We start from the raw sequence: 72089 nt of genomic DNA on the forward strand, positions 1-72089 counted from the left end.
TCCATATTCATTCTGTTAGTCTGTGTCTTTTTATTGAGGAACTGAGTCCATGGATACTGAGAGATATCAGTGACCAATGATTGTTAATTACTATTATTTTGTTATTGGTGGTGTGGTGGTGGTGATGGTGTCTGTGTGTGTGCTTCCATCCTTTTAGTTTTGCTGGTGTGAGATAATTGATTTCCTGTGTTTTCCTGGGTGTATTTAGCCTCCTTCTGTGGGGCTGAGTTTGTGGATAGATATTGTTTAAGCTTGATTTTATCATGGAATATCTTGTTTCCTCCATCTATGGTAATTTAAAGTTTGCTGGGTATAGTAATTTGGGCTGCCATTTGTCATCTCTTTGAGACATCTATCTGGACTCTTCAAACTTTTAGAGTCTCCATTGAAAAGTCTAATATAATACCTTTACTTGTTTTAACATATAAAACAAGCTTTTAATATTCTTTCTTCATTCTATATGTTTAGTGCTTTGATTATTATGTGCTGAAGGAACTTTTGTTTCTGATCCAATCTATTTGGTGTAATGTGTGCTCCTTGTACCTTTCTAGGTATGTCCTTCTTTAGCTTAGAAAATTTTTCATCTATAATTTTGTGGAAAATATTTCCTGGGTCTTTGAGCTGGGACTCTTCTCCTTCTTCTATTTCTATTATTTAAGTTTGATCTTTCTATAGTGCCCTAGATTTCCTGGATGTTTTATGTCAGAATTTATATTTAACATTTCTATTTCTTCTATCGTATCTTCAATGTCTGGGATCCTCTCCTCTGTCTTCTGTATTATGTTCATAATGCTTGTGTCTATAGTTCCCATTTGTTTATCTAGATTTTCCATTTCCAGAATTCCTTCAGTTTAATGTGTTCTTTATTGCTTCTATTTACATTTTCAGGCCTTGAGCAGTTTTATTCATTTCCTTCCACTGTTGTTTTTGCTTGGCTTTCTTTGGAGTCTAAGAGATTTACTCATTTTTACCAATGTTTTGTTCATCCTTTCCTTGATTTCTTTAAGGGGTTTATTCACTTCTTCTTTAAGAACCTCAATTAGCTTTGTGAAGTTAGTTTCAAGGTCTTTTCTTGTACTTTAGCTGTGTTGGAATATTTAAGTTTGCCATAGTAGGATAGCAGGGCTCGGGGGGGGGGGGGGAGTACCATATTACCAAGGATGGTGTTCTTACACTGGCATTTAAGTATCTGGATTTGGGATGATTATAGGCTGAGGTGCTGATTTCTGGGTTTGTCTTTGTTGGATATATATTGTTCCTTATTTTCTGTTTCCTCTCTGGCACTACTCAAGTTGGGGGCTGGAGTTCTTGTGACCTGAGTAGCCTCTGACCCAGCAGTGGGTCTCTACCCAATTAGGATACTAGTACATAGCAATGAGGAGGGGAATTGGGGTATTGGGAATAGCATTTGGGGAACACCAAGAGAATGGAGGAGGTCTGTATTTAGACAACCCACCTGGAGTTCTGGAGACCAGTGTATCCTCTGGTCCAGCAGAAAGTCTGGATATGGTAAAGAGGTGGGAGGGAGGTTGAAATTAGTGTCAAAGAGGAGCACAGAGAGAGTGGAAGAGGTCTTCAGATGGGCAGCCTACCTGGTCTTCTGGCAGTCATTGTCGATATTTAAACAGCAAGTGTCTACCCAAAAGACATGAAAGAGTGGCTGTTCTACCTGGCCTTCTGGCAGGTATAGTCTGTGGTTAGACAGGGATTGTCTGCCTGAGAGAACTGAGAGACATAAAATTGTTTCCATTGCCTCTCCATAACTGTAATTTTGCTACTGTTATGATCACAATGTAAATATATTTTGGAGATAGAAGTTTGCATAACTCCCAGGCTGAGAACCACTGGATTAGGCCATTGTGAGGTCAGGTAGCCTCTACATTCAGATTTAATGAATGAAACCTGCATTTCTGATGCTGAAGAAGCCTCTAGTCTAGAGTAAAAATGGAACTTTAGGGAGAACCAGAAGTAAGATGAGGAACATAGAAGGAAGCAACAGGATAATGGTTCTTCAGTACCATGCATCAAGTCATACCTATCATAGCAGGTTATTTTTATATTTATTTTATGCTCACAATAATCATAATCATCAGGTGTGCGGTTTTCCATGCACTTAGAAAATACCTACATTGGCTCATCCACTGGAGAAGATAAAAGTACAATCAATGTATTGCTTTGATTGATTCAAGCCACAAATCCAAATAAGAATGGAATAATAGATTAAATGAAACAATTTTTTCCTATACTGTCTATTGACTAGAGATAGTATTTTTCAATCAAACAACTTCTTCTTCTGAGATTGGCAGGCACAAAGCACTTGCTAAACATCTGCTGGGCTGCAGGGTCTGTGAATCACATGACCTCAACTCATTCTATTCATATAGCGACTGTGTGATAGGAAGGTAGTTTGAAACCTGACAGGAAAAAGGCATGTCTATTGGCCAATCCCATGTTAACTGAATACATCTACTCCTGAACAGTGAGAAAATTACAAGAAAAAATAGTGCAGAGAAGAGAAAAATTCAAACTCCCATCCCAGGCAGCTTGACTTCATCAAGGTCTTGCATGCAGGCAGACCTGGTGAAGAGGTAGCTGAGATTCCTACATCTTGCAGACAATAGGAAGTCACTGACTGTCACACTGAGAGAAACTTGAACAAAATATACCTCAAAGCTCACCCCTACAGTGACACACTTCTTCCAACAGGGCCACACTTCTTAATAGGGCCACTTCTTTTGGGAACCATTTTCTTTCAAACCACCACACATATCTTCCAGGTGGCAGGATATCTCAATACCAAAGACAAAACAGAAGCAAATTTCTGATCCTTTCCCTACAAGAGTCAAGGGGAAATTTGCAGTCAGGGAGTATTTTCCACAGCACCACATTGCCCTTGGTTCACATCCTACCTTACCACAGTTGCCTACTACAGGTATGTACTGATATTTTGTTTATGCATTAACAAATAAAGCTTGCCTGAATATCAGAGTGCTGAGTTAGCCATAGAGGCCAGGCAGTGGTGCCACACACCTTTAATCCCAGGACCTGGGAAACAGAGGCAGACAGATCTCTGTGAGTTCAAGGCCTCCCTGGGTTACACAAGATTAATCCAGTCTAAAAGAGAAAAAAAGGCCAGGCAGTGATGGCTCATCAGTACTTGAGAGTCACATGCCTTTAATCTCAGCTCTAGGGAGGTAGAGACGGAATGTCTGGGTGGAGAGAGGAATATAAGGCAGGAGGAGACAGAAGCTCATTACATTCAGTCTGAGGATTCCTAGAGACAGGATCACACATTCGATCTGAGGATTCGATAGAGGTAATAATCAGTGACTGCCTGCTCTGCTTCTCTAATCTTTCAGAATTTACCCTTATACCTCACTCAGGATTTTTATTATTAAGACCAATTAGAATTTGAGCTACACAGGTAAAATGAAGAGCACAGACCCTTTCTTGAGTTACCTGAGCCTGGGATAAATGTGTAGGGTATGATTAGGCATCAGTCCATAGGATTACTGGAAATCTCTGATCCCTTCTTTCACATAGAAACCAAAATTTATAGAATACAGGAAGCTCAGATGTCATGTCAGGTCTCTAGTGAAGTAGGATCAGAGAAATTTCTATGAAATTAGAAATGTTGAAATAGTCTGGTGTCCCAGACAAGAGCATCTCTTTGTCAAACTGGACATTATTCCTATGAATCCCAGTTTAAGCTCACAGATCCAAAGATTTTGAAAACACAAGGCCTACTTAAAAATATATCAGGGTTTACTCTAAAGTGACCCTTTAACCATTATCAAACCACCATCCAAGCATTTACCAATTTCTATGCAGAGCAACAGAAAGAGACCCAGCTTTGGTGGGTTCCAGTTGCACATCGGTGGACTCTTGTACCAGATTGTGCAAAAGAAGAGAGAGATCTCGAGGTAGATGATGGTTTACACTGATTGCTAAGTAGATGCTCATTTTATTATGCTGTCAGGCTAAGGGATTGGACAGTGTTGAAGAGAGGCCAAAAGCAGGTCCCAGTGTGAATCATGAAAGACTGACAATTTCCCAGACATCTCTTCCATGAACTCTTTTCCTTATTCCTCCTTGAACTGCTTGCTTTAGGGTTGCCAATATTGTGATAACTAAGAAGCAATTTCACTATCAAAAATTTTAAGTACACTATGCAAAATTACATTCAAGGCCAGTCTGTAAATGGCCTCTAGGAGAGAAATGTAAATCAACCTCCTCCCGGTCAGAGAAGAGAGTGACTGATAACACAAAAGAAGTGGAAAGTTACATACATACATACACACACACACACACACACACACACACACACACACACACACACAATGTATTCCTGTCACTTGGGACTCCTGCTCTACAATGCCAGCAGAAGGGTAAACTGGGCTTTGAAGATGGTGTAGTTTAAAGAAAGCAAGACAGTCTTCCACTAGATCCAGATTTGACTGAGAAGCAAGCAGAGGTGAACATCATACAAATGGGGAGAAATGATGGCCCATGAAGTTCACAGATTCTGAGTCCTTCCAATGTGGCCCCTCTACACTTGAAACCATTTTCTCAGATCAGACCTTTTTATCCCTGAGTCAAAGCTATCTAGGAAGCAATATTTTTGTTCCTGCTCTCAGCCATCTTCAGATCAACCTCAAAATTGGAAGGCAAAGGCGTTCGTTTTCTAATTTTGTCAAGAGAATGTGGGATTATGCTGTCCCTCAATATAGACAGGAATGATATAAGAGATTTAAGTCAGTGTCAGTGTTCTCTAGAGAAATAGAACACACAGGGTTAATTATATGGCGAGAGAGTGAAAGGGAGAGAGGGGGATGTATTGGAATGACTTACAGGCTGTGGTCCACCTAATTCAACAATGGCTGGCTAGGAACAGAAAGTTGAAGAATCCAGTAGTTGTTCAGTCCATGAGGCCAGATGTCCCAGCTGTCTTCAATAAATGCTGGAATCCTGAAGAAGTGTGCTCTGGTGCCGGTGAAGAAATGGACTTGCTAGCAAGGCAAGAGTAAGCAGGCAAGCAAAGAGCAAAAGCTTCCATCTTTATGTCTTTATATAGGCTTCCAGCAGAAGGTATGGCCCAGATTCAAGATATGTGTCTTCCTGTCTCAAGATCTGGAACTGGGTCTGCTTACTTCAAATTAAGCAAAAATCCTTCACAGATATGCCCTATATTTTTGGATCTTAGTTCATTCCAGAAGTACTCAAACTGACAACCAATAATAGCCATTACAAGTTCACCCCTTATCAACTTGACAACCATTCATATCTCATGTCATGATTAGTTTCCAAATGAAAATAAACAGGTCATAATAATATCTAAACATAGTATAACTATCACACATACAATTTCAACTGCATTATATATTTAGCCAGGCCATAATTACATCTAACACAAGATAACTATCCCTCATACAGACATAAACAACTTACAAATTCAGAATAGATGTTAATGTCCCTTGAGGGACATTCTTTTAGTATCTCAAACTTAATATATGGTTACAACTGATATTCTCTTAATTGATGTTACATCACATGATAAAGAAGATGAGGAAAGAAAACACAACTATCTGTATAAACACATTCATAACAAAAATATTTATAAGTAGTGTTTTTATTTTGTTTTTGTTGTTGTTGTTGTTTTACTCTTTGCTCTTTGGGGGCCTGCCATCTAGCGCCCAAAGAAATACTTGGTGACTTATTCTTATTTATGAATGCCTGACCTTAGTTGGCTTATTTCTAGCCAGATTTTCTTTTTTGTTGTTGTTGTGTTTCTTTTTTATTTTAAAAACAATATTTTCTTATTTTACATACTAATCCCAGTTTCCACTCCATCCCCTCCTTCTGCTACCCTCTCTTTCCCCGCACCCTACCTCACATCCACTTCTCAGAGAGGGTAAGACTTTCCATGTGGCGTCAATAAACTCTTAGTCAGCTTTTCTTAAATTATGTCTACTTTTGCCTTTGGGCTTTTATCTTTCTCTATTCTATATACCTTTCTTTCCTTCTTACTCTGTAGTTGGCTACGTGGCTGTGTGACTGGTCCCTGGAATTCTCTTTCCTTCTCCTTTTCTTGTTTCTTCTTCTCTTCTCCTATTTATGCTTTCTGCCTGGCAGCCCTACCTGTCCCTCTCCTGCTATTGACTGCTCAACTCTTTATTAATCCAATCAGGTGTTTCAGGCAGCCAAAGTAACACAGCTTCACAGAGTTAAACAAACGCAATGTAAAAGAATGCAGTACATCTTTGCATCTTTAAATAAATATTCCCCAGCACAAACAAATGTAGTATATCTTAAACTAATATGCCACAAAACTCATGTCAACCATAATCCTCATTTCTTAACTAGTTTCATGTGTTAACTAATATTTATAAATCATCTTCCTCTATTACCCATTATGTATTTCTACTTTCCTTGACAAAGACCTCAGCAGGTCTTGGCTCTTTTCCTGGAGGAGTGACCCATACCTTCATTCCTGACTAGTCCATGTCCTTTGTCATCTTTCCTGGATTATGCTGTTGTAGTTTCCCAATGATCCTTTCCTAAAGGATCTCCCACACTCCAGACATAATCTTCCTTGCCTCTGTTGTTGACAAGCAATCCAATTTCCCCCTATGATAATCTGGATCAATCACCCCTCCTGATACTGCTATTTCTTTCTTAGCTTGTGGATTTGAGGGCATCAGAAAGCCCAATGTCACCAGGAAAAAGTCTGAGCTTCAAGGTCAACGGAATATTTGTTGTGGCTCCTGACAGGAGTTCTTCCTCTCTAGAACTAAAATTTCTAGGCCAGCAGAACTTAAGGTCATAGGAACAGGTAACAAAAATGTCCCTAGTGGGCTACTAGGGGTGATAGTGGAATTATTCCCTTTCTATCCCTTGATTCCTGGACCCATAGATGCTGTCTATGGCTGAATCCATACCATATATTAGATGCTGATTCAAAGCACATACAACCTTCAAGAGAGCCTTGCCCCAACCCTCTCAGTTGCTGCCACCTAATTGTTGTTGAAACTGTGTCTTCAAAAAGCCATTCCACCTTTCTAGCAAACCAGCTGCTTCAGGATTGTGAGGAACATGGTAAGACCAAGGATTCTATTATTGTGGGCCCACTGTCAAACTTCTCTGTTTGTAAAGTGATTCCCTTGGTCAGAAGCAATACTGTGGAGTACCATGACCATGGATAAGGCATCCTATAAGTCCATGGATGTTGTGGGTTTTGGCAGAAGCATTACATGCTTATGTAATGTTTCAGCCAAAACCATAACCAGAATAATTATCCACTCCCATAAGGACAAATAATCATTTTTTCCATGAAGGAAATGGTGCAAGGTAGTCAACCTGTCAACAAGGTCTCTGGCTGGTCATCCTGGAGAACGGTGTGGTATCTGGGGCTCATGTTGGTCTCTGCTGTTGACAAATTTGGCACTCAGCAACAGCCATAGCCAGGTCAGCCTTGGTGAAAAGAAGCCATGTTGTCAAGCCCATACATAATCCCCTCATCTATCACCATGGCCACTTTGTTCATGGGCCCATTAGGCAATGACACAAATGTCTGGGAAAGAGACTGGCTGTCCATAAAACAAGTTATCGTATCCACTTGATTATTGAACTCTTGCTCAGATGAAGTCACCTTCTGAAGAGCATTTAATTGGGATGAAAGTATCTTCACATCTTCCAAATACTTGGAGAAAACTCTACATACTTCTTCCCCAGATGTCTTCCTCACCAATATTCCAAACATGTTCTTTCTAAGTCCCAGCCCATCCAGTCAATACATTAGCTACAGCCTGTGAATCAGTAAACTACTGGACATCTGGCCATTTCGCCTTCTAAATACAATGTACGACTATAAGTACTGCCAAAGTTCTACCAGTGGTGAAGGCTTCCCCTCATTGATCCTTTCAGAGTTGGCTCAGAAAGGGGTTGTAATGATGCAGTTTTCCACTTCCAGGTGGTACCTGCATAACACACAGAATCAACAGTAAACCAGGCCCTAGTCTTTTCTTCTTCCACCTGTCAATCATAGGGCACACCCCATGAGGCTATCAGTGTATGCTTGGCAGCAGACATCTTTGTAATGGAAGTAGAAAGCATAGACATTTGGGCAACATCTTCATGAAACTTGCTTGTGCCTTCAGCAATTCAGACATGATCACATATATACCACTACCATTTGATAATAGGTTGCTGCTGTACACATCCTACTTTAATATTTTGTGAGTTAGATAACACTCAACTCACAATGGGCAGCTCAAGTCTCATGGTAGGTAACTTGGCCACTTATTGTCAAGCATTCACTTTTCACTAAGGCCCAATAGAAAAATAAGAGCTGTGTTTCAAAGGGAGAATAGTTGTCTGCAGAAAAGTCTCCTTTAAGTGAACATTGGCTGTAGCAGACCTTGGCTTACTTTTAAGCATAGCAGTCAAATATGGACACCCTCAGCGCTCTCCACATGGCATTTTTTAGGATTATATACTTCTTCACTTGTTCTCACAGATTTCAGAAACCATGGGAGATTTGAGGCATTTCTCTATCCTCACACTCACTGCTCAGTGCAATCAATGCTAGTGTAGGTCACAAGATAGAAAGATTAAAATTGCTGTTCATGGAATGGCTCAGATAACCATTTATTTCTGTTCTCTTTATGTATATTTTCTCCTTGAATAAGCCAGACTTTAGTCCAACTCTAGGAATACTGTGGTATCTGAATTGATCACCAACCTCAGAGGAAGTAGATGTTCTGAAGAGATACCATCTCATCTTGTGTCCTCAGAACATCTCATGTTCAATCTTGATCAGGGGAATTAGATATTCTGAACATAAACCATTTCATTGTGTGCCTAAAATGCTCTTTTTTTCAGGCTTTGAAATCTCTAGTGAAAATTAACCCCTTTCTGAATTTGTAGTTTCTCTGAACTATGTAGGAAAAACATTGGTTGAATGCAGAAGAAACACATTATTTAGGTCAGAGTCAGAGCTGGTCTTTAAAGAAATCAGACCCAAGCCAGAAAAGAGTTATATTAAAATATCCATGGTTAAGTGCCTACTCTTCAGGGATGTTATGAAATAGCAGAGCTCACCAATATCTCAATTCTTTCTTTTTGTGGGGTGTTGGGTTCAAGACAGGGTTTATCTGTGTAGTCTTGGCTTTGTAGACCAGTTTAGCTTTGGACTCACAGAAATATGCCTGCTTCCATTCTGGCCCAACTAAGGCCTCAATTCTTCCTCTTCTTTTTTTTTTTTTTTTTGTTTGTTTGTTTGTTTTTGTTTTTGTTTTTTGTTTTGTTTTTTTTGTTTGTTTCTTTGGGTTTTTTGTTTGTTTGTTTTGTTTTTGTTTGTTTGTTTTGTTTTGTTTTTCTCTTCTCATACATTACATTCTGACAGCAATTCCCCCTCCCTCCACTCATCCCAGCACCCCCCACTTAACCTCTCCCTAGATCCACTCCTCCTCTATTTCCCTTCTGAAAAAAACAGCAAGGCTTCCATGGTTATCAACTGAACATGGTATAACAAGTTACAATAATACTAAGGGTCTCAATTCTTAATCATCAGATAAGAGAAAACTTCAGTTGTTCATACATCTACTGAGTTCACAAAGCCTGTGCTGACACTGATGTTTACAATAATGAAGGAGTCTAGAGCATTTTGTCCATGTAGCACAATAGAAGGCAGTGAATCTGATACTGAGTGATGGCTAACCAGGTCTATCCTCTCCCACTCTTCACCAGTTTGTTCATCCCACATTCATCCTTATTTGAAGAAAAACGTAATTTTATATACCCCTTATTGTAGTTTGAATGTAATTGACAACCCCCATAAACTCATAGGGAGTGGCACTAATAGGAGGTGTGGCTTTGACAGAGTACATGTGGTCTTGTTAGAGGAAGTGTGTCGCTGTGGAGGGGGGCTTCAAAGGTTGGTATATGCTAAAGCCATGCCCAACGAGTCAGTCCATTTCCTGTTCCCTTCTGATCAAGATGTAACTAGCACCATGTCTTCCTGCATACCCCCATGTTCCCTGCCATGATGATAATGGACTGAACCTCTGAAACTGTAAGCTGCCACTTCAATTAAATATTTTCCTTTATTAGAGTTGCTGTGGCCATCATGTCTCTTCACAGCAACAGAAACCCTAACTAAGACAGATGTCAGTACCAGGTACTGGGATATTCCTATGATAGGTCTGACCATGTTTTTGTTCGTAAGAATTTGGATTTTAGTTCAAATTTGGGGTTGGGAAAGCAGTGGAATGCTTCAAGCACTGCTTATTGAACCATATTAGTAGAAGCATGGAAGACAGTGGTGTAGAGTTATTTGAAATGTGGGGAGCTGGCTCAAGAGGAGAAGAATGTTACTGTGTGGCCTAGACTCTGATCTAGTGATATATTCGTGAAAAATGTGACTGCTTTTTGCCCTTGTTGGAAAAGTCTGCCTGAGGCTAAAGTGACAAGTCTTTGATTAATTCCACTGGCAGAGGAAATCTCAAAACAGCCTAGTATAGACTCTGCATGTGGTTACTAGTGGTAACTCTAATGAAGATATATAACGAAAAGGAACAAGCTGAGAAAAATTACAAAATTAAGAAAGGGGGCAGGCTGGAGAGATGGCTCAGCTGTTAAAGGCTAGGCTCACAGCCAAAAATATAAGAAAGGGGGCACCAGGAAGTAGAATAGAGCTAAATCCTGTGTTCAAGTAAATAAACAGATTAAGAAATTGAATAAAGGGGGTGGTAGCTACAGGGCAAGATCCCACCCAGTTTAGTTTCCAAATTTCGAAAAGGAATTTTAAAAAAATTAAAGCCAGGTGTGGTTGTGAATGCCTTTAATCCCAGCACTCGGAAGACAGAGGTTGGTGGACCTGAGTTTGAGCCCAGCCTGGTCTACAGAGCAAGATCAAGAGCAACCAACTTTAGGCAGTGTGGTAGTTTGAATGTAATTGGTTCCTATAATACACTGCTAGGAAATATGACTTTGTTGGAATGGATACGGCCTTATTGGAGGAAGTGTGTCACTGTGGGGGTGGGCTTGGAGGAGTCTTATGCTCAGGATACTACCCAGTGTGTCCATCAACTTTCTGTTGCTTGCAAACCATGATGTAGCCAACTCCACATCTGCCTACCTCCACAGCATGCCACCATGCTCCCTGTCATGATGACCTCTAAAACTGTAGCTGAGCCAACCCAATTGAATGTTTTGTTCATAAGAGTTTCCATGGTCATGGTGTCTTTTCAGGATAATAGAAGCCTTAACTAAGACAGGCAGGGAAATGCAGAAGGCTAGTGAAGGTGTGATTTAAAGAGGAGGGCATGTTCTAGCCCCAACAAGCAGCAGAACTTGGCAGCTTTGACCACATGTTGCTAGCTTTAACGTTAAGGAGAAAAGAAAGGGGCTACGGAATTTTCCACAGAGACTAAGGAAAGCCACTGAGGCCAGGCATATGTCAGGTGTGTTCCTGAATGTAGGCTTAGTAAAGAGGACCAATGAGTGAAGCTGGGAAGCTGGGAAGTTGAAGCCTGGATTGCCTTAGAGACCCCCAGATTTTAGAGATACCAGTCATGAGATATCTGCCAAGGAAAGCTGCTACGGGGAGTGGAATAAGACCAAGAAATGAAGTGTGGTGCAGTCAACAAAGCTGAACAGAGCTGGAGATCTCAAGAGCATTTTGACATCAGACATGGAGATGCAGTTTGGAATTCCGTCAGCTGGTTCTCAGTCTTGCTTTGATCCAGTATTTCCTCATTATATTCCTTTCCCTATGTTTTTTAAATTATAATGTATATCCTGTGCTATTACATATTGGAAGTATGTGATATGTTTTTGGATTGTGGTTTTTACAGAGGATTACAGTTAATAAATTGCATGAATCTCAGAAAAGATCTTGAACTTTAGACTTTCAAGTAAGTTTAAAACAAGTTTGATAGGCTATAGGGACTTTTAAAGTTGGAATAAATGCATTCTACATGATGATATTGTCACAAGCTTAAGGGAACAAGGGAGTGGAATATGGTAGTTTGAAATTAATTGGTCCCCTAACATCATAGGGATTGGCACTATTAGATGTGGCTTTGTTGGAGTAGGCTTGATCTTGTTGGAGGAAGTCTGTCAATGTGGAGGCTAGCTTTGAGAATTCAGATATGCTCAAGTCACACTCAGTGAGACAGCCCACTTGTTGTTGCCTTCAGAACAAGATGCAGCCAACACCATATCTGCCTGTATGCCCCCATGCTCCCTGCCATAATGATGACGGACTGAACCTTTGAAACTGTAAGCTATCACTTCAATTAAATGCTTTCTTTTATAAGAGTTGTCATGGTCTAAATGCCCTTTCCTGATAATGAGATCGCCAACTAACTTATCCACCATCATGGAGCCCTCATCTAGTAGCTGATAGAAACAGAAGCAAACACCCACAACTAAACACTGAGCTAAACTGGAATCCAGATACAGAGAGGGAGGACAAGAACAGGCTGCAGAAATAGCTGACCTGAACAAGGAGGAACTAACAGGCCCCCAGACTGATAGCTGGGAATCCTGCATGGGACTGATTCAGACCCCCTTGAACATGGGTCTCAGCTAGAAGGCCTGAGCCGTCTAAGGAACCTCAGACAGTGGGACCAGAATGTATTCCTGGTGCACAAAAGGACGTTGGGAACACATGCCCCATGGAGGGATACTCCCTTAACCTAGAGACAGGAGAGAAGCCCTGATTCCCTACTCCAAATGACTTGACAGATGTAGATGACCCCTCCTGGAGGGATCACCCTACAATGTGGAGTGATGGGGGGATGGGAGGGGGATATGAGAGGGTGGGAGAGAGGGAAAGAGGGAAGTAGGAAAGGAGGGAGAGGGAACTGGGATCAATATGTAAAATAAAATAAAAAAAGCTTACAGAACACCAAAAAAAAAAAAAAAAAGAAGAGTTGCCATGGTCATAGTGTCTTTTCACAGCAATAGAAATGCTAAGACACCCTTTTACCTTTCTTAGTACTATAACAACACATATATATCAAAATTTAGACTACTTGGTTATAAAAACAGCACTCAAAAATCTATGGGAAAAGGTACAAATATGATGTCTCACCAATAAGACTACATAAATCTGAGCGAACAAGGACAACAAAAATAGACATACAAAAATAAATTGGTAAAAGACCACAAAGAACTATAGACAACTAAAAATGCTGAGAGTGTGAGAAATAGTCTTCCTAGGAAAGAGAATGTCAACTGGTTATCCAATACCTAATAATCAGCCCTGAAAATATACATGCCAGTAACCTTATATGGACTGAATTGGTTACCTGGGTGTTTGCTAATTTACAAGGGGTCATAGTTAACAGGCTGCCTTAAGAGACTTTGGACTTTAGAACAGTGATGAGACTGTTAAGAACTGTGGGGACTTTGGCAGTTGGACCAAATGAATTTCACCTAATTTGATGGCCATTGACTATGGGGGACAGGGCAGAATGTGGTCGTTTCCATGATAAATGTCTCCTGCTGCATGTGTTTTGAACCCTTGGTCTCCAGTTAGGGTGATTTTGAGGTTTTAGGGGCTGGAGATATTGCTCAGTGGTTAGGACCACTGGCTGTTCTTCCAGAGGTCCTGAGTTCAATTCCCATCAAACACATGGTGGTTCACAACCATCTGTAATGAGGTCTGGTGTCCTCTTCCGGCCGGCAGGCATACATGCAGGCAGAACACCATATACATACTAAATGAATATTTTTTTTAAATGAGAGAAGACCCTAATTGATTATCTGATCCCAACTGATTAGCCCTGAAATCATATGCATATAAATAACACTAAACAGACTGAGCAGGCTGTATTTATTAATATGTGTAACAATAACAAAGAAAATGAGCCCATGATTTCAAGAGCTGGTAGGGGTGGAGGTACACGGTAAGGGCTAGATGGAGGAAAGGGAAGGGTCAAATGATATACTACACTTTAATTCTTTTCAATTTATTAAAATATTAGAAATGAAATGAAAAGCAAATTTATAAGGTAAGCAAGAAAAGAAAGTAACAACATAAAGAAAGAAGAGAGCATCTACCGTATAAATCCAAGAATATAACCAAGTGAAAGGGTAGTGGTTTCTAGGGACTGATAATGAAGGCATGATTCCATTACAGCATAGGAACGAAGGAATTTCTGGTGGTGATGAAGACACTCTGAGTCGGTAATGATGGTTAGGAGCAGGCTTGCACTTACTGAGAAGTAGGGTGTGGTGTGGTGAAAATCCATAAATTTTACTGTGTGTAAATGATACTGTGGTTAACCTACTTTCATTTTTTATATATATATTGCATTAAGTGAGTGTGTGTGCATGTGTGGAGGGAGCAAAGAATTGCTACTTCAGGCTTGCGGAAATCAGAGGTGAGCTTGCAGAAGTCAGGTCTCCTTTTCCAGCATGTGGGGCCCGGGGAATGAACTCAGGCTATCAGAGCTGTTCCCCAGAGGAACAATCCCATTGTCCTCCTAATTATCTTATTTTAAAAACTTAGGATTGAAGAGATGATTCGAGGGATACGTTTCCTGCCTTCCAAGCCTGACTACCTAATGTCAAGGTTCCAGAATCAAAATAGGGGAGTCAGAGAACTGGCTCCTGCCATTTCACTTCTGACCTCTGCACATGGGCAGTTGAACGTGCATGGCCACAAACAAACAAAAATAAGTGTAAGACAAATTTAGTTAAACATAACCTAAGAAAGCATATTGAGCAGTAAAAACAATATCATAAGGCATACATTGCACTGCAGAACAACCAACAAAAAACAGAAGTATACATATAGAATAGGAAGGTAAGGTATACGATATCATAAGGTATATTATGTAGGAAGCAAGGTGTGGGGCTGGAGATATGGGTCAGAAGAAGGCTTGATGACATGCTCCAGGACTATGACTCAATAAGCAGCTCTGAAAAAAATAATGTTTCAATATTTGTAACAAATATTTTTATGTTTTAATATTTTAAAAGAAATATGTTTTAATGCATACAAGCACACATTGTGACCTAGTCATCATTCTAAACCTTTGAAACATCCACCTGGACACATAAACAAGCTGTGCCTTAAGGATGGGATCACTAGTAGTGATCTCTTTGGACAGTGCTGTCTACATTTCCTAGGTTAAACATAAAATCTACGGAAAATATGAAAATAAATATTCCAAACCCCCTCATCTTCAAAAGCTTTAGAATATACTAAAAGTAAAGCTAGACAGCAGAACTTTCCAGAAGGACAGTGAAGCCCACACCTGAGTGAACTGACAGTGGAGATGAACGCTGTGGTGCAGAAGCACCTTCACCTGGGATGTCTCATCCTAGTCACTGTAGGGCACTGGGGATGTCTGAAGGATCCCACAGCACACCTCTGGGTGAGCCTGTGAGGACATTTCCTGAGATGATTAGCATATGAGGTGTCTGATCTAATGATGCATTTTGACATTTGACAGGTGTTAAAAGATGGGAGAATTTTCTTGGGGAGTCTGGATGGAGGAAGTGCATAACCTGGCATGTTTCTTTGGGAGCTGTATCCTTCCTTGATTCCATCCTGTTTTACTCGGCTGTGCTTCCCATTGGCCATGAGGTTAAAAGCTCTGTTCTAGTGCATCCTCCACCATGGTGGAGGAAACCTCTGAAATAAGAGATGAATGGATCCCTCCTCCTTTCATTGTCTTACTCTGGTCCCAGCAGGGAGAAGCTACCTAACACATGCCTTGTGTCTGCTGCACAAGCATGCAGTAAGATGCTGGGGCTCTTGTCCGCTGCTCAGCCTGGCAGAAAAGGCATCCCTGATGAAGCTCCATTAAAGGTAGGTGTCAGGTCTGTCATAGTCACAGGGAAACCAGCCCCTAATCACAGCATTTGCCAGCTAGGACACATAGGTTGTAAAAGGTAACAATCAGGAGAGGAGGGGAAGAATATGCAATATGTCAGTTGATGCTGAGAGGATATAGGGAGAAAAGGAAGGGAACCGGTATCCTGGAAACAGAGAGAGGCAAATCCACTGTCAAAATATCAACACCTGATGCTAAGTAAAGGCAGGTGTCAGGGTCTCGGCAGTGATGGACATTGAAGATCCAGTGTTGTGAGGCTACAAGAGTTCAGGGAAGGGATAAGGGCTTACCTAAGAAGAACAAGCCAAGAAAGGACCAGGCCTTAGAGCTTGTTACATAAAGAATGGGAATCACAACATGTAAGTTGCATTTTCAAACTTCCCTTCATAGTGGTAACATTACTGCAATGTTCCCAGCATGCCTGGGCCCCATAACTGAGAGATTCACCTGCAGAGGAAGACAGGCAAGAGAAAAACGTAAATATTTTGGAAGGAATCAGTGACTTTTTCAGGGAGGAAATTCAAGGTCCCAGGCTAATCATTCATCTGGTAAATTTACACAGAGTATCCTATTCATAGAATTTAGTATACAAATCCATTCATCCCTGATTATATTCACCTAGAAAGGCCTGAGAACCTTCAAAAAAGTATTTTTTTATCTTAACTGATTTTTTTCTCACCTACCATTATTGGCAACTAATACCAAAAGTGGAGAGCCCTTTCCTACACATTCTCCCACACTCTGTTTTTGCCCACGAATCTGGGGAAGGCTGCATCCCTCAAGAATAAGCATGATCACTCTGACAACTTCAAGAAATCACATACCTGAAGTGGCTACCCATAAGAGACACTTCTGACCTTTTTTAGTAGCACAGTATCTTGACTGTGTCTCACAAATCTTGGAAGAATTGACAAATTCACACTTGACACACAGCACAGCTGAGAAGGCAAAACCAAGTGTAAGAGGTTTGTTCAGGGTCAGCTTCAAGCATCATGCCTGTGGACCTGAAGAAGAGTTAATGGCTGCGGGGACTGTTATGCTGACCCTCATTATGCTGACTCTTGGAGGACTCTGAAAAGGGATGACTTCAGAACAACCCAAATCCTGCTAATGGACAGGCTGTAAGGATGAAAATTACAACACACATACTTATCATATCTACTGGTGTCAGGAAACAGAGCCTCGGAAGACTCCTGACCTGAATCTCTCCAGGCTGTGGGTCTGGTCAGAAAAGGGCCACCGGAGCCAACCACACACGTTCAGGTAAATCCTCCCATTTTTCTCATTGTGTCGTCTTATCAAGAACTGGACAACCCAACTTTCAACCTACATTTAGGACCATGAACAATTAAGCTGGAGAAATTGAAAATGTTGCAGTAGGAAGGAGGGGAAATGAGGAAGAAAAAGACAAGGAACTTGAGGAAGGACCAGAACCAGGAAAGTAAGAAATAGGAGGAAGATAAAAAGGACAATTGTGGTCACATTAGAGGCAAGGAGGCAAAGGTAATGTGTGGGTATGAGAATGAAAGACTTAGAGATCACATCCAAACACAGTCAGGCCCTATCTCCTGCTGTTCATTTCCCCAAAGCATAAGACACTGTGGAAATCAAATGTCTGCCCACCAGCTCTACCACTTAGCAGGATCTCACCTTGCTGGGAGCCCACCAGCAAAGAAGGCCTGGCAGGAGCAGCAGGAAGTACCCTCCCCTTGCAGTGGGATCCTAAGAGCAGAAACCAGCAGAGATATATGCCATTTTCTGATTGGACATAAGGCCCACTCCTTAAGATAGAATTCATGCCTAGTACTATTATTATTATCCAAGCAAATACCCTGTGACTGACTGGATTATAGGTTTTAGGGAGAACCCAATTTTATCGTTCTGCTAAATGAACATAGTAATAAACTGCCCCTAAATTATATTTCTACCAATAAATTAGTGTATCACCCAACCCTTGTCAGAGAAGTTTGCTTTTTCAATGAATGATCATTAGTACAGAAACACGGAACTGGTCAACACACAGAGAATAAGAGACTGTGGGTGCTCAGCTCAGTGTTACAGCTGTATCAACCTGTTACCCAGCAAGGCTCTGAGGTCATCACAGAAGTGATAGAAAGCTTGCAAGCCATGGATAGTGGATGTCAGCAGCAAAACACAATTTGTCAGACATGCCAGTGTCTTTGCACACATGAACTCACAGAGGTTCTACCTGCATGTACAAGATTAAGATGTTCAAATTCCTGTCATGGAAGACAGGAATGATCATGAAGTTCCAGTCCTAAAAGAGAAGTTATTGACAATTTATGGAAGAGGGGGGCAGTTCTTTTAATTCAGGCATGGGGATCCACAAGAATATATCCATGCTCCAGTAAATGGTATTACACTCTTGCCCAAATAGTCAGTATTGTGTGGATTCTGTGATTTAAATACACAGCACATACAGTTGGGAGGGAAAAAATGATGGGATTAGATGGGAAAGAAAATGAAGGAGAGGGAAGGAGGTGGTTTCATAAAAATTCATACACATGTACAAAATTCTCAACCAATATAAAAAATAAAGCTCACACACTAACATTTATTTTAATGATCTTTGAAAACTTCAATACTAAAAAAGTTCCATTTTGGAATTTGCCTTCAAAATTCTTAAGATCCTACAGCCTTTCTCCACTACTCCATCCCTTTGTCTCAGCCACCAACTCCAAGAGACACACCCCGGAAACACTCCAGTCCTGACAGCCCAGAATCCAGGTAGGTAATGTTACTGTCCCTCTGTCCTACAATTTCAGTCCCCCAGCTGTATCTCTAGCTTGCAGCAGAACACCTGGTATTGACATCTGTCCTCTCTGCCCTCATTCCCAGGGGTGTATGTGTGCAGATCCTGGTGGCAATCCAGTTTCCTCCATCCTGCAGACCTTCCCCCACCTTCTAGCCCATCCTTGTTCTTTAATGTCAGCTCCTGATACCGAGAAATATGTTCATCCCTGGACCACCAGTGGCCACAGCTGACAGGATCTCAGAAGCATTTTTAACAGGCAATACACCAACAGGGTCTCGTTGGAACCTCCCCAACAAATACAAGGCCAGATACCAGCACCTAGAATTACAGCCATCCCAAACACAGACTAGACACCAACATAAAAACACAATCAATAGTGGGTATAACAATATATTTCTACTGGAGACAGGCAATCCTACTACTGTGGGCTCTTAGAAACGTAATATACCTGAAGCACAAGAGAAGGAATTCAAAAAGGAACTCTAAGAGGATATGGGGGGAGGAATCCCTCCATAAAGACTATGGAAAAAAAGTGAAATAAAATAAGCAGTTCAAGACATGAAAGTGGAAATAGAATCAATAAAGAAAACCAAAACTGAGGAAAAACTGGAAGCAAAAATGTAGAAACACTAACAGGAACCACAGAGGCAAGAATCACCAACAGATACCAGTGATGGAAGACAGCATCTCATCACTGAAGGCAAGAGACAGGAAATGAGTACTTCAGTCAAGGAAAATATTAAATCTAAAATAAATAAATCAGGCACAGAAAATCCAGGACACCATGAAATGACCAAATCTACAAATAATAGGAATAGAGGAAGGAGAAGAAACACAGATTAAAGGCACAGAAAGTATTTTCTTTTTAATTAATACCTTGGATCTTTTTCTTTGCATAAAATAAGATATACAAATTTTTATTTTGTTATTTTCTTGTATTGAAAATAGGAGTTTTTTCATATAAATATATCCTGAGAAGATGTCACCTCTTGATGGGTAATGAAAACATATACCTCTAATTCCAGCACTTGGAAGGCAGAGGGAGCAAATCTCTGTGAGTTCAAGGCCAGCCTGGTCTACAGAGCTAGTTCTAGGACAGCCAGGGCTGCACAGAAAAACCCTGTCTCAAAAAAAACCAAAAATATTAAAAAAAAAAAAAAAAAAGATTTCCCCTTTCTCTACTCCTCCCAGTTTTTCCCCACCTCCTCTCCCATCCATATCCATTTTGTCTCTCATTAAATAGGCAGTTTGGGTCAGGTGGATGCTTTGCACAGGGGAATTTCTCAGGAATCTATCAGGAGCACCTCCGTTTAGATTCCCAACAATAGCGGATAAGTAACCAAAACTGACCATCTCCTATGACCAGATTGGTGCCTGACCCAATTGTCATCAGAGAAGAGTCCAGTAACTGATGGAGGCAGATGCAGAGACCCACAACCAAATATTAGGCTGAGTTCTGGAACCTGCAGAGGAGGAGGAGAAATGAGTGGGATTACTATGCATGATGTGAAATTCCCAAAGAATCTGGACAAAACACTAACAAACAGGAAACGAGCCCAAGAGAAGGCACAAGAAGCAGAGGCCCACTTATTCTCACACTCAAGAATCCCATAAGCACACTTAACTGGAAGCAATAATATATACACAAACAGCCTGGTGCAGACTTGTGCGGGCCCCACGCTTGCTCCTCAGTCTCTGTGAGTCCACATGAGCTTTGCTCATGTTGATTTATAGGGCCTCATTTTGTTGATGTCCTTCATCCCTTCTGACTTTTATGTATTTTGTCATACATTTTGCCCTGAGGGGAGAGTTTAGTATTTCAAGGTCTCTCACTTTGTGTGCAATATCTGTCTATATTCGGATCTCTGTATTTGTTCATATCTGGTGCAGGAGTAAGCTTACTTGCTAATAGATGAGCAAGGCACTCATCTGTGAGTTTAGCAGAATGTCATGAGGAGTAATTTTATTACTACAGATTTTGTTTGTTTCTTTGTTTTAGAATGGTACTATTTGGTTTTATTCTGAGTACCCAGGCTATCTAGTCTCAGGTTCTTGGTCATCCAAGCAGTGTCAGGTATGAGTTCCATTTTGGGAAGTGGAATCTGAAGTCAACTCCGATATTGGCTGGTTACTCCCACGCACAAGCTTTGCATAACCATTGACCTAGCATACCTTGCAGAAAGGACACCAGTGTATATCAAAGGAATTATGTAGTAGATCCTAATTGCTGCTCTTCTACATTGCATGGTCTATTGTAGGGTCCCATATACCAGATCCTATGGGTCTCATGTTCTCCTCCCATACCAAAGTGGAAACAACATCCCTGGTAATCCAGACTACATCATCATTTACAAAAGAAAACTCTTTAAACTTTTAACTTTGTTGTAAACTACACCCTCTGAGCTTTGGGAAACCTTTGGAGAATGGCATGACAGCCACTTATTCCTATATATACCTGTCTCAAAAACAATTTGTTGAGACTCTGCCTTGAGAAACCCATATCCACACTTGGATATATATATATGTATGTATGTATGTATGTATGTATGTATGTATGTATATATGATAGATTGTACAATGCAGTATGAGTATAACAGACATTCCATTGGGCTAAGGCAGAACTCCTCAAGGACTTGAGTTAATTATCAAGATATAAGGCTGTAGGTTAATTCTATACTCCCGGTTCCACTAAGACTACTTTCACAAATGTTGCTCATAATCTCTATTGACAAATCTAATTGCCTTTGAATGACCAGAGAGCTTGTCCACTTATAAGTAAGGATGATTGAAAGCAAAGGTTAGGGGCAAACATAGTGCAAAATTTTATAACAGGGACTTGAATATTCATGGATTTGGCATCAGGAGAGGACCTGGAGTGAGTCCCTTTCATAATACAGAGAGATGGCTATACACTATACAATCTGGACTTTGATTTCTTTTGAACAATGTATGATATAAGCAAAATATTTCATTGTAGCTTTGTAGGATGCTATAATCAATTCCTCACATTTATTTGTACTTTTAATATCATTTGCAAAAATAATGTTGAACACTATTCACTGAAATATAATGAAATCATTATAATTTCATTTGTGTTTGATTGTATCTGTAAGATAATTTCATATAACCAGAATCACTGGCTTAAAAGCATATTTGTTAGTTTGAATATAGTTTGCTAAAATGCAATATACAGGAAATGGATGTATATATACTCTGGTTATCATTACATAGACAAGTCTTAACCCACTAAAACTGGGACACTTTATCATGTTTTTAAGTATCTGATTGTTGACAACCTGATGAGTTCTTTTAATTTGTACTTCTCTTACTTTGTTAGGAGGAATATAAAGCACATTTTTGTATACTTAATAGATGCTTGTATTTAGTTTATGATGAAATTTATGTCTTTAACTTATTTCTTTTATGGATTTTAGTGAGTTTTTTATTTTATTTTATTTTTTAACAATTCATTGTATATGAGGGATATTAGCAACATTGCTCCAGGATATAAGTTGACTTTTCTTCTTAAAGGAATGTTTTCATTTTTAGCTGTTTACTTTGTTGTTATTATTATTGTTGTTGATTATTTAAGATTACAATACAACTTCATCATTTTTCCCTAACCTTTCCTCCCTGGCAAACTCTCTTTGTTTTATTTTAAATTCATATGGTCTTTTCTTTTAAGAACTCAGGGTTTTTGAGTTCCTTGTTTGGCAAAGAGTACTATATTTTCTGTAATACTTTTGTGTTTTATCATTTATTAGTATCAAAGGGAGACAAAATACAAATGTCCACTGTGCCTAGGATACATTTAATAAGTAGAAATAGTGGGGATTCGTCATTAATTTTCATTTAGTCATGAGGGAAAGCTATGTGTCAAGGCTGAGTCTGAAGCAGAGTATGCATTCACTAGTGTAAGACCGAGGCTCAGCAGAGATCTGCCTGAGGAGCTATTTTTAGCTATACGTGGTATGTAGAGCCTTGGGAGTGGAAGGGGGTCTATGTGAGCAGTATTGAGCTTTGTGAGCCTGAGGTTCATAAAGAGGTAAATAAAGGTCGCTGATGACTTTTGGGCACCATCACCTGCCCTCTGCCAGTGGTGAGTCTGGGAATAGTTCAGGCCAAATGAACACACACACACACACACACACACACACACACGCACACACACATACACACACACAAAGACACACACACACTCCCTTCCCTGGGAACTCCCTGGGTTAGCCCCCTATCTCGCTCCCCCCTATAACCTTGCCCTGAGTGGTACAGTCCCAGTGCTCTGGCCCATATACCACCCAGAGCCTGCCTTCCCCTCACCCTTGGTCCTGCTGGGCCCACTGCTCGGGGTTAGCATTAGACCAGACTGCGGGTATGAGCCCTGTAGTAAGATATTCACTTTGTCCTCATCTGTGGCACTGACCACACCCATTGGGGGGTGGAGACAGGGGCCAAAGTGGCCTGAAACCAGGATAGAGCATACTGGACCCATCTATCCACAAAGGACCACCTTGAAGTCAAACTCACCTGCTCTTTGGGACCCATCCCCTGCCCTCTGCTGGAGAGACCTCCAAGAGTTACAAACATCAAACTCCAGATCCACCTACACCCACAAGGAGAGAACTGTAGAGAGAGAGGACTCCACCTGCACCCACTGGAAGAAGCAATTGGAAGATGGCAATACAAGAAAACACCCAACAATAGAAATACCAGTATGACACCAACAGAATCTAGGGACTCCATACCTACTAGACCTGAACACACCAAAGCAGATGAAGCAAGAGAACGACTTATAAAATAACTTCATAAAAATGATAGAGGCCATCAAAGATGATATGAGAAAATCCCTTAACGAAATGGAAGAAATAGAGGAAAAGACCAAGCAAAAAAATGCAAGAAATGAACAAATCTCTTAAAGAAAGTAAGGAAAGCAAAGAAAAAAAAACAATCAAACAGATTAAGGAAACAACTCAAACAGTTCAAGACCTGAAAACTGCAAATAGAGACAATAAAGAAAACAAACACAAACTGAAGGAATGCTGGACATAGAAAAATGGAATAAATGATCAGGAACTACAGATGCAAGCATAACCAACAGAAAACAAAAAAGCGAAGAGAGAATCTCAGCTGCTGAAGACAAACTAGAGGAAATAGATTCATCGACCAAAGAAAATCTTAAATTCAACAAATCCTTAACACAAAACATCCAGCAAATGTGGGACACTGTGAAAAAGCCAAACCTAAGAATAATAGGCATAGAAGAAGGCTAAGAAGCCCAGTTCAAAGGTGCAGAAAACATATATAATAAAATCATTGAAGAAAACTTTCCCAATCTGAATACGAACATGCCCATGAAAGTACAAGAAGCATAATGAACACCAAATAGCTGAAAAAAAAAAAAAGTCCCCTCGACACATAACAATCAAAACAAATAACACAGAGAATAAAGAAAGAATATTGAGAACAGTGAAGGGAAAAGGCCAGATAATATATAAAGGCAAACCTATCAAAATTACACCCGACTTCTCCATGGAAACTCTCAAGGCCAGAAAGTTCTGGATGGATGTTCTATAAATACTAAGTGTCCACGAATGCCAGCCCAGGCTACTACACCCAGCAAAACTCTCAATCACTATAGAAGGAGAAAACAAGATATTCAAGGACAAAGCCAGATTTTTCACAATACATATCGACAAATCCAGCCCTACAGAATGTTCTGGAAAGAAAACTCCAACCAAAGGAAGCTAACTACACTCACAAAAACATAGACAATAGATAATCCCACTTCACCAGAAAGAAAAAGTAGGGCAAATATACTCACAATACCACTGCCTACAACAAATCTAAAACAAAAGAGGATTAACAACCAATGGTCCTTACTTTCCCTCAACATTAACAATCTTAACTCACCTATAAAAAGACACAGGGTAACAGAATGGATACAAAGACAGAATCCATCCTTCTGCTAAATACAAGAAACACATCTAAGCTTCAAAGACAGACGTTCCTTAGGGTAATGGGTTGGGAAAAGATTCAATCAAATGGAACCAAGAAGCAAGCAGGTGAAGCTAACAAGTTAGACTTCAAACCAAAATCAATCAAAAAAGATGAAGAGGGTCATTTCATATTCATCACAGGAGGAGTCCATCAGTACAAAGTCTCAATTCTGAACATCTATGCCTCAAATACAAAGGCACCCACATTCATAAAAGAAACACTACTAAAACTCAAAGCCCATATAAAACCTCAAACACTCATAGTTGGAGACTTCAACACCCCACTCTCACCACTAGACAGGACTACCAGACAGAAACTTAACAAAGAGGCAAAAGCACTAACAGAAGTTATGTCTCAATTGCATTTAACAGACATCTATAGAATATTCCATCCAAATACAAAAGAATATACATTCTTCTCTGCTCCACATGGAACCTTCTCTAAAATCAACCACATACTAGGCAACATAACAAACCTCAACAGATACAAAAAAAAAAAAAATTGCAATAGCCCCCTGTATCTTATCAGACCATCATGCTTTAAAGTTGGAATTCAACAACAACACAAGTCTCGGAAACCCTACAAACTCATGGAAACTGAACAATTGCACCATTTCTGGGTCAAGGAAGAAATAAAGAAATTAAAGATTTCCTAGAAATCAATGAGAATGAAGAAACAACATACCCAAACTCATGGGACAGTTTGAAACAGTGCTATGAGGAAAGGTCATTGCACTAAGTACCCATATGAAGAAAACAGAGCATAATCACATTAGAGAATTAACAGCATAACTGAAAGCCATAGAACAAAAAGAAGCAAACTAACCCCAGAGGAGTGGATGCCAAGGAAATAATCAATTTTAGGGCTGAAATGAATAAAGTAGAAACTAGGAAAACAATACAAAGAATGTAAAAAAAAAAGACTTGGTTTTTAAGGAAAATCAACAAAATAGACAAACCTTTATCCAAACTAACCAAGAAGCAGAGAAAGAACATGCAAATCAACAAAATCGGAAATGAAAAGGGGGACATATCAATGGACACTGAGGAAATTCAGAGAATTTTCAGGTCATACTTTGAAAACCTCCACAAACTTCGAAAATTCAAAGGAAATGGACAAATTTCTAGATAGCTATTACTTACCAAAATTAAATCAAAAGCAGATAAAGCAATTGAAATAGACCTATAACCCCTAATGAAATAGAAGCAATCATCAAAAGCCTCCCAACCAAAAAAAAAAAAAAAAAAGACAAAATAAAAAACAGGGCCAGATGGCTTCAGTGCAGAATTCTACCAGAAATTCAAAGAAGAGCTAATACCAATACTCCTCAGATTGTTCCACACAATAAAAGCAGAAGGTAAATTACGGAACTCTTTTTATGAGGCCACAATTTCCTTGGTACCCAAACCACACAAATATACAACTAAGAAAGAGAACTACAGACCAATATCCCTCACGAACATTAATACAAAAAATACTCAATAAAATACTGGCAAATCGAATCCAAGAACACATCAGAGAAATCATCCAACTTAACAAGTACACTTCATCCCAGGGATGCAGGGATGGTTCAACATATGAAAATCTAACAATGTGATCCACCATATAATCAAACTGAAAAAGAAAAACCACATGATCATCTCACTAGATGCTGAAAAACCCTTTGACAAAATCTAACACCCTTTCATGATAAAGGGATACTAGGAACATACCCGGAACATACCTAAACATAAACATTAAAAGCACTATACAGTAAAACAACAGCCAACATCAAACTGAATGGAGAGAAGCTTAAGGTGATTCCTCTAAAATCAGGAACAAGACAAGGATGCCCTCTCCATATCTCTTCAATACTGTACTTGAAGTTCTAGCTAGAACAATAAAACAACAAAAGGAGATCAAGGGGATACAAATTGGAAAGGAAGAAGTCAAACTCTCACTATTTGCAGATGATATGATAGTTTACATAAGTGACCCAAAAAACTCTACCAGGGAACTCCTACAGCTGATAAACACCTTCAAAAATTAGCAGAATAGAAGATTAACTCAAAAAAATCAATAGCCCTACTATATACAGACAATAAAGGAGATGAGAAAGAAATCAGAGAAGCATCACCCTTTACCACAAACAGCATAAAATATCTTGGGGTAATGCTAACCAAACAAGTGAAAGACCTATATATCAAGAACTTTGTGTCTTTAAAGAAAGAAATTAAAGAAGATACCAGAAAATGGAAAGATTTCCCATGCTCTTGGATAGATAGGATAAACATAGTAAAAATGGCAATCTTGCCAAAAGCAATCTACAGATTCAGTGCAATCCCCATCCAAATACTGGCAAAGTTCTTCACAGACCTTGAAAGGATAACATTCAACTTTAGATGGAAAAACAAAAACCCAGAATAGCCTAAACAACTCTGTACATTAAAAAAACTTCAGAAGTCATCACCATCCCTGACTTCAAGCTCTGCTATAGTTATAGTCCTGAAAAAAAGCTTGGTATTGGCACAAAATTACACAGGTAGACCAATGGAATCAAATCAAAAATCCTGATATTAACCCACACACCTACCTACACCTGGTTTTTGACAAAACAGCTAAAATTATACAATGGAAAGAGGAAAGCATCTTCAAAATCTGGTGCTGGCACAACTGGATGATGGTGTGTAGAAGACTGTGGATAAACCCATGTCTATCGCCATGCACAAAACTTAAGTCAACATAAATCCAGCCACACTGAACCTCTTAGAAGAGAAAGTGGGAGGTACCCTTGAACAAATTAATACAGGAGACCGCTTCCTAAACATAACAGCAGTAGCACAGACACTGAGATCAACAATTAATAAATGGGACCTCCTCAGACTGAAAAGCTTCTGTCAGGCAAAGGACACAGCTGACAACACCAAATGGCAGCCCACAGAATGAGAAAAGATCTTCACCAACCCCACATCTGACAGAGGGCCGATCTCCAAAATATACCATGAACTCAAGAAACTAGACACCAAAATACCAAATAACCCCATTAAAAAATGGGGTACAGAATTGAAGAGAGAAATCTCAATAGAGGAATCCAAAATGGCTGAAAGACACTTAAGAAACTGCTCAACATCCTTAGCCAGCAGGGAAATGCAAATCAAAACAACTCTGAGATACCATCTTACTCCTACCAGAATAGCGAAAATTAGAAACACCAAAGACAATTTATGCTGGAGAGGATGTGGAGAAAGGGGAACACTCCTCCACTGCTGGTGGGAGTGCAAACTCATACAGCCATTTGGCGGTTCCTCAGGAAAATGGGAATCAGTCTACCACAGGACCCGGCAATTCCACTCTTAGGCATATAACCAAAAGATCCACATCCATGCAATAAAGATATCTGTTCAACTATGTTCATAGCAGCATTATTTGTAACAGCAAGAACCTGGAAGCAACCTAGATGCTCCTCAGCTGAAGAACGGATAAAGAAGATGTAGTACATTTACACAATGGAATACTACTCAGCAGAAAAAAACAATGGAATCTTGAAATTCCCAGGCAAGTGGATGGAACTTGAAGAAACTATCCTGAGTGAGGTAACCCAGTCACAAAAAAGAGGAACATGGTATAAGGAATCTAAGAGATTCATACAAGGTCCCTCATAGAAGGGGAAAGGAACAAGATCTCCTGAGCATATTGGGAGGCGGAGACAGTGAGTGGACAGGGAGTTAGGAGAAAGAGAAGGGGAGGAGAACATGTGGGACCAGGAAGATTGAGTCAGGGGACAAATAGATGAGAGCGGGGGGGGGGGATACCATAAATGAGGGAGCCATTATAGGTTTGAAGAGAAAACTGACTCTAGAGAAATGTCCACAGACCTACAAGGATGACCCCAACCAACAATCTGTGCAACGGTGGAGAGGCTACCTTAAATGCCCTTCCCTGATAATGAGATTGATAACTAACTTATATGTCTTCATAGAGCCCTCATCTAGTAGCTGATGGAAACAGAAGAAGACACCCACAGCTAAACACTGAGCCAAACTCCTGGAATCCAGTTGCAAAGAGGGAGGAATGATAACAAAAGGGGTCAAGACCAGGCTGCAGAAACCCACAGAGACAGCTGACCTGAACAAGGGGGAGCTAATGGGTCCCCAGACTGATAGCTGGGAAACAAGCATTGGACCAACTCAGACCCCCTGAACATGGGTCTCAGTTAGAAGGGCTGGGCAGTCTAAGGAACCTCTGACAGTGCAACCAGGATGTATCCCTGGTGCACAAAAGGACTTTGGGAGCACATTCCCCATGGAGGATACTCCCTTGGCCTAGAGGCAGTAGGGAGGGCCTAGACCCTACTCCAAATGACTTGACAGATTTTGATAATCCCTCCTGGAAGGCCTCACCCTCCTTGTGGAGTAGGGTTGGGGGTGAATGGGATAGAAGGGGGATCGGGAGGCATGGGAGGAAGCAGGGAGAGGTAACTGGGAACAATATATAAAATAAGAAAAACTTTATATATATATATATACACACACACACACACACACACACACACACACACACATATATATATATATATATATATTGAAATCCGTGCTGACCAAACACCTGCTCGATACATGGAGGAGTCATAGGAGAAAAGAAAGGGACGGAGGAGTGTTGAGTAGACACAGACAGCAGTGTTTCAAGAAAGGGGGAAATAAAGTTGAAACCTATGAATAAAATTTCAAAATCTGGAATGTCTGAAAATTGCTGTCCTGTTTCTCTGTGATTCTTCTATTTTCTTCTTGGTTAGCATATCACATGATCTCCCTAATGCTTAGAACCTCAGTCTTCAGATTTGAGCTGCAATGCCTGAGTGTGCCTGGAGGACAGTGATTTAGATAATAGCACCTTAAGACCTCCCTCCACTCCCACGGTGGAAACTCACCCTCCACGGAGATGAGAAGGGATAAGGTCACGATGAGCAGTGTGCCGATTTTTGCTGCTAGATTCATGTTGGATGATAGATGGTGGCTTGAGGTATTGTAAAGGATGGCCACTCAATCCTATTATATATCTGAAGTACAGGAAGAAATCTCCAACATCAGCACAAGGAGGAAATGCCCTTTTCTTTTTCAAAAAGCCAGATGTACGATAATGTGGGAAGCTCAGGCTGCCCAGCGTCTAGCTACAGCTGAGTCAGATAGCTTCCCTCCCCTATCTCCTGTATGTGCAAGTGTGTGAGGTGTAGTTTTATGGTCCTCCAGAAACTTCTCTGTATACAACATGGGAAATGCCTGCTCATCCTAGGATTCAGAAATGGGAGATGGTGACTCAGAATTCAAAGGCTTCCAGAGAAAGAACATGTAGCATGAAGGTTTCACAAGTGCTCGACTTTACAAGAAATTGCTAAATTATGTTCTGAAGTGATTGTCACATTTTGCAAGTCTGCCAGGAATGAATAAGAGCTCCTGTCCTCTACATGCTTATGGACGTTTAGTGTGGCCATGTTCTGGACTGTCACCATTCTAATAGATGTTGGAGTTATGTCATGCTCTTATTTGATTTGTGTTTTCCTGATAGGATATGGTGTGGCCATGTTTCATGTGCTCATTTGCTCTGTGTGTGTGTGTGTGTGTGTGTGTGTGTGTGTGTGTGTGTGTGTTTTGCTGAGGTACATATAGAGCTCTTTGGTCATTTAAAACCAGGTTATCTTTTTCTACTGGATCTTTCTTTTTTACACTTGCATTTGATGATATAAATGTCTCAATTAACAGTATTTTAACTGCATTCCACAAATTTTGATAAGTTTTTGGTTTGTTTATTTGTCTGTTTTTGGTTTTTCCAGACAAGATTTCTCTGTGTAGCTCTGATTATTCTGGAACTCACTTTGTAGACCAGGCTTGCCTCAGACTCACTGAGCTCCACCTGCATTTGCCTCCCAAGTGCCGGGATTAAAGGTGTGCAACACCACCACCTGGGGATAAATTGAATTCTTACTCACTTCAAAACACTTCTGCGTTTCTTTTGAAGTTCAACTTTGGTTCATGTGTTATTGGGACACTTAATTTCTATGTATTTGGAAATTTCTCAGTTGCTATTTTAAGTTTAATTCCATTGTGGTCTAAGAGCATTACATAATTTTTATTTTTTATTTGGCAAACTGTTTTTTATTGCCTACAATGGAGTCTGACTATTTGTTCCACGTGAACTTAAGAGGAGTGTGTAATATCTTTGATTTGCATTGTATGATTGGTTTGAGGTGTGTGTGTGAAGAATTATTGTAAAATTGACCCCTTTGTCCTTATGTAGAATTTTATCCTGGGATATTTTCCTTGCTTTGTCGCTTGCAGTGTCTAAAATCCAAACATAAGTTCCTGTTTTGTTCAGGTCAGAGCTAACATGACTATATTTCTCCACACATTAATCTTATATGTCTCTGTGATTTCTTGGATTAGGTAATATATCCCAGTGGTATAGTGTTTGCCTAATATCCACAAAGGACTAAACTCCAGCTTAGCAATCAGTTAATTAATCAACCCATCAACCAACCGGTAAACTTATAAAGAGATGTCATGTAGATAATTGTGTTTCATCTTTACATACTCTCTGGAAATCTTTTAATTCATTCACTGAGACCATTGATACGTGGGGGTGACTGTTGAAAGAAAATGATTAATATATATCATATTTATTGTTTCTACTCCTTGCCTAGTGCTTTATTCTCATTTTTCTTTCATTCTTTTTATGTCTATTGTAGTTGGTGTCAAATATTTTGTATCATTTTGTTTTCAGTGTTAGCATATCAGCTATACCCCTTTTTACATTTTTTTTTAACTTTTAAAAATGGTTGCCTTCCATGAATACTGAGGTGGTAGCCAACAACTTTCTAATTGGTCTAAAGAGCTACTTGAGAAGAGGGAAATCATGCCTAGTCTGGAAACCTAGTCAACTATCCAAAGCTAGGTGCAGTCATGGATCTTGGAGGAGAACTTAAAACCTTGGCTTTACTAAGCCAGTATATCCCTAACTACATTCTAAATATTTGTCCTAATATCCACACATAAGTGCAGTCCTCACCCCTCAGCAAGCAAACTTACTTTAGCAATGGACAGACAATTACAGAAAACTATAACTAATCAAATGCAGAGTTCTGGAGTCCATTCCCAGGGCATGCATACATCTATGAAACAACCCCACACCTAGGACTCATGGATCACTGTGGAAGGGAGGCCTGAAAAACTTCTAAAAGCCAGAGGATATGGGATTTTCTAAGCCAGAAGCTATCTCCATAAAGTTTCACAAACATCACCGCCTAAGATGAACGAGGACAATAACAGACATGCCAAAATTGACTGGGGAAGCCCAGGACAACCCAACTCTAAGAAAGAACTACAGGCAGCTAAGGAGCGCTAAGAAGGGAAATAGTCTTCCTTGGGGAGGAGTACAGCAGTGACTTATTCTACACCAAAGGCTCAGCCCTGAGAGCATCCACACAAGGAACACTGGTCAGGTTCCCAGCGCTTCAGAGTTCTCTCTTCCCTTACCACCATGGCCACTGTGTTTCTCTAGTTTACAGTGATACCCGATATCGTTCAGAAGAACTCTGAAAGACAAAGCCAGCCACCAAGTGCCAGCTACTCCAAATGAAATGAATCCCCAGTTGAAAACCAAATGAAGTCCAAAGGAAACAGCACATGAAAGCCTGAGGTGTACCGATCAGAAAGATTTGTCTAGAGCAGATTCTATCTAAAACAAAGTCAGGACTCATTTTTTTCTGCTTCACTTAGCTGAGTAAAAACAACAGTTGATGCTGCTGACACAGAAAAACAGGGAAATGTCCCTGGAGTAAAATGACTCCAACAGCTGCTGGAAATTCCCATCTTTGCTCTTCATGAGCTCACTGTGAGGGGCATACACCCCAAAATGTGTCTCAGTCCCATTGTGGCTGTTATTTTGCTGTCAACCCTGGGAATCACAATGGATCCCCATGTCAAGTCTGCCTACCTGTCCCCAGAGACAAATTTGAGTGGAGAGCAGTCAAAGGGGCTGTCAGAATGTCTCCGGTCAAGAGCCTCCTTCATGTTTATCTCAGGCTGTCTGCAGCCTCCTTCTTGCTCTCCCTTTTCTGACCTCTGTCCAGCCTGAATCCTTGTGGCTGTCAGATGCAATCTTCTGAGCTACCAGAAGTATCAATCTGAAAGCTAAGAGTGTCATTCTATAGTATCTGAGGGCTACAACCCAGGCTGCCCTGCTCTGCTAAGACCAAGCTATCTGAAGTTTCCATCAATGAGTTTTAAATGTCTTCATTCATGACACTTTGCTTTTTTACTATAAAAATTTCATAAAATTGTTACCTCATTGGGACATGGTATTTAGGAAAACATAAAGCTGTGCTTGGTGGCCGTGATCACTCACCAGAATAAATGTTCTTTTATTCATTTGAGATGAGAGATGTTCCTCTTTCAATACATGCTAACCACACACACACACACACACACACACACACACACACACACACACACTACCATCACGACCACCACCAAATGACTCTCAACTTACCCTAGTACACCTGGCTTTGTACTCTGTGAACAACATCTACAAGCAGGGACAACAGAAATATTTCAAAACATTACCCAATAAGTCCTAAACAGGAGAATTAACTCATTTTAAAATTATTCTTAGAATAAACCTCTAAATAATACTTTTATTTTAAAAAAAATTGCTCAGCATGCTATTTAGCACATCTGTAATTATAGCACTTAGGATATGGAGGCAGGAGGATGGACACGTACAGCCTGGCCAATTCATAATAAGAGTGCTCTCAAATTTTCACAATAAATAAACTAAATTAGATCATTTTTTGCTAGTATCTTACTTACTGTTCTATTTCTGTGATCTCCTCAGCCAATGACATTAGCCCAAAACTCTTCAATTTAGCCTCAGGCAGATTCTTAGGACAAGGACAAAAAGAAGCCACCTTTTTCCAAAACACTGGAAGAATGGTATCTATCCTTGTAGATATTGTTCCCTTATGATATCTCTTGAGCTGGCCCCCCACAGTCAGCACTGTCCTCATTACTATCTTTCCTGCTCCTACAAGACAGCCTGCTAACTTTCCCCTTCCCCGCTCCAATTCTCTTGGGCAGATTACTGCTGCCCAACTACAGGCCATGCCTACAGGAAGACCAGCTAGGCTGCCTGCCTGCAGGCCTCCCCATTCTCTCCACCCCCTCAAACAAACACCCTGCTGTGCAACCACAGGCCATGCCTGCCAGAAGATAGGTAGGCCAGCAGCTCTGGGATCTCTCCTACTCTCATAATTCCCTCAGGCAAACATCCCCTATCCAACTACACACCATGCCTGCCAGAAGAACATGAAGACCACCCACCCACAGGTCTTCCCTCTCTTGATTGTCTTGGACAGATACCCATTGCTCAAACACAGGCCACACCTGCCAGAAGACAAGGAAGGCTGCCTACTGGTGAACCGCTTCCACTCTTTGGTTTCCCCCAATGCCCCTTCCCTCCTTATCACCACACCCCATCCTGCAACTCATGTGGAGACTCCCTGCTGGACCAGAGACCACACTGACCATCAGTAGGCTGCCCACACAGAGACTTCCTCCACTTTCTCTGTGCCCCCCTGAATACTATCCCTAATTGCTCCTCCCCTTCTAGTCACCTTGTACCACCCTCCAAATAAGCTGGACACTCCCTGATGAATCAGGGACCATGAAGGCCACCAGAACTCCTGCATACAACTAACATGGAAACTCCAGCTCAATCACAGGCCAGAAAACCAAAGAGAAAACAGGGACCAAGGGACAAAACACACGTGCATCAAAGACAAACCCAGAAATTGGCACCTAGACTTATAATCATCCGAAAACCACACCTGCCCTGGCTACAAGATGTGATAGGGCAATAGTGACTCAGAGCTTGTGGTAATGGCCAACCAATGACTGGTCTAACCTGCAGACAATGCCACAAGAAGAAGCCCATGCCTGACACTGGATTGCTAGGAACTGGAAGATGAATGGCTAAATGACCTAGGGTAGAACCAAATATGACTGACCCCCTCCCAAAAAAATAGTCACTTAAATAATATTCTGCCATACTCACAGATCTGTGCCTGGCTCAATCATCATCAAAGAGGCTTCATCTACCAGTTGCTGGGAGCAGATGCAGAGACCAACACCCAAACATTAGGTGGATCTTGGAGAACCCTGCTGAAGAGTGGAGGAAGGACTGCAGGGGCCAGAGGGGCCCACAGAATCGAATAAGCTGAGTTCATAGGGCTGGAATGGAAATCATGGAGCCTGCACGGGTCTGTGCTAGGTCCTCTGCATGCATGCTGTGGTTGTTTATCTTGGGGTTTGGGGAAGCTCCTAATGGTGGAAGTGACTCTTGTGCCTGTTCTTGGGACCCTTTTCCTCTTAATGGGTTGCCTCATGCAGTTTCCTAATCTTGTTGCATCTTGTTATGCTGAGTTCAGTTGACAACATGGTACCATCTTACACCTGTCAGAATGGCCATGTTCTTGGCTATAGCTTTTCAGTTTCAGGAGGTCCCATTTATTCATTGTTGCTCTCAGTATCCATGCTACTGGTGTTATATTTAGGAAGTGGTCTCCTCTGTCAATGCATTCAAGACTAGTTCCCACTTTGTCTTATAGGAGGTATGCTGAGGTCTTTGATCCATTTGTACTTGAGTTTTGTGCATGGGGATAGATATGGATCTATTTTCATCCTTCTACATGCCGACAGCCAGTTATGCCAGCACCATTTGTTGAAGATGCTTTCTTTTTTCCATTATATAATTTTAGCTAATTTGTCAAAAACTCAGGTATTCATAGGTGTGTGGATCAATATCTGGGTCTTTGATTCAATTTTATTGGTCCACCTATCTGTTTTTCTGCCAATACCAAGCTGTTCTAATTATTATAGCTGTATAGTAAAGTTTGAAGACAGGTATGGTGACACCTCCATAAGTTCCTTTATTGTATGGGATCATTTTGTCTATCCTGGGTTTTTTGTTTTTCATATGAAGTTGAGTATTGTTCTTTCAAGGTCTGTGAAGAATTTTTCTGGGATTTTGGTGAGTATTTCATCGAATCTGCAGATTGCTTTCAGTAAAATTGCCATTTTTACTATGTTAAGCCTACCTATCCAACAGCATGAGAGATCTTGGCATTTTCTGATGTCTTCTTTAGTTTCTTTCATCAAAGACTTAAAGTTCTTGATATACGGGTCTTTAACTTGTTTGGTTAGAGTGACCCAAAGATATTTTATGTTAATTGCAGCTATTGTAAAGGGTGATGTTTCTCTGATTTGTGCTGCATTTCTTAAATTTATGTAAAGATGTGTTGCATTTAGCCTGCCTTAGGCACCTGATTGGTCTATAAAAAGCTTGATGGTCAATAGTTATGCAAGAGAGAGATAACTTGGGCTATGAGCAGAAATAATAGGAGGGGAGAGAGAGGAGAGAAGGAGAAGAGTATGAGGGAGAAAAAGAGGGAAATGCCCAAGGCCAGATAGTCAGGCAGCTGCCAGCCAGCTAGACAGAGTAGGACATACAGAAGGAAAGAAAGGTAAAAAGTCCTGGGGCAAAAAGTAGATAAAGAGAAACAGGTTAAATTATAAAAGCTAGCAAGAAATGAACATAAGGCTGAGAATTCATAACTAATATTAAGTCCTCATGCCATAATCGGGGAACTGGTTGCTGGCCTAAAAGAAAAAGCCTGGTACAGGGTTGCAACTACTTTGGGAGTTGAATGACCCTTTCATAGGAAGCCCATATCATATATCCTAGATTCAGCTATTTATATTATGATTCATATCAGTAGAATTATTACAATTATGAAGTAGCAATGAAGATAATTTTATGGGCTGGAGTCACCACAACATAAGGAACTGTTGCAGCATTAGGTAGGTTGAGAACCATTGCTTTAGCAGAACAGTAGTATTTGGTTTTCCCCAAGATCCCTGACCTATCTAATCTCAGGTTTTTGGCCACCCAAGCAGAATTGGGTATGGGTTCCAATTCATGGAGCTGGCCCTAAATCTGATCAAATATTGGTTGGTTACTCCCACAAATTTTGTGTCACTTTTGCATCAGTGTATCTTGCAGGCAGGCCACTGTTGTGGATCAAAGGGTTTATAGCTGGGTTAATATCTACCTTTCTCCTTTGGTAGCATGCAGAGCACCTTCTAGTAACATGCATATTATTAGTCCATAGGGGTGAAGGCTCTAGGTAGGCAGTATCTCTATTTCTCCACATGCAATGAGTTATGAAGGTGTCATCTTCAATAATAGGACCATGTCATCAGTTGTGGACAGCCACTTATTGGCAAGAGGCTGGGTTGTTTGAGGGCTCCCATGTTAGAGTTTCTGTTACTGAGATGGAACCCATGATCACGGTAACTCTTAATAAGGAAAACATTTCATTGGGACTGGCTTACAGTTTCAGAGGATTAGTCTACTATCATGGTAGGAAGCATGGCAGTGCACAGGCAGACATGGTGCTGGAGGAGCTGAGTTCTGCATTTGGATCAGCAAGCAGCAGGAAGACAGTGATACTGGATTTGGCTTGAGCATTTGAAACCTCCAAACCCACCCCCAAGCCACACCTACTCCAACAAGGCCACACCTCCTAATAGTGGCACTCTCAATGACCCTATGAGTGCCATTCTCATTCAAACCACCACACCATGGGACTCCTTTGTCTAACAATTCAATTAGATGGAACCCAGTCCTAGTCCTGGAATTTTCATTTGGGGATGAGAAATGTACAGTTGGTGCTCTTTCTGCCCCATTATTTGGCAATTTCATTTAGCTCACCTTCGTGTGTGTGTGTGTGTGTGTGTGTGTGTGTGTATATATATATATATATATATATATATGTTACAGGAAGTTTCAACTGCATTAAGTTTCCATATGGCCCCTAAATGACCCTTAGTTTTAGCTGTCCCTTGCAGTATCCCCTCCCTTGCCAACTTCCCTCTTGCTCCTTCTTTGATCTTCACATTCCATTAACTATTGGTATTTCATTTCTCTCATTCATGGGTATTAGTTTTGATTCTTCAGACATGTGCACTCCATTTGGAATACCCACAAATATCAGGAAATTAGTAAAGGGCCAAGGGAGAGTGGGACTTCAAGAAAAGAATATTAGGATGCAGGGATATCAAGGGTTAAATGAGAATAACGGTACAGAAAGGGTTAAATGGGAAGGAGAATGGAAAGGTAGGATAAAGGAGAGAATGTGGAAGGGATAAAAATAACAATGCTATAATTGAATTATTTTTCACTGCATTTATTGTTTATCTTTTTCACTATGAATGCCCGCGTGAGTGAGTGTGCATTTGTGTCCTGCAATGGTCAGCTTGTGAAGGTCAGAGAAGAACTTGTATGAATTCATTTTCTCCTTCTACCATGTGGGTCCCAGAAACTGAACTCAGGTAATCAGGCTTAGTGACAAGTAACTTTATCCAGTGCCCACCCCCCTCCAAGTGTGTGATTTTTAAACTTGAGGAGAGATAATATGACACAGAGTATGAGTGCATTGACCACTAAGCCTGACCACTGAGTTTGGTCTTCACAGTGGAAGGAGAGAACTGACTGTTGCAGGTTCACTTTGAACCTCCATACACATCACGGCATATCAACATAAAAACACACACAAAATAAATAAATGTAAATATCTTGTAATTAAAAGTAATCTAGACAACTACACAGAATTAACGAATTAAACTTTTAAAGGTACACAAGAATGACAGAGTATCAAATATAATAGAGTAAGATACACTAAGACTACAAAAGATATAAGGCATATGATGGAAAGACCAAGACATAGGGTTCATGACAGGGTCAGTAGTAGAATGCTTGCTTGCATGCTCCAGACAGGATTCAGTGAACAGTGCTGAAAAAGAAGAGATTTTAATACTTGTAAGTGTATAATAGTCATATGTAAATACATGCCAGACTTTGTCAATGATTTTAAAACTTTGGAATATATGCCTGAACATATAAACAAGCTTTGTCTTTGCAGGGAACAATGGGATTACTAACCATGCTTCCTTGGACTGCATTGTCTGTATTTTCTAAGATTAGTAAGGAATATGCTAGAAAAATTATAAAAATGAAGACGCAAACAACATCAACTTCAAATTTATGTAATTTACTAGAAATAAAGCTAAACTGGGCCAACTTTCCATGCACACACAAAACAGAATTGGATGTGGCAGTGACTTCAGCCCATGTGATGACTAGTCTCTACCATAAACTTGATTGTATCAGGGTTACATAAGAGAATCCTCAAATACTGCTCGGGGTGTCACTTTGTAGACATGGATAGGATATGATGTCTCTGACCTAATTAAACTATTTAAGCCATTAATACATTCAAATTTTGGATAGATTATTAAGGGAGTTACAGGCTGAATTGGAGAAAGCAAGGACCACAGCCTTGGAGGTTGTATCCTGTCCTCATCCCTTCCTACTATGCTCAGCTGAGTGTCCTACACACCATAATGTGAACATCTCTGGTCCACTACATCCTCCCCACCACGATGCAAACCTCTGAAATCATAAACTAAAGTATATCATTGCTGCACTATACTGCTGTACTCAGGTCACAGCAGTGAGAGATCATATAGCATATGTCTTCCATTCAGTGAAGAAGAATGAAGAGAGACACTGCAACTAATGTCTGCTAGAACCTTGGAAGAAGAGGCACCACTAATCTGAAGGTTCATGAAGGGGCTGTGAGGTCTGTCATACTCACTAGGATAAAACAGTGTTGACAACAGAAAAGTGAGAGGAACAGAGGAAAGTGGGGCAAACATCAGCGAATTATGGAGGATGGAGGAAGGAAAAGAAGGAAGCAAGAATCTGAAAGGAGAAAGCACTTGGGATTTGGGGAAGCAGAGAACATTGCTCTATTGCCAACTGGATTATTGAAACATCAGCAGCTGATGCTGATTCCAGGCAGGGGACAGGGATAGGCCATGCAGGGAATTGATGATTCAGTGTCATAAGACTTGAGAGGACAGGGAAAAAATAAGGACTCACCTGCAGCAGAACTGGGCAAGGAAGGACCCAGCCTCTAAAACTCATTACACAAAGATTGGTCATGGCAACACGTAAAGTCCAGTGTTAGGTTATAATGGGTGTAAGTATTATTTAAACACCTGGAAGAACAATCCTGCTGCCCAAACAGGATATCATGACCTGCACAAAAACAAAAACAAAAAAAACCAAAACAAACAAAAAATGAGGGCCAAGCATACACATTTTGGATATCAGAGTCTCACAAAATAAGGAGACCTACACTCCCCAGTGATGTATGCCAGCCACACTCAGGTGTGGTTGTTATCATCTACCAACCTGTAATCTAGCATGCAGGCATGCCTCCCAAAATTACTGCCTGAAATTTTACAGTTTAAGTCCTCTCATTCCAGAATATGTTTTCCAGAAATCTCTAGAGACCATGCAGAGACCCCCCCACCTCAAAAAAGTTTCTTCATCTGGCAAAGGTACTGGTAGGCAACCAGTAGCAAATGGAAAGGAGACTTCTCCTGAGTTTACACAGAAACACAGAATCCCAGTCTCTGCCAGGATTATAAAGTGGGCTGATTCATTCCTAAGCAACAAACAGGATCACCCCAACATGTCCCAGGCTTGACAAACCTTCAGAGACTACCATTATGCCACATTCCTGGTCATCTTTAGCCTCACAGGTGGTTTCTCCTTTCTCACACACTCCATCAGAGTTTAACAGGTCACACTGCAAACATGTCAGAGCTAAAAAGGCAAAAGCAAGGATAAGAGGTTCATTCAGAGCACCTCCTAAAGCATCGGACAGGAGCTGAGCCTGTGGCTATAATCAATGAATAAGAAACAATCACTAAGGAAAGAGCTGGATGTATGCTGAGCTGACCCCCTACTGGGTAGCCCCGACCTTGGTCCCTAGGAGGGGATTTGAAGAGCCAAGTTTCCCCAGTTCAAATACTGTGAATGGACTGCCATGTGAGGAGGAAGATCAAATCTATGAGCTTGAGCCTACCACCTGTAACAGACAAGTGGTCCCATCAATTACTTCATCATCTCCATCCTGTCAGGTACCTTCCTGCATCACCTCCAATACAAATTTAGGTCTATACATAGGTAAGCTGGAGGAATTGTGAAGGTTTGTTAAGAATATAGAGGTGAACTGAAGGACCAGCAGAAAGGACACAAGGAGCACAGGCATGACAGAGGAGGAGGGGGATTGAAGAAGCCCACAATGTATACAGCAGAGGGGAGGGGAAGAGATGGATGCGAGCATATGGAGATGAGGGCTGTGGGGTCCACATATAAAAGTTGTCAGGTCTTACATCTTGTTCGGGACCTCCCCAAACCCAATACCCTTCACCAGTATGTCTGCCCACCAGCACTGGCCCCTTCCATCTGCCAGGATCTCACCTTGCAGGAAGCCCACCACCAAGGAGAGGCCCAGCAGGAGCAGCAAGAAGTGCTTCCCCATGGCAGTATGATCCGGGTTAAGAGAGCAGTGGAGAGCAGGATAGAGCACTCAATGCCTAGTCTCTACAATGCATGCTTATATATGAGCTCAGGCTAGAAAGGGAAGCCAATGAGATTCCACGCGGATGGACTGAGTAGATAGCCTGGGGGAAGCACAGATCCTACGTGCTTCACTATGCCTGCTCACTTCTATACTTCTACCCAGTGGTCCAAGTACTTCTAGATATTTGTCCACATATTTATTTCTCTAGTTTTCAAATGGGGATTAATAGGTGTGATATTCAAAGGAATTTTAAAACTGAGTGACTGAGGAGCCTAGAGAGTGCTACACACACTAGGCTATGACTCCACATGGAAGGAAATTGTCATCCTCTACATCCAGATTTTGAATTCTCTGTTTGTGAATGGGATATATATCTAGGTATACATTTAACTTCTCAATAAATCAGTGAAACCCAAATTTCAGATTCAGATTCATCTTCCATGTAGACTACAGTTGTCTTCCTGGGGAAGATATAGAAAGACAAGGAAAACTACAGAGTCATTGAAGGAAAGCATGATGGAAAATCAGGCCTTTCATTCTGGATCTGGTTTCCCTGTCTCACTAATGGAGTAAGGAAACTTAAAGCAACACTGATAAAACAGAATTACACAGAGACCATGTATGCTGTCTAAAAACCTCCCAAACAGGTTCAAAGGCGAAAATCAGCTGTGCTTACTTAGCACCAAAAGGATGTGTAACTTTGAGATTCCTGCTTTCTCCTCCCATTCCTAAGTTGAAGCAATGCTCCACATAAAAAAAAAAAAAAACTGCATTTGGAGCTACCACAATCGTTTATTGACTCATTGTAAAGAGAGTGAAGACAGTGTGTCAACTCCCTGACAGAACAGTCCTGCAAACCTAGACATCCTTTCTGCAGACACACTGTGCACACATGCCCTCCTCAGTGACACTTGGTATGTCAAAGCCACTACTTCAGAAGTAGAGAAAAATCTCCCAAAAGTCTGACATTATCAAATGATTCAAGGGGTTCCTTCTGATAGCTATTCTTAGTTGTCAACTTGACTACATCTGGAATTAACTAAATACCAAGTGGTTGGGTACACTTGTAAGTGATTTTTCTTAATTAAATCACTTGAAGTGGGAAGGCCTGATTTTAATCCTGATCCTATGAGGTGGGAAGACCACCTATAATCTAGGCCACACCTTCTGGGCAAGCCTATATAAGGGAAATAAAAGAAGCAAGCCACTGCCCTTAGCCTGCTTGCCCTCACTCTCAGTGGGGAGACCATTCCTTCACTAGCATCAAAGCCTACTTCTCTGGGATTCCAGAGTATAATGAAGACCAGCTAGGACATCCAGCATTGTAGACTACACAACTACTGAAGTCTTAGATGTTCTGTTAGTAGACAGCCATTGTTGAACTAGCTGGACCACATCCTGTAAGCCACCCTAATAAGACTCCAGTCTACAAGTTCTGTTCCATTAGAGAACCCTGACTAATACAGACCTCCTGGGTGACTCCATTCCTAGGAAGCATTTTTCAATTTGTGTGAGTTCTCTTAGCTCCCACCGTCCCTTTGTTCTTGTTTGTCATTCTGTTGTCTGTCTTAAGCTTCTGCTTGCTTAACCTTCTAGATTTCCACACCCCATGATACACACTCTCTTCCTTTGCTAATGCAGCTCAAGGCTTTTAGGCTTACAGCCCTGTGACACTATGATGGATCAGTGCCAACCGGAGCCCTCAGATATTTCTTCTCGGCTGGAGTACAGTATCAGAAAAAAAAATGTGATCACCCATCACTCATCTCATTGGAGAGAAATGTAGACAAGAAAGCTAAGAGTAAACTCTAAAATGGCCACCAACAATCAGGATCAGACCTGACTGGAGCCAGATATGGTGACTTGTGATTCATTCTCTAAAAATTTGGAATCTAATTCCTAGTGCCCACAGATGCCTCCCCCAAATAAGCAGACTCAGGAAATAACATGTAATGTTATACAATGTACCATATAAGAAAGCAGTGGATACTAACTTTTATCTATTCAAATACCATATCACAGGATTGACAACTGAGATGAGACCGACTGACCAATTCTCTCTCTCTCTCTCTCTTTCTCTCTCTCTCTCTCCTCTCTCTAGTACATATTTCCTTATAGTTTCTATATTTGCTTATAATATATATTTTTTCCTTATGTTTCTATAAGTTCCATCTGGTAAAGGCCTTCACCACTGAACCTTGCCTTATTGTTTCCAGCACAATAGCAGACACCACGTGTATCTAAGGACAGATGTTCTCTTTTGCTACCCACAGATACCTCGAATGCACTCTCTCCTCTGAAAGGCAAAGGCTAACAAGCTGCCTGGGAGACTGGAGTTTCTATATTCCCTTCCACAGTAAACTTGCCCACTGTGTATGAGGTTTTTTTTGTTTTGTTTTGTTTTCTTTTCTTTCTTCTCTATATATCCATCCAAATTTTTCATTATCTTTCCACTTCTGAAGTGTGTGTTATGAAAGCAACTAGCCAAAATGTTCTTTTCTAAAAGAATAGCTCTCATGAAGGCCTTTGAGGCCCAGAACCAAATTATAGGGGATATCACCCCAGATGGGGAACAGAATCTCTCTCAGCATGTGTTCCCTTGTACAAAGGTGTGGCCAGAGAGAAGGTCACAATTCCCACTGTGATGGGTGAAGCATTGGGCACACTGCATCCTGTTAGCAGAGCTCTTCATACCAAGATGTCTAGAAGCCTTGGGTGGTAGATCCAACATCAGCTGCTACTCAAGTCATGCCTGTCTGTAGCTCTGTCTCTCTGCACCCTCATAGGTGATTCTGCATGAGGACCCCAAAAGGACATGGGCATCTCTCTATGGGCATCAGAGACAGCCTGACTAAAGCAGGTACTGTCCCTTACTCAGCACTCACTTGTCATAGAACCTCCCTGCTACTTCTGGAACTTAGAAAAAGGTCTTTGCTCTCTATTACGTGTGTCTGAACTTTGCTCAGAGTCCTTGCTAACCTGCTGTCTCTTTGTCCACCTATAGCATCAAGCACTCTCCCAAAAATCTCTCTTGCCCAACAGTACAATCTGCCACAGTGTCTTGACACCTACAGCTGACATAACTAGGAACATTTTTAGACAGCTGATAGAGGATGGGACTAAAAAGAAGATTCTGAAAAGGGCTTGATACTTTTAAAATAAATACTTCTAATTACAGATAAACTGCTTTCAAAAAGGGTTGTAGACACACAAACTAGTCGACCTTGTTACCTAAGTAGTTAGGAGCAAATGCAACATTTCTCCATGTAAATGCTATCATGTTCCTTAAAGGAAAGCTTTGATCATGTATACAATTGTTGGACATTAGATAACAACTTCAAGAGAATAATACAAATGGGGCAGTATTTAAAATCCAATTCTGCAGAAAGGGACCCTGGCATAGAGGTTGGGCAAAAGATGGCTGCTGGCATGCTGACTTGGCCCATATAATGGTTTTAAAATCCTCTGGTCAGAAGAAAGTCCTGTTCTTCCTCCTATAGGTCAGAACTTGCACCCTTCCAAGCTTGCCATTTCATTAGCCTAGAAGACAAAACAACATCCGATTGACAGTTTGGAGCTTCAGGCTAGCCCCCTTTGCCTGATTCTGGGTTCAGTCATATAACACAGTCCTGAGGCAAGCAGGTTCAGCCACCAACTGAATAAAGTCTAGTGCATCCTGCAACCCACTGAAAATACATAGAGCAATCTATTTCTTATACTGTGAGCCCTAGACTGGCAAAATAAATCCACTTGGAAAATGGATAAAGCTAATCAACACAATAATGAGAACAAAATGGAATCATAAAATGTTTACAATGGAGCTGGAGAGATGTCTCAGTGGTAAAGAACACTAGCTGGTCTTCCAGAGGTCCAATTCCCAGCAACCACACGATGGTTCACAACAATCTCTTCTGGCCTGCAGGAATACATGTGGACAGAACACTATATACATAATATTTAAATAAAGTCATTTTTTAAAAAACTTGATATTTCACAACATTAAAAAAAAGAAAAAAGAAAAACGTTTACAACTAGTACAATATAAGACATAAAACATGTCTGTCTTGTTCTACAGGGAAAATGTCGAATCATGGGGTAAATTTTATCTCATTTTTAAAATATTTTTCATTTACTCCTTAACATTTCCTTCATGTATACAATGTATCTCAGTCCTATTAACCCACAGCTGCTCCACCCGCTTGTCCTGAGATTCCGAACCCGTGTCCTTCCTCCCCAGGTGTGCACCCACAGCTAAGGGAAGGTCATGACCTCCATGGCCATGTCAGGGCCAGGTGACAGTGTCTCACAGCACCCTCCCATCCTCTGGCTCCTACATTCTTCCTCTCTCTCTCTTGCACAAAGTCCCCATGCTTGGGAAGGTTGACACAGAAGTTTCAATTAGCACAGAGCACTCCGTGGTCATCTGCTCACTTGTGAGTCACTGTTTAACTTAATTGACTTCACTGCAGAAAAGGCTTTCTGTCCAGTGCCTAATGCAGAAGTAGTCTGTATAAAATCACTAATACCTGGGAGGCAGTTTTACCAAATGTTCACTTAACAAAACAACACCCTTGCCTATGGAATCCTAAGATACAGGATTTTGACCAAGTTAGAGCAACAGGCACTAGGAACAAGTTTCAGTTCTAACCAGAAAGCAGTTTAGCCCAAAAAAAACTTAGTGCCACTATTTCACCAATAGGCACATTTTGCCAACAAATTTGGCATTTTAGCATGTATGGTTGACAGCTTCGTCATACCCTGATAACTTTCCTTCCCCAATGCCCTAAAAAACACCTCCCAGTATACTGGCAATTTTAAATGAATAAAATATCTGTGATTCACCCTTCAGATGATATGTAAAATTTGACTCAAATATGTCAGAGACTAAAATATTTAACTTGAAGATGAAAAACTAATGAAATGGACTTCTATACTTTAGAAATAACTTGTTTAGTATTTCATGTGTATGGTTTTTTTCCTCGTATGTCTCTGTACCACATGTACACTTGGTGCCCTTGGAGGCCAGAAGAGGGCATCAGACCCATTGGACCTGCAGTTACAAGTGACTGGGAACGGCCATGTGGGTGATGAGAATCAAACCCTGTTCCTCTGAGAGAGCAGCCAGTGCTCTAAACCACTGAGCCATCTCTCCACCCCTAAATATTTGTACTCTTTAAGAACTGTGAGTTCAGCAAACAATTCTCATATTAAATACAAAATATCATTTGCTTAGTCCTTTTAGGATGCTGGCCCAGAACAGCAAATCTACACTGTAGGTAGCTCAAGAAGAGTAGATGTTTATTTCTATTGAGGTCTATGAAATGCAAGATGAGGGTCCCAGGAGATTTAGTCTCTGGTGAGGGCATTTCCTGATCCATAAACAACCCTCTTCTCCATGTCCTCACATGGCAGGAGAGAACATGGAGTTCCTGTGTCTGTGTCTTTGATGAGGAAGTGAATCTCATTTATGAGGGCTCCACACTTATGAGCTAGTCACTTCCATAGACCATCAGGAATTCTATTTCATATGGAATTTGGAACATAGGACTTTGGAGTAGGTCACACATCCACTCCATAGGACTCAGGAAAGAAACTGATGGTGCATTATAAATTATGAGATAAAATAAACTCTTCCATTAACCCTTAGTCCCTGAGACACTCTGTCAGAGTGTTTAAAAAAGTACTTGAAGAAGCTAGAATCTGTATCTGCTGCTAATGGGAAAACATTATTAAATATCTGAGAAGGTATAAGAAAAAAATCTAAGAGCTTAGTCAGAATATGTGAAGGGTTTTCTCTGGTCAGCAAACCTGACTTAACCAGTCAGGACAGAAACTTGACTAAGGGGGTTCTGGTAGTAAGGAAACAAGTGAAAGGCACTGGGTGTCACTTCCATAGTAAAGTGCACGTGCAACCACTGCCCGTGCGTGCGCTAGAATGGCTGAAGAGACAGTGCCTGTGCTGGCACTCACGTGGGGCGGCTCTCACACAGCAGTGAGAATGCAACCTGGTTAACTCTGCAGGGGTCTGGCAGTTTCCTGTGAAGCTAATCTAATCTCACATTTATCACTGGATACAGATCAATACTTTCCCAAGAGAACTGGAAACACACCCCAGAAAGAATTGCAGATCATCATTAGCCATTGATGGAGAGTGTGTCAGTAAATCCACCCTAGTTTGAAAACCACAGTTAATCCTCATGGCCTATGGGTCTGCCCTACCTCAGATGCTCTGAACTACATCTGCTTACAGCAGGGAAATCATGGTCTAAGGACCATTTGATCTACAGTAGCCATGTAGTACATGTGAGGGAGGATTCACTGCCCCTGCCAGCATCCAGAAAGCCTCACAGTACTTACTGCTGGCCAAGAAAAAGAACAAAATTTGAATATGGCTTAGTGATGGTTTATCTTCTGTGTCAACTTGACTTCATTTTAGAATTGCATGGGAAACACACTTCTAAGTGTGTGGTGTGTATAGGAGGATGTTTCCAAAGAGGTTTGACTGAGGAAACACAATCAGAATGTGGGCACTAATATTGTATGGTCTGTGGTCTTAGAAGAGGGTGTATCTTAGGTACATTGTAGAGGGTGTGTCTGAAAAACAAAAAAAAATTGTTGTTTAAATCATACTGTGATTATTTTGTTTTTGTTTTTGTTTTGTTTTGTTTTGTTTTTAGAGACAGGGTTTCTCTGTGGCTTTGGAGCCTACCCAGGAACTTGCTCTATAGACCAGAATGGCCTCAAACTCACAGAGATCCTCCTGCTTCTGCCTGCCAAGTGCTGGGATTAAAGGTGTGTGCCACCAATACCCAGCTATACTGTGACTGTTTTATTACATTTATTTATGGTGTGTGTGTTTGGGCACACATGCATTTGCAAGCCATATAAGGTGTGTGAAAGTCACAGGGCAACTTCTAGAAGAGGGGGCTCTTTCCTCCTACTACATAGGTCCCAGAGTTTGAACTCACATTATCATACTTAGCATCACTTTTGACTACTGAACCACTTCTGATTATCTGATTTTAAAAATTGACTAAGCAGGTAATGGCTCTGACTGCCTAGCATGACCACTTATATTCTGACCTCAGAATCAACATGGTAGAAGGAGAGAATTGACTCCTGTATGGTGACCTCTGAACTCCACCCAGGGGCCTCTCTATGTGTACACACACAGACACACACACACGCACACAGACACACACACACACACACACACACACACACACCAATGCTTAAGAGATTTTTATTGAGAATAAGCTAAACGAACATACCAAACTGGTGAAATAAATTATGTAAGGCATTCAATGAACTCCCTAGCAGACAGCAGACACAGATAAACAGAGTAGAAACAACATCAGAGACATGTGATGAGATAAGCAGGATGTGAGACTCAAGACATGATCAGCAGGAGAATGCTTGCTGACATGCCTCAGGGTCATGATTCAGTGAACAGAAATGCAAAGAAGAAATGTTAAAATTATAAATGTTTTCATTTCTATTTTATGTGTAGGGGTGTTTTGCCTGCATGTATGCCTGTGCAGCACATGCATGTCTAGTGCCCACAGAGACTAACAGAGGGTGTCAGATTTCCTGGAAGTGGAGTTACAGAATACTGTAAGCAGAATAAGCCCCTTCCCAAACTTTTTGGTCTGGGGGAATCACAACAAACCAGGAGCCACCGGCCCCACCTGGTCCCGAATCTGCAAAGGACACAATATGTGCTACCCCAGACTTTATATTCTGGGGATCAAAATCAGCCAAGAGTACAAATGGTGCCCCTGGCTCCATGCAATCCGGTACCATCACACCAAGTGCTGCCCACGATCTCTAGGGCGGGAATGGAAGAAGGACTACAGCCCCACGCACCATTCCTTGTGGCTGGGGCAGGCAGTACTCAGCCAAGTGCCATCTGTGACCCAACCAAGAGCCCTGGTGCTGGATGGGCAGTTGGGCACCACTGTGGTGAGAGAGTACAGGGTGGGGAGGGAGAAGGGATGGAGAAGTGGAATAGTTCAAGGGCTCGGGAGGGAGGCAGGAGAGTTGAAGGTGGTAAGGAACTGGCTGACATGAATGGCCAGTTGGCCACCCAAGTCCAGGGAGATATCTGGACCTGGGCCACACTTGGTCTGGGGACCTGGAGCAGCCGAGGGACTCTGTGCTGATGTCTTTAGCTCCTGTTGCCCCTGGGTACTTTGCAGGGGCCTATGGTCTGGGCTGCCATCTCAGGTCACATTGGTGACTATGGACTACACTATAGCAGAGGCCATGTGGGTCCAGGCAGCCTGCTCTGCCATCTGGACCATGGTGACATTCCGGCCCTAGCTGCTGCCTAGGACTGTGTCTAGGTCTATGGTCCTACCACAACCAGGGTCTATATTGATGTCCGTTGTCCATGTTGCCGCCAAAGGCCACACAGATGCCCAAGGTCTGTGATGCAACACATAACTACTGGGCCATGGTTTCATCCGGGGTCATGCTTCTGGGTCCTGTGGTTCTGCAGCAGCTGGAGTCTGTTGTGATGCTCATGGTTTGTGTTAGCATGGGGGTAACTGGAACCACGCTGTGCTGAGCCAGCCCTGCTCTTCACTGGCCCCTAGCTAGATATGCAGTAGGCATATGTGCACCTTACCTGGGCAGCACACTAGAGGTGACTTTATGGTCGCGGATGCAGGCAAGCCAGCTCTCAGGGTGTGAAATATTTGAGCTGACCCCACACCCCTAGTCTACCATTCGGTGGCATGGGTGAGGGAAAGATGGGCCCCCGCCTGCCCAGCCCCCCTCTGCACCATGCCTGGGCAAAGCAGTAGAGCTGGTCCTGGTAATATGAATGAGGGGGACCTGAATCTGAGGGCCCAGAGAACAGGCAAAAATGGCCCCACCCCTTACTGCATTGGGTAAGCTAGCCAAGGCAGTGCTTGAGAGCTCACCTGGGTAGTGAGATGAGAGAAAGCTATGGAACTGACTAGCCCACCGACCACCCAGGCCCAGATCCAGGGCCTTGAGTTGACCCACACCAACTTCCACTGAGTCTATGAACTGTTGGATCATGTGATGGGGACAAACCTACAGATGCAAAACCACAGGATCTCCATGACACGGGACAACAACAGGACATCTATAAGGCACTCCAGTGAGAGCCCATTATCCACAGTGTAATAGGAACCAGAGGCCTCAAGTCAGACCAATGACTCCTGGCAATGAATATTGGCAAGGAAAGATGAGTGGACTGAAGGATAAATTGTGTGACTCAACAGACCACGCTGCACCTACCACAAGTTTCTTCTCCTTCTCCTTATTTATTTTTCTTTTGCCTCTTTGTTTTGTTTGGGTTTTGGTTTTTATTTTAACTTGGGTTTTGATTTGGGGAAGAGGTTGCAAGGGCAGAGGGCACATGTGAGGAGACAAAGAGATAAGGGGGATTGGAAAGCATGATGTGAAATCCACAAAGAATCAACAAAAGTCATAATTTTGAAGACAAACAAACACAACTGAAAATGTCAACAAGTTGTGTCTGGTGGTGGAATGCACTTACTAGCAATGCTCTGGCTAGCAATGTCTGCATTTTTTTTTTTAGTTTGAAACATGTAGTCTGGGGGGTGGGGTGGGATGGGGGATGTAAAAACCCCAAGCAATATATTACTTTAAAACTGTAGACTTTCTTAAAATAGGAAACAGTTACATCTTTCCAAACTCAAGACTAGGACAGACTATTAAGAGGTTGTAGAGCATGAAAAGTAGAGGTAGGATGGAGGAAACTGGCCACTGTAGATGTGTAATTGTGGGCTGAATCATGTCCTTGTCACCACCTCCTATCACACCTAACTATGCTTGCTGCATGCACGAACCTCCTCCCTTACATTGTATACTCAGGTCACATCTATAAGAAATTATATAACATACCCCTAAGTAAAATGATGGAGTTATTGTTTGCTGGAATGCCTGGCAGAAAACACATCACTCAAAACTGAAGCTTCATCAAGGGTAGGTGCCATGTGTGTCATGTTCACTGTTGGAGAACCAGCTTCATTGTAGGGCTTATCCATCATCTCATTTGTTCAATGGGTGTGTGGGTGCTATAAAGCAGTCAACACTAGAACGATGGAGGGCAAGAAGGAAGGAAAATAGAATCTGAGAAAGGGAAGCATGGAGGGCCCAGATGAACTGTAGAAATCTTAACACCTATGCCAAGTACAGGAATATCAGGGCTTGGGCATCCTAGGAAAAGTTAACCCTGTGTTTCCAGGGTACAGAAGGTACAGGAGCACAGGTGCACAAAGTAGTTTTATGTCAACTTGAGACAAGCTAAAGTCAGAGCAGAAAGAGAGAGAGAGAGTCTCAATTGAAAAAACATCTTCTCTTCATAAGATCCAGCTGGAAGGCATTTTCCTAATTAGTAATTGATGGCACCATTGTAGGTGGTGCCACCCTTGTGCTGGTGGTCTTGGAATTTATAGGAAAGCAGGCTGAGCAAGCCAGGAGCAGAGAGCCAGGAAGCAGCCCCAACCCATGACCTCTGCATCAGCCCCTGCTCACAGGTTCCTGCCCACACTGCTTTTGATGATGAACTGTTGTATGGAATTGTGGGCACAAAAAGTCTTTCCTTTTCAAGTTTCTTTTGGTCATGGTGTTTCATCACAGCAATAGTAACCCTATCTAAGACAATAGGAAAAGGCAAAGGACTCACCTAAAGTAGAACAGGACAAGAAAAGGTCTAGCCTTGAAGCCTGCCACTGAAATACAACCTCTACAATCCTTTGTCAGATTTCATTCCACATTGGTATCAATAAAGCACACTCTTGTGCATTCCTGGACAGCAGAGTGGAGCTCTGTCACCTGATGAGGAAGAAGGTCAAGAGAAAAATCTTAAGTACTTGTAGAAAGAATCAGTGAGTCATTAAACACGCAGATTCAGGCTCCCGGGTAAAAAGTCATCAGCCACACTGAGATGACTAAAGCAGCCTCTCTGGATTATCATGGCTCTACCCTTAATCTGACCCAATTCCCAAGAAGGCAGAGTAGAATTTTAGACTTCAATCCCTTCCATCCCTGAGAATGTTCCCTACAAGGCCTATCAAGAAACATTTTCTTTCTCCTCCTTAAAAAGAAGTTTGGTCTGACCTACAGTCAGTGGCTACAAATGCCAAAAGTGGACAAGACATTTCCTGTATCCACAAGGAAACACATCCATTCTTACTCTCTGCTTTTATCCTCAGGGCCCTAGACAGGGCTGTCTCCTTCAGGACAAGTGACCATCCTGAGACCTCTCAGGACTTAGAGGTGACCCACAAAAGTCCCCACAAACCCCAGAAGAACTGAACAGACCACACTGGACATTTGTGGAAGCTGAAATGCAAAAGCAAGAGTAGGGGCTCTTTCAGGATCCAGCCTCAAGTGTCACATGGGAACTGATCAATGACTAAGAAACAATGGTCAGGGAAGACGTTGTCCCATCCAGAGTTGACCCCTCCATGGAGGCCCATGAAGGTCTGAGGAGAGCCAGAAGGCTTCCCTACCCTAAATCATGAGAAAGGACTGATTGCACAGAGGAAGACAAAAGCTCTGATGTAGGGGTTGATCTTACCTACCATCAGGACTAGAAAACTTCTCCATTTCTTCCCTTGTCACCATCCTGTCAAGAACCTTGCTTGACCAACTGTCAAACAGAACATAAGTTCATGAACAAAGAGGCTAAAGATATTAAGAACTCTAAGGGTCTGAAGAAGAAGAGAGGAAGAAGAGGAAGTGAGGATTAAGGACAAGGAAGAGGAAAAGGAGATTATGGTATTCACAACAAAAGCAAGGGGAGGAAGGGGTGTGGAGATGAGGGAATGAAGAGTTAAGGGATCGCTGATAAAGGGAGTCCGGTCTCATCTCCTGCTTCTCACATCTGCAAAGAGCAACACACTGTAGTAACAACTATGTCTCTTCCCCAGCACCAGCCCCTTGCATCTGCAGGATCTCATCTTGCAGGAAGCCCACCTGCAAGGAGGAGCCCAGCAGGGGCAGCAGGAGGTGCTTTCCCATGGCAGTGGGACCCCAGGGTCAGAGAGCAGCAGAGGGCAGGACAGAGCACTCAGGGCCCAGCCTTAGCTAGTCAAGCACCTACAAAAGCCCAGACAGGGATGGCCAGCCACAGCAGTTCCAAACCAGAGACTGAGCAGATAGCCTAGGGGAAGTCCATATCCTAGGTATCCTGCATTCCTCAAGGGCTCTGTTCACCTCTACTCATAGCCTCTGACCAGGCACTTCTGGCTTCCTTCCCACAATTGTGTCACAAACTTCCAAGGGGGATTAAAAGAAGGGGGGGTACCACACACTGTGCTCTGATTTTCCAGCCAGAAGGAAACTACTTCCTTGAACCTGCTACATCTAGATATTAAATTTCCTGTTTTAATGGAAATGCTACGTACTCAATAAAACCCTAAAGCTAAAATACCAGATACTGTCTTATCTTCCATTCAGGCTACACTTATACTCTCAAAGCTGGATAGAGAAATAGGGAAATGTGGGGCGATAGTAAAAGCGTGGTGTTGGACCAGAAAAGTAAAGAATAGAAACATTTTTTAAAGCACAGGAAAGGAACATGTAGGAAATATAGAACACCACAAAAAGACATAAACTTTTAAATTATAGGTCTAGATTAAAGAGAAAAATCTCAGGTCAATGTCATAAACCAGATGCTCAACAAGATCATAGAAGAAAAAACCCCTCAAACTAAATAAAGGCATACTCATACAGATATAGAACACCAAAAAGACAAGGCCAGGAATATCATAGTTTAAACACTAACCAAAGAGTAAAAAAAAAAAAATGTACTTAAAGCATCAAGAGAAAAAATGAAAACCACATATAAAGGAAAATCTGTCAGTGTATGAAAACTATCAGCTGACTCCTTAATGGAAACTATAAAAGCCAGAAGCTCCTGGAGCAATTCTCTTCATGTTCTAAAAGATTATACCTGCCAAACATACTATTGTACCCAATGTAACTATCTGCCATAGAACTTTCCATGATAAAAACATACCTTAAAAAATTCATGAGCACCAACCAACCCCAGTGAGAATACTTGAAGCAATTTTCATACTGAAGAAAGGAAAAAGCACAGCCAAGAAAATCTAGAAAGAAAACAAATGAAGCTATAATTAATGAAACGCAAAGAACATCTAGGAACATCAACAAATAAATAACCTGTGTGAGTTGTATGCTCTCAGGAGGCCTTATGACAAACATAGGAAGAGCAAGGAGCACAGGTTGACTAAGCCATTTGCCAGGTGCTCCACATACCTCCTCACAAACCCACAAAACACAGGCACCATTTGTCACCAGGGAAGCAAGTATTCCATAGAGGTGACATGCCTAGAGCATTGGAATTATAAGGAAAGCTGTCCAGATGCCAATCTCACCCAATACTGAATTGCCTTCCCCTGGATAGTTTTAAATTAGGGGAGCTTCTCTTCAGTAGGATTGACTAGTGGCCATGGCACTGAGCTGCAGCATGAAGCTAGAAGTAAAAAAGAAAGGGGGTGGGAAGTCCTCAGGAAGAGCAAGAGTGGGAGGCTTGAGGCTAGCCCTAGCCTGGATGGTGGGCAGACCAGACTGGGACATGTGGCAGGTCTGAAATATTGACACAGGGGTTACTCCAGTGATGGCAAAATATTTAAAAATAAATAATAAGGGGCTGGAGAGATGGCTCAGTGGTTAAGAACACTAGCTAGTCTTCCACAGGTCCTGAGTTCAATAACCAGCAACCACATGGTGGCTCACAACCATCTGTGAAGAAATCTGGTGCCCTCTTCTGGCCTGCAGGGATGCATGCAGATGGAACACTGCATACATAAAAAAAAATGAATCTTTAAATAAATAAATAACCAAATAACTGCAATCAAAACACTTTTCAATACTAACTTTAAATATTAATGACCTCATATCACCAATCAAAAGGCACAACCAAGCTGAATGGACCAAGAAACAAAACCTATCTTTCTGTTGTTGACAAGAAACTTGCCAGGCAGTGATGGAATATACCTTAATCCCAGCACTAGGGAGGCAGAGGCAGGCAGATTTCTTGAGTTCAAGGCCAGCCTGGTCTACAGAGCAAGTTCCAGGCTGCCCTCAAACTCGAATATCTGCCTGCTTCCACCTCCTGAGGGCTGGGATTAAAGGCCTGTGCCACTACCACCCAGCAATCCCAAACCTTTAATAGTAAGAATACAAGACAGTTTTATGTTAGCTTGGCACAAGCTAGAGTCATCTGAGTGGAGATAACCCTGAATTGAAAAAAAATGCCTCCATAAGATCTGTCTGTAGGCAAGTAATTAGAAATTACTGTGGGGAAGCCTGGCCCATTCTGGGTTGCGCCAACTCTGAACTGGTGGCCTTAGGTGCTATAAGAAAGCAGACATGAAGAGCGAGTCACTTAGCAATGTTCTTCCTTAGCCTCTACCAAAGTTCATGACTCTAGCTTCCTGTCTTGAGTTACTGCCCTGACTCCCTTTGATATGGAAGTGAGAGTGAAATGTATCCTTCCCTCCCAAAGTTCCTTATAGTCTTGATATTTTATCACAGCAATAGAAACCCTAACTGAGACATTAAGTGATTCAATACTCTATTTTCTCCAGTAGACAGGTCACCTTTAAAAAAAAACTAAACAGAAACAACAGAATTAAATAAATGACATTATACAAGCTGGATAATGGCTTGGCAGCCTACTGCCTGCAGGCCAGCTATCAGAGTACCAAAGCACTCAGTTTCTTCTTCCAAGATGACTGCAAGATTTTCTAACTGGCCAGGACTACAAAAAAATAATTTGACTCCATAGCCCCAAGAATGAGTTTCCTTTTTTCAGTCTAAAGTTACACATAGGACAGAAAATATATTTTGAGATTTAAAATGCTTTTAGTGTCACAATCCTTGGGGAATGCCAATTGAGCTGATATTAACAGATTTACAGTAATCTGAGCCCAAACTAAAGAATTAAGGACACACCTCTGTAAACACAACATTCTCCTAGTCTACTTCTGATATAGAAATGTTAGTTCAAAATGTTTATACACTCAAAAGTATAGGTTATAGTACATAATTTCCTTATTTTCCTAGACTCCCCAGTAGTTTGGGTTTATAACTCCTTTAAAATCCTTTATAAGACTACATCTCTAGGTAAATAATAAAATGACTGGTGATTTCTTTGCTGCTCTAAGTCACAGGCACCAATTGGATTTGATTGAGAAAAAAATGCCCCTTCCTTGCTCTGTGACAAGTTATTTAGATTTATTACAAGTGAGTTGTTGAGATGACTGTTTCTAATCATACACTTAAGAATAGAATTGACCTTCAAATGTAACTCCTATATTGCCTGAAGAATTTTGTGGGGTGTAAAAAGCTGTGAGGAATAAGGAAAGACAGAACATCTTGGAGCAATATCATGAACTCAACATGAGAGATTAAAGAAAGGAATCCATCAAGAGAATCCATCCCCAAACCCTTAGATAGAAAAGTCTTAGCACACAGGCATTGTAGATTTCTTTTAGTAACCTGAGAAGTCTAGGAGCTGGTTACCTCTTGACTTTGGTATAAATCCACACACCATGAACACCTGATTTTTGACAAAGAAGCCAAAACTATACAGTGGGGAAAAAAGAGAGCATCTTCAACAAATGGTGTTAACATAACTGGATGTTGACATGTAGAAGAATGCAAATAGATACACACTTATCCTATGGCCATACACAAAACTCAAATCCAAGTGGATCAAAGATCTCAACATAAACCCAGTTACACTAAACCTGACAGAAGAGAAAGTGGGAAGTAGCCTTCAATGCATTGACACTTTCTGAATAGCACACCAGTAGCACAGACACTGAGATCAACAATTAATAGATGGGACGACATTATGCTACTAAAAATCTTCTGTAAGGCAAAGGGCATGGTCAATAAGACAAAATGGCAGCCCACAGAATGGGAAAAGATCTTTCCAACTATACATCTGACAGAGGACAGAAATCCAAAATATACAAGGAACTCAAGAAACTGGACATCAAAAAATCAAATAATCCAATTAAAAATGGGGTACAAATCTAGACAGAGAATTCTCAACAGAAAAATCTCAAATGACTGAGATGCACTAAAATTGCTCAACATCCTTAAATGTCAGGGAGATGAAAATCAGAATGACTCTGAGATATCATCTTATATCTGTCAGAATGGCTAAGATTAAAAATACTAATGACAGCTTATGCTGGAGAGGATGTAGAGAAAGGAGAATACTCCTCCATTGCCAAGAGTTGCAGTCAACTTCCCATGGTCTACACCGCTAACACCATTCCCACGTGCCTTAGCTTATAACACTACCTGGCTGAACCATACCTCCACCCTTTTGGAACCACTGCCTTCCAGTCCTCCATGAGTCTCATGCTAACCCAACTCTGACAACAGCCTGTGTCTGATGAAAGCCCTTTCCGGGTTTAAACTGAAATAAACCCATCTTTGTTGTCTAGTAGCCTCCTCACCTTGCTTTTCTTCTTACAGTGACTCAGGAAATGAGGAGTCAAGCACCCAGGTGGAAGGTGCATTAGCTACACTGAGATGACCAAAGTGGTTCTTCTGTGTCATTATTCCCTCAACCACTACCCAACACAAGGCAGGACTCTACTCACAAAAGTGCTAAGTGGAATTGTTGAGTCCAGATCATGTTATTTCTCAGTATATTCACACAGAAGTTCCCTGACAGGGGCTGGAGAAATAGCTCAGCGATTAGGAGCACTGACTGTTCTTCCAGATGATCCTAGTTCAATTCCCAGCACCCACATGGCAGCTCACAAGTATCTATAACTCCAGTTCCAGGAGACTCGATACCCATGGCAATACACCAACGCACATAAAATTAAAGAAAAAAAAAAGGAAATTCCCTGAGGGCCACACAGAAAGTCCCCCAAAAAAAGCCTTTCGCCTTTCTCCCTTTAAATAGATTTATTCACCGACCAAATGATGCAGAAGAAGAAAAAAAAAAATGTTCCTACAGTTAGAGGGGACATAGCCTCCTCCCACACTGTCTGCTTTTCTCCAGGGATGTAGAGCGGGCTGTATACCTCAAAGTCAGGCAGGATCATCCTGAGAGACCCTAACATGCCTTTGGAAACTACCCACAAAGTGTACGGCTAGCTGCCTCATAGCAAGCATGTATCCATAGATATACACATATATACATACAATAATTAGATATATATAATTAATAAGTTTTATAAGACACTGTTTTAATACATACTTTAAGCATGGAGTTTAAGAGAAAGAAAAATACTTGGAAAATAGGTATAGGCTCCTCAAGAACAGTCATCCATAGCTGCCTTTACAATAGCCATAGGGTTTTAATGCTCTTAGGGGTTAGACAACAACCTGGAGTTGATGGGTTCTCTACTCCCACTGTTGGATCCTGGGATTGAACGCCTGTCATCAGGGTTAGAGCTTTACCTGCTGAGTCATTCCATCAGCCCTAGGGGTGTCTTTGTAGAACTGTAAGACACTTGAAGAGATCACAGGACGGCTTCTAATCACACTTGAAGTACTACACCACAGTGACATGGGAAACGAGGAATCCTTTACTATGAACAAAAGTTCAGTCTTGTTTGTGACACTCCCAGACAACATCTGGCCTGGAGTGTGGTTTATTGCTACATTAACACTCTTATCTGAAAATCTTTCCATATAAAACAGACCTGCTCTCAATCTTGGCAGCGTTCGCAGCAAATGCTGTCAATTGTGCTGGACTCCTTAATTCTCCAGGCAGGAGGATTCAATTTAATGATAAATGGATAGAAGACTGGGGAAGTAGCTCAGTTAAGAACATCTGCCCAAGCATGACACAAGAAACAAATCAACAAGGGTGAAGTCATCAAGGAGAAAAAAATTCAGAAGTATTTTTAATCGAGTATAAAATGAAAACACAGGAGCTGGAGAGATGGGTGAATAGTTAAAAGTAATGGCTGTTCTTCCAGAGGGTCCAGTTTCAAATCCCAGCACCCACAAGATGACTAACAACTCCAGTCAAAGGTACGTGATGTCCTCTTCTGACCTCCACAGCACTGAACCCACATAATACTCAGACAGAAATGCAGGCAAAGCACCCATGCACACAAAATAAAAACAAAATCTAAAAAACTTTTAAATGTAAATGAAAATGTGATATATTAAAAACGTGTAATACAGCTACAATAGAGATTGTAAAAAAAAAAAAAAAAAAAAAAAAAACTTTCAAATAGTAAACCAAAAAAAAAATCTCATTAAAATCCAAAATCTCATCAATCATTCCATTTAGAAGTTAATAAACTGAAGCCAAAGAGATGACTCAGTGGTTAAGACCAGATCCACCTGCCCCTGCCTTCCTAGTGCTGGTCTTTAACCAGTGCCATCATCACCTGGCAGACTTGTTGGTTTTTAGGTCCAATGTCAGAATTATTTGCTGAACTCAAGTCTACAGATCAAGTTCCAGGACAACCAGGGCTTCACAGAGAAACCCTGTCTTAAAAAGCAAAAAACTAAAAACAAACAAATCATTGCCTTAGTCTAACTAGGCATATAGGCTGCTGCACCAAGAAAGTAAAAGAAAACCCACTGAAGCACAGAAATTAGTTTCTCACTTATCTGAAGATTGGGAACCAAAAGAACAAGATTCCAGCACATTTGGTGTCAGGTTCATAATTTCTCTGTCTTACACAGAAGGAATTAGGAAGCTTAGGCTTCTATCTCTTTGATTGGGGCATGAACTTCATTTGTAAGGACTCCACCTTCATAAACTAACCACGTCCCAAAAGTCTCACCTCCAAATACCATCACCTCATCGTCTAGATTTCAACATATGAGTCTAGAGCAGGAAAACATTCGGTCTGTAGTTTTAATAAAAGACCTGGCGATTTGACTTCACAGCAAACACAATCTTCTATTATTGTAAAGACACTGACAAACAATTGACAAATTGGAGGCCGGAGACAGTAGTCAAAAAACATTTCATTGTCAAGAAACTTGAATCCAGAATTTGTGAAGATTTTTCTCAACTCAACAAATCTAACGGAAAAGATAAACAAATACTTGACTGAAAAGGAGATAGATTCTGGGGGCAGCAAGCATGTGAAGTGTGCAGAATTCATAGAAAAATGCAAATCCAATCACTGACCACGTATTAGGATGACTGGAATAAGAGAACAAACGCACCAGTGACCGACAGTGACAAGTGCTGGCAGGGACTGAAGTCAGCTCTCACACTATTGTGAGTGTGCAATGTAACCAGCGCTGCAGGGAGCCTAGCAGCTTCCCATGGTAGGATGTTCACAAATACTTTCCCAAAAGAACTGGAAATGTATATATCCAGTGTATGCCCTGCCTCCCACTCTCAACCCCTCACGTAGACTTCCTAGAAGTCTAGGCAGAAACACTTAAATGTAAAAAAGGGCTGTCTCTTCAGGGTAACATAAGATTACTAGCAATATTTATCCTGCCCGATGTTGTATACATTATCTAAGTTGAACACGCAAACCTACTGGTATAAAACACAAAAGCAAAAAATGCAAACAATAGCAAGTTTAAAAAAAACTATGAAGTTACAAGGGATAAAGCTGAAACAAGGACTTTCGAGAAGGACAATGAAGCATGTGTGTGTGGACACGCAGTGGAGAGCGACAGTGGCTGTGGTGCAGGAACACCTTATTCTAGATGTCCACTTGATGGCACTGAGGATGTCTAAGAGAGTCATCAAGCACACCTCTGGGAGTGTCTGTGAGGGCACTTCCAGAGATGATTAACATAAGAGGTGTCCGATTTAATTGATGTTCTAATCCATAGACGGATTCAAACCTTGAATAGATGAATTATCTACAGGTGGCAGAGCTGTGGAAGGTAGAACCTGGCTGGAGGAGGTAGGCTCCGGGGGTGTGCTGTTAGCAGCTCTATCTTATCCTGGTCCCTTCTCACTACACTCAGCTATGCTTACTGGATGCTATTCATTAAAATGCTCTGTTCAACTACACCCTCCTCCACCATGGAGGAAAACTCTGAAATCATAGACCACAGTGAATCTCTCCTCTATTGTTTTACTGAGATCACAGCAGCAAAGAACTACCAAACATATGCCCTGCATTCTGTACATAAGAATGACAACAGAACTATTCTTGTATCTGGAACTATTTCTTTCCAGCCTGGTCCCACAGTCAATTAGCCCCAGATAAACACACTGAGAAATATTAATTATTAAACTGTTTGGCTAATGGCTCAGGCTTCTTATTAGCTAGCTCTCTCTTAATTATTAACCCATTTCTATTACATTAAGTATTTCCATGTGGTCTTATCTTACCAGAGAAGGATCTGGACCTGTTACTCCTTCCTCAGCTATGTGGTGTCTCCTCGAGGCTTCTCTCTACATCCTCTCCCCGGCCTTCTCCTCATCTAATAGCCCTGCTATACTTCCTGCCTGGCTTCTGGCCAATCAGTATTTTATTCATCAACCAATAAGAGAAACATGTATACAGAAGGACATCCCCCATCAATTTTGCTGGTCAGCCTGGCAGAAAAAGGCATCACTAAACTAAAGCTGCATCCAGGGCAGGTGGCAGGTCTGTCACTTTCACTATAAGAGAACCAGTGGCACACTGCAATGTTGATTAGTCAGGGCACATTTGCTGAAAAAAGGTCAGAATGAAGGGTGAGGGGTGTGCAAAATGTCAGTCAGTGCTAGAGGATGGAAGGAGAGAAAGGAGGAAACCAGAATCTTAGAAAGGGAAGCACTGAGGGTGTGGGAAGCAGAGAGCATCTCTGTTTCCCACTGAACTGCTGGGGTATTCACACCTGATGCTGAGTACAGGCAGTTGTTAGGGCCTTGGCAGTGCTGGGAATGGATAGTCCAGGATGAGTACAATGAAAGGCAAAGAGTGCTTCTCAACCTTCCTAATGCTGTGATCCTTCATGTTGTGCTGACCCCCAAGCATAAAATTACTTTTGTTGCTACTTCATAACTGTAATTTTGCTACTGTTACGAATTCTAATGTAAATATTAGAAATTAAGATTAGGATAAAAGACACTGTGTTTGCCAATGATCACCCAAGAGATATTGGGATTACTGGGCAAATCGCCACCAATGAAAGTCAACACACCTAGGGAACTTAATGTCACTCAATAAATGGCAACACTGGAAAGGCAGGCTCTGTATCCCTGGCACAGAACACTCATACACACTTTGAATGATTGTTCAAAGTAGCACTGGTGATTGTCTGAAAGGTATTTCAGATTCGGAGCATTGGTCAATCTTTCTCCAAACGTCTGTCTCTTTTCTTTTCTCCTGTTCTCCGGACACTTCTCCTATATCTAATCTAAGGAATGGGGGAAAAGTTTAGAGAAAAACAAGTGTTTCATACTTCAGCTCATTTTATGTTTGATCATTATATTAATTCAACTTACAAATAGAAAAATAGAAAAACATATAACTAAAGGTAAGATTCCTCTCAGTGGGGAACATTTACTACCTCCAAATTATTTTATGCACTTAATTAGAAGACCAAGACAATTATTTTAAATAAAAAATGGCAACCTGTTTTAATTGGGATAAAAACTATGACTATAAAAGAAAAAATAAAATTGGTAGTTTATGACAATGAGAACTCTAAAAACTACATGTGAGTTCAAAGGAGATTCTAAAAGTAAGAAATTAATTTTAAATGTTTTGGAGGTTATAAAATCTAAAAACAACTCTCTACTCTCTCTATCTACTTGGCCTCTTTATTCTTAAATGCCAAAGAACAAATCAAAGGAAAGGACTGGGATATGTTTTGAGATGTTAAAAATCCTCACGTGACAATGCCGCTTTTCCTTGGGAAGCTATGCTCACACTTGGACATATCTCACTTTTTTTTTTTTTAAGCAGCTCTTTGCTTTTGAATCCTCATATTTCTGCCTACATCAAAATATCTTCATTGCATGCACTGGTTCTAAACTTCCCAGAAGCACTGAAGCCATACATCCAGGTTTCACCTGAGTTGAGGAGGCTTCTGAAGATGCACACATAAGAGCTTTATTTTTGTCTTCTCACTGCCCACATTCCTAGCGCTTTGAGCTGAAGTCCATCTTCAAGCATTGTTGGTAAGGTCCCCTGCTTCTTCTACCCTGCTAAGAATGAGTCACATGTTTCCTTGATTAGTTCTCTGGCCAGGGACCTACTTAGTGTTTGTTAAGTAACGCTGACACCTGGAAAAAAAAAAAAAAAAAAAAAAAAACCTAGATTCATCCAAACTCCATTCGTGGATCATTTGTAACAGCACAGAGTTTTTCTGGAGGTCACCATACTAAGATATAATCCCCTAAATGTCCTAAGCCAGTCTCCTGCCTCTAGAGAACAGTCCAAAGCACAGTGGTCAATTATTCTCCAAAGCACATGGAGAACAATTGCTTCTGTACTTTCTCTCAACCCGACACTGCTTCATGCTTTTCTTTCCAGCCTGTCTCCTCTGCTTTCTGTAAAGCTAACAGCTTAGACAGGGGACCCGATGAGCCTCCTTCCCTACAGTGTTCTGAAGGAGACACTGACATCCAATCCATAACTTCTCAGATCAAAAGAGATATGTTTAAGCTCTGCATGTTCTCAGTTTATGAGAGATTTAAAACAAATAGCTACTGCACGCATCCATGCCTTTCAACTTTACATTAGACAGAAGCACTTGTGATCCAAAGGCCTCTAGGAATGCCTGGAGTAAAAGTAGTCACTGGAACATTAGTAATGACCAAATGCTAGGTAAATAGCTGTATGGGAAATACTGAGTTGCCTACTCCCAAGGTAAGAGACAGGCCAGCAATGCCAGTTTGAGGAATAGAACTATATTACAGATCGACACCAACCCAGTAGATGATGCCTGATCTAAACAAGCATGAGAAATGTATTTCTCCTATTTCTTTTTAGTTTATATATAGACACAAGCATGGGAAATATGATTCAGCCTCACTATAAAACAGTCAAAGCCAAAAGAAACTTTGGTTGAAAATAACATTTGAGAAAAACTCTTTTATTGGCAAAAGCATCTCCTCCTCAGCTGTTTAGCTCTTTAAAAGAAAAAAAGACATTACCTCAAGTCTGCATGACTGACTTCACCTTTTTATGGATTTTTTGTTTGTTTGTTTGGTTGGTTTTGGTTTTTGGGTTTTTTTTGGTTTTTTTTTTTTTTTTTTTTTTTTTTTTTTGTCACTAAGCCTTTCTCACTCTTTAAAGAAGAAGTGATAAAAACTTCCTACCTTTTTTATTGGCTGTACCTAGACTTCATGTATTTTTATGTCATTGTGTGTATAATTAGTTTTTAAATTATTATTTACTGTATTGTGTACTAAAATATGGCCTTTATTTTTTGGCATGCTTAAATAAAATGCTCACGTACAGATTTACAAATGTGAGTATTTTGATGATGTATTAAAATACCTGATATATACATACCTGTGTACTCTGAACATCTTAAAAATCTATTAGAGTAATGTTTTTGGTTCTAATAAATATTCCATAAAAATCTTAAAATGCTAATTGTTTATATAAATGCATTTATTAGTCATAAGATATTTTTATTAAGCTATACAATTTAGTGTTTTACATGTTTAATGTTTTAAAATATGTATATATGTAAAGATTTCCTTCTAAATAAACACACATTATAAGTTTTATTTCACTTGTGTAAGAGTCATGGGAAACATAAAAATCATATGATTCTATTTTCAAAATACTCTTTTTCGTTTTATTTTGATTTTTTGAAACAGGGTTTTTCTGTATCCCTGGCTGTCCTGTAACTCTCTTTGTAGATCAGGCTGGCCTCAAACTCACAGACATCTGCCTGCCTCTACCTCCTGACTGCTGAGATTAAAGACTTGTGATATCACCCCTGCCTTAATGTTGTACTTCTTTTTTTTTGCTTGTTTGTTTGTTTGTTTTTATTAATTTCTTTTTTTTTTTAACTGAAGCCTGAAGAATAGATAGAGAAAATATGGTATTTACACATGGAGTACTACTCAGTGGTAAGAAACAACATCCTAAAATTTACAGGCAAATGGACAGAACTAGAAAAAAAAATTCTGAATAAGGTAACCCAAAACCAGAAAGATAAATATAGTATGTACTCACTCATAAGTGGATACCAGACATAAAGCAAAAGATACCCAGCCTACAATCCACAACCCCAGAGAAGCTAGAAACCCCTTCCAGAAACAGATGGAAGCAGATGCAGAAATCCACAACTAACCAATGAGCCAAGCGCCTGTGTACTTCTTAATGAACTTGTGTGGCACAAAACATAGCTTGTGAAAGACCCCCTGATAACAACCTTCCTATCCTCTGATACCCTGAGCCTGAACTCAAGGACCTACTATTGAAACATGGCCTGCTGGGCCAAGTCATGAAAACTGAAAGATTTTAGTTTGCAGAGCAAGGATGTGGAAAGGGGCAAGAAAATAGTTCTTGCAAGCAGAATATAGAAAATCATAAAGAATGGACATTGACATGGGAGGAAAATAATCAGGAATTATGAGAACAAGAAAGGTTACTATGGTGATGGGGCTAATGGTTATATGCTAGACTGATCTTGTTAAATGGGGCTAGTTACAGCCAAGAGAAAGCCAGAGTATGAAAGAAGTTTCTCACAGGTCTTGGCCCACAACAAGGAAATAAGCCCCCAACCCTGGAACAAATTGTCCCAGATGAACAGCCCTGTCTGGGTCATACCTGGCCAACAGACAGTCTGGGGACTTTCCAAGTCATTCTGTGGTTTATCCTTTGAATAAGAACAGGTCATACCTGGGTGATCTCTCAAACATGAGAACATACTTTGTAATCAATCACCTTGTGTCCCCCATGCATGTATACTGATTTTTGTCTTTCTCTATAAAAAGAAAGCCTGAACCTTTTGGGGGGTGTGCAGCTTTCCCCAAGATTGCTGTCTGTCACCCGAGTGCACTCGTTCAATAAACACCTCTTGATTGTTGCATCTCCTGGTTTTGGTGTTTGTGTCGCAGGGCTCTCCCACTGGCCCATCAGGACCCCAGAATTAGGGTCCAACAAAACTACATATAGCCATCTCTATAAAAGAAAAGGCATGTGACTAGCAAGATGGCTCAGAAGGTAAAGGCACCAAGGCTAAGAACCTGAGTTTGATCCCTGGGATCAAAAAGGTGGAAGAAAGAAACTGATTCCTGCAAGTCATTCTCTGACCTCCACATACATAAATAAAGTGTAATCATTTAAAAGAAGAAAAAATGCATACTATTACTGAGGACTTTTAGCTATGATGATTCAAAGTTCAAAATTAGTTACAGAGTTTTCTCAAATGATAAAGAAAACTAATGCTTTCATTGACTAAAAGGAAAAAAGAGCCGGGTGGTGGTGGTGCACATCTTTAATCCCAGCCCTCAGGAAGCAGAGACAGGCAGATCTGTGAGTTCAAGGCCAGTCTGGTCTACAAAGCCACACAGAGAAACCCTGTCTTGGAAAAACAAAAATAAGTAAATAACTAACTCAATTCTTCTTGGTGAAAAACAACTATATCCAGGAACTGCTAATCCACTAGTGGACTACAAAACTTGAGGCAATGAGCTTTCTCACATCAAACATATGCATCCGTGTAGACTTCAGAAATGATAGATGCACCTCATCTACAACTCAGCTGACAACCAAGTTTCTCAAGCAGCTAAACATTTTTCTTTTTATAGGTGAATTAAGACCATTAATGTTCAGAGAAAGTAAGGATCATTAATTGTCAATTCTTGTTTGTTTTAGACTTGTTGTTGGTGGTGGTATAGTGAGTATACTTGCCCCGCTTTTTCTTTTGGGTTCTGCTGTATCTAATGCCTATGTCTTTGTGAGAGTAGTTAACTTCCTTGGGTTGAAGTTTTCCTTCAAGAACTTTCTGTAGGGCTGGATTTGTGGATATGGATTGTGAAAATCTGGCTTTGTCATTGAATATCTTGTCTTCTCCATCTATAATGATTGAGAGTTTTGCTGGGTAGTAGCCTAGTCCGGCATCCATGGGCTCTTAGTATTTGTAGAAATCTATCCAGGACCTTCTGGCCTTGAGAGTTTCCATGGAGAAGTCAGATTTTTTTTTAATCCTTTTGTTGTTGTTTTTGTTTTTTGCATTTTGATATAGGTTTCTTTGTGTAGCTTTGGAGCCTGTCCTGGAACTCACTCTGTTGACCAGGCTGGTCTCAAATTCACAGAGATCCATCTGCCTATGCCTCTGCCTCCCATGTGCTGGGATCAAAGGTGTGTGCCACCAATGCCCATCTTTAAATCCCTTTATAATTAGATTTTAAAATTGTTTATGATAGTTAATGTTTCATTTGGTATATTTGTAAGTGATTTCTAAGTGAAATGTAGTTTTAATTAAGTTCTAAAGGTACTGTATTCTTTCATTTATTTTTTTAAATTATGATTGTTTGCTTACCTAGAACCTCTACCTTGCTCAAGATTTGTTTCCATGTTTAAAAGAGTCAAATATTTTCATTGTCTTTGAAAGGTTTTAGTTTGCAGAGCAAGGATATGGGAAAGGGGCAGGAGAATAGTTCTTACAAGCAGAATATAGAAAACCATAAAGAATGGACGTGGACATGAGTGGAAAGATTAGGAATTATGAGAACAAGAAAGGTTACTATGGTGATGGGGCTAGTGGTTATATGCTAGACTGATCTTGTTAAATGGGGCTAGTTACTGAATCATCAAACCTTTCTGGAATAACTGAAGGTTCTAAATGTGTACAGCCAAGAGAAATCCAGAGTATGAAAGAAGTTTCTCACAGGTCTTGGCCCACAACAAGGAAATAGGCCCCCAACCCTGGAACAAATGGTCCCAGATGAACAGCCCTATCTGGGTCATACTTGGCCAATGGACAGTCTGGGGTCTTTCCAAGTCATTCTGTGGTTTTTCCTTTAAAGAAGAACAGGTCACACATGGGTGATCTCTCAAACATGAGAATATACTTTATAATCAATCACCTTGTGCCCCATGCATGTATGCTGATTTGCAGTTTGTCTCTATAAAATGAGAGCCTGAACTCTTTGGGGGAGGTGTGCAGCTTTCCCCGAGATTGCTGACACCCGAGTGCACTCGTTCAATAAACACTTCTTGCTTGTTGCGTCTCCTCGTGTTGGTGTTTGTGTCACAGGGCTCTCCCATTGGCTCATCAGGCCCAGAATTAGGCTCTTATGCTTATTTTTAAAACTTCCTTCTTCTTATTCAGCATGTTTTTGAAAAATCTATTTTTTATTGACAAATCATATTTTAAATCTTAAAAAAAAAAACCCTCCATTTGTGGGTATCTATATCTTAAATCCAAATTTGAATAATCTCTACCTCAAAACACTTGATCCAATTTTATGACAAAAAACTACAACAAATCAAACTGTTAAAAGACTCTGACATGCTCAGATGTTAAATAAAATAATTTTAACTCCATTTACTCTAGAGAAACCCAGAAGTAGAGGTTAACTTTTCTTATCCAAATTATACAGAAGACATCAATCTCTAATAACAACATTTGATTTAATGACTTAAGTACTGATGTTTCTTGACTAATATCTAAGGTATCCTATAACACAATTAGGTGAGTTTTAGAAATTAAACAATAGCTGTTGTACTTTTACAGTAAAATGGAAATGCAAAATACTACAGTGACTTCCAGAACCCATCCCCATGATGACTCAAATTATGAACATTTGCTTATGCCCACAAAGACTATGACATTCTGATTTCTAATGGGTCTGGTCCTGCTTCTATCACTTATTCATATTTTGTACATAAAAGACAGTCATACTTTAAAACTTTAAAAAAGAATATACTGGTAATTTATTTTAAAATGTGGCTTTCCAAACTAAATCTGGTATAGTACCAATAAAATATAACAAGCAAGACCTAGGACAGCCAAGGCTGTTACATGGAGAAACCATGTCTTAAAAAACAACAAAAAGATAATAAATCTGCTTAACTACTAAGTATAAATAAGATAGGTCATGTAATAAAATTTACTGTAAATAATGAAAAAAAGAATGTATAGTCAAATCCAACTTTTTTATTTTATTATTTTATATAACAAAGTCCAATTAAATGGTAACAAACATTTATACACAATATTTGGGAATTTGGGCGTCATTCTTTCCAAACTACTTCCTGCTGGTACGGTGCGCTGTCATGGGGGATTCGAAGAAGATTCAGAAATCCTGGCTGTAATCTGTAGGGTTGTCCAGCTGTTTTGAATGTAGGATCACCTTATACTCTGTTTCAGGCGGTCTGGCGTGATCAAACCACATTAGTCTGGAAGGAATCCACATCTTTTCATTTTCTGTGGAAACAAAAATAGAAATCCTTTTCCCCAGTAACTTGTCCTTCAACTTAAATTTTGGAGTCAAAGCATTTTTTTTTAATTTAATTTATTATTTTACATGTCAATCCCAGTTCCCTCTCCTTCCCTCCCTCCCTCCTTCCATCCCTCCTTCCCTCCCTTTTACCCTCTCTGCCCTCTCACATGCACTCTAACCACCCTCCCCTCCCATCCCCCCACCCCAATTCCATATGTAGGGGAATGCCATCCAGTTGGGATCATGTAGATCTGACAGGTCATGTGAAGTAGGAACTAGGGCTTCTCTCCTGTCTCTAGATTAAGGCAGTTATCCCTCCATGGGGGATATGTTCGCAAAGTCCTTTTGTGCACCAGGGATACATCCTGGCTCCACTGTCTGAGGTCTCTTAGACTGCTCAGTCCTTCTGGCTGAGACCCATATTCAGGGGGGCCTGAGTCAGTCCCATGCTGGCTTCCCAGCTATCAGTCTAGTGGCCGTTAGCTCCTCCTTGTTCAGGTAAGCTGTCTCTATGTGTTTCTGCCACATGGTCTTGTCCTCTCCATCTGCATCTGGGTTCTAGAACTCAAGAAACTAGTCAACAAAACACCAAATAACCCTATTAAAAAATGGGGTACAGAACTGAAGAAAGAATTCTCAATGGAAGAAATCAAAAAGGCTGAAAGACACTTAAGAAAATGCTCCACATCTTTAGCCATCAGGGAAATGCAAATCAAAACAACTTTGAGATACCATCTTACCCCTGCCAGAATGGCTAAAATTAGAAACTTTCACCAGTGATGACTTATGTTGGAGAGGATGTGGAGAAAGTGGAACACTCCTCCACTGCTGGTGGGAGTGCAAACTCATACAGCCATTTTGGAGATCAGTATGGCGGTTCCTCAGGAAAATGGGAATTAGTTTATCACAGGACCCGGCAATCCCCCCTCTTAGGCATATACCCAAAGGATTCACATCCATGCAACAAAGACATCTGTTCAACTATGTTCATAGCAGCACTATTTGTAATAGCAAGAACCTGGAAGCAACCTAGATACCCCTCAATTGAAGAATGGTTAATGAAGATGTGGCACATCTACACAATGGAATACTACTCTTCAGAAAAAAATAATGGTATCTTGAAATTCGCAGGCAAGTGGATGGCACTTGAAGAAACCATCCTTAATGAGGTAACCCAGTCACAAAAAGAGGAACACAGTATGTACTCACTCATATATGGATTTTAGACCTAGAGCAAAGGATCACCAGCCTATAATTCACATCACCAGAGGAACTAGGATACAAGGTGAATTCTAAGAGATTCATATAAAGTCCCTCACAGAACTGGTAAGGGACAAGTCCCCCAGAGCTCATGTGAAGTGGGGGGGGGAGACAGCGAATGGAGAGAGAAGTAGGAGAAAATGAGGGGGAGGAGAGGAAAACGTGCGACCAGGAAGATTGAGCCTGGTTAGGAATAGAAGATAGGAAAGAGAGAGAGACAGAGACAGAGAGAGAGAACATAAAAGAGGGAGCCAATATTGGTTTGAAGATAAAATTGAACACAAAGAAAGGTCTAGAGAACTACAAGACTGCTCCCAACTAACAATTTTGAGCTTCCGTGGAAAGGAGAGTGAGATCAACAACTAACTTCTCCATGGAGCCCTCAACTAATGTCTGTTGAAAACAGGATCAAACACCCATACATAAACACTGAGTCGAATTTTTTTTTGTTTTTTGAGACATTTTTTATGTACGATTTTGGAGCCTGTTCTGGAACTAGCTCTGTAGACCAGGCTGGCCTAGAACTCACAGAGATCTGCCTGCCTCTATTTCTCCAGTGCTGGGACTAAAGGCATGCACCACCAACTCCGGGCTCTAACCTTTTTAAAAAATTAAGAGTTTATTTGCTTAAAATATGCTTCCTTCATCTGTTTTCACTTCACTAGGTCAAAGCAGTGTTTTAATTATTTTAAGTTTTATTATAATCTGAGGCTTATCATTGAGATTTCACCACTTTGCTGTACCTACCTACTTGATGCTTCCACCAATGTATCTTAAATGCCTATTCTTAACTTTCTTTGTTCTGTTACTATTAAAACTTAGAAATATAATTTGCTGTGACACCAGGCGTTGGTGGCACACAGCTTTAGTCCCAGCACTCAGGAGGCAGAGGCAGGCAGACCTCTATGAGTTCAAGGCCAGCCTGGTCTACAGAGTGAGTTCCAGGACAGGCTCCAAAACAATACAGAGAAACCCTGTCTCGAGAAACCAAATAAGTAAATAAATAAATAAATAAATAAATAAATAAATTGCAGTAGCCTAAGTCTGTGTTCCCAGGCCATGAGCACTCAAATTTGAATCTAGAATAAACTTCTCTTGGCTTTTTTAGTTGAGCGTCGTGCTTCTGTGTCAACATTTGAAATTTCCTATATTGGCAATCTAAAGGAGGAGGTGGCAATCCCTTTTTAGTCAGCCTAGACAATCAATAGCTTCTTTCAGGGAGATGGGAGGTCTCTAAAAAATTAAGAGATAATTTATGAAGATGTAGAGAAGCTCTGAGGTATACCTGGCTTTACCTGTGACTGATTCCAAGAGAACAGTCTTCCT

General features: G+C 40.9%; 1 protein-coding gene and 1 long non-coding RNA gene across 2 annotated transcripts; both read right to left on the reverse strand.

Annotated features, from left to right (window-relative positions):
* Positions 1 to 16176: 16176 nt before the first annotated feature.
* On the reverse strand, positions 16177 to 29600 carry LOC127231364 (prostate and testis expressed protein 14). Its single transcript, XM_051196904.1, has 3 exons — positions 29534 to 29600; positions 16679 to 16792; positions 16177 to 16301 (listed from the first exon to the last, which is right to left on the reverse strand). Exons 1-3 carry the CDS (start codon positions 29598 to 29600, stop codon positions 16177 to 16179), a joined length of 306 nt encoding a protein of 101 aa, XP_051052861.1.
* An 8692-nt stretch (positions 29601 to 38292) lies between these two features.
* Positions 38293 to 40396, reverse strand: LOC127231262 (uncharacterized). The gene is made up of 3 exons (XR_007835284.1): positions 40279 to 40396; positions 39661 to 39819; positions 38293 to 38509 (listed from the first exon to the last, which is right to left on the reverse strand). It is a non-coding gene; the product is annotated as an uncharacterized LOC127231262 (long non-coding RNA).
* Positions 40397 to 72089: the final 31693 nt, after the last annotated feature.

Source organism: Phodopus roborovskii, unplaced genomic scaffold (genome assembly GCF_943737965.1).
Source record: "Phodopus roborovskii unplaced genomic scaffold, PHOROB, whole genome shotgun sequence".
NCBI classification, from domain to species: Eukaryota; Metazoa; Chordata; class Mammalia; order Rodentia; family Cricetidae; genus Phodopus; species Phodopus roborovskii.

Bases quoted from the DNA above. Each gene is read 5' to 3' on its own strand.
- LOC127231364 (XM_051196904.1), bottom strand. From the start codon at position 29,600: ATGAATCTAGCAGCAAAAATCGGCACACTGCTCATCGTGACCTTATCC. The intron at 16,793-29,533 runs GTGAGTTTCCAC...TTGCCTTCTCAG, and splicing joins CCTTCTCATCTCCGTGGAGG to CTGTGCTGTGTGTCAAGTGT. The intron at 16,302-16,678 runs GTATGTGATTTC...CTTCCTCTGCAG, and splicing joins CTTATGGGTAGCCACTTCAG to GTGAATCTCTCAGTTATGGG.